General features: G+C 36.9%; 2 protein-coding genes and 1 pseudogene across 3 annotated transcripts; all 3 read left to right on the plus strand.

The window, feature by feature from the left end:
* Positions 1 to 688: 688 nt before the first annotated feature.
* On the plus strand, positions 689 to 2994 carry LOC308635310 (disintegrin and metalloproteinase domain-containing protein 25-like; the record flags this gene model as incomplete). Its single annotated transcript, XM_081269662.1, has 2 exons — positions 689 to 2731; positions 2821 to 2994. The coding sequence occupies 2 exons, from the start codon at positions 689 to 691 to the stop codon at positions 2992 to 2994; spliced, it is 2217 nt and encodes a 738-aa protein (XP_081125788.1).
* A 24299-nt stretch (positions 2995 to 27293) lies between these two features.
* On the plus strand, positions 27294 to 34079 carry LOC308635096 (TATA box-binding protein-like 1; annotated as a pseudogene). Its single transcript has 3 exons — positions 27294 to 27428; positions 27576 to 27759; positions 33982 to 34079. The product of its transcript is annotated as a TATA box-binding protein-like 1 (transcript).
* Positions 34080 to 55448: 21369 nt separating this feature from the next.
* Positions 55449 to 57695, plus strand: LOC308635311 (disintegrin and metalloproteinase domain-containing protein 25-like; the record flags this gene model as incomplete). The annotated part of the gene is made up of 1 exon (XM_081269663.1): positions 55449 to 57695. One exon carries the CDS (start codon positions 55449 to 55451, stop codon positions 57693 to 57695), a length of 2247 nt encoding a protein of 748 aa, XP_081125789.1.
* Between the last annotated feature and the right edge of the window lie 14394 nt (positions 57696 to 72089).

Genomic DNA, 72089 nt, shown 5'->3' on the forward strand with positions numbered 1-72089 from the left:
TGACATTGAAATCTGACAGGATTGGAGGAATTTTGAATAAATCATTAGTTGCATGGAAGCCCATATTAAGAATCATGAAGAAAAAGTAATGTATGTGAGAATTGTTTTACATATTTCTCATGAGTAATGTGACTAAATAATCTTTGGAAATAGGAAGGAAAAACTATTGTTACTTATTCCAATCCAATTCATATAAATAAAGATTCCCTCATCAAAACAACTTCTATATTCACCTTTACATTCAGACTCTTGTTTTAAATATTTATTGTGGAAATGTTCTCACATAGTCATGTACTTAGAGAATGGTATCATGAACCCACGTCTCCTATATCCGTGTTTGGCAATTTTCAACCAGTGCCAGTTGTCATTCTTTTCAACTCCCATAGTCTGATTCTGCATCACCAAAATTAAGGAGAAAATCCAATGCAAAATATCTAGTCATGCCCTAAACTAAACACTAATGCATTTGAGCCCATAACCTGCTGTTCTCCACCTTGGCCTATTGATAATTTAGCCACCCCATCTCTGCCCTTCTTTTTATTTTTTTTCCTTTTAGTTCTGTGGCTCTGATGGATTGACTCTGAAGGAGACATCCCATTAAAGGTCAGTGCTGCTTGCAACCAAGTCAAAGGGAGGAGACAGGACAACAGCACCTCCTGCTCTGCCCCTTTGCCTCCAGTCACAAACCATGATGGCTGTGGGTGAGGCTCTGGTGCATATGAGGATCACTGTCCTACAGCTCTACCTGGGCATCTTGCTCTTCCTTTCTGGATGGGCCCAGATTGGGCACTCTCAACACCATAGTCCCCCAGAAGTAGTGATACCCTTGAGGATAACTGGCACCCATAGGGTCATGAGACCCCCTGACTGGATCTCCTACAGTCTGCACTTTGGAGGCCAGAAACACATTGTCCACATGAAGGCCAAGAAACTTCTGGTGTCCAAACCCTTCTCTGTGTTCACCTACACAGACCAGGGTGCTCTGCTGGAGGACCACCCTTTTGTCCAGAGTGACTGCTACTATGATGGCTTTGTGGAAGGGGACCCAGAATCCCTAGTTTCTCTTAGCACCTGTTTGGGGGGCTTTCAAGGAATTCTAGAGATCCATGACATTGTTTATGAAATCAAACCCAAAAGACTTTCTACCACATTTGAACATCTTGTTTATAAGATACAGAGAGAGAAGACACAATTCGCACCCATGAGATGTGGACTAACAGAAGAAGAACTAGCACGACAACTGAAGCTTCAAAGGAGTAATAATTCCATTCTGAGGCAAAGTGGCTATGAAGGGTGGTGGACCCACAAATGGTTTCTAGAAACAGTTTTGGTTGTAGACTATAAGCGATTCCTTTATAAGAAAAGTAATGTCTCACTTGTATTAGAGGACGTATTTGTCATTGTCAATCATATACATTCCCTTTTAAGTCCATTGGATGTTGATTTGTTTATACTTGGAATTGAGGTCTGGAATGAAAAGAATCTTCTCAATGTCACTAATGACATGTTTCAAGTTCTGGATCTGTTTTGTGACTGGAAGGTAGCCAGTCTAAATTCTCGCATAAAAAATGATATTGCACATTTTCTGGCACACCAAACTTTTGATAGGAATATTGGCTTAGCCTATGTTGGAACTGTTTGTATACCTCCTTATAATTGTGGAATTGAGAGTTTCCTGGGAGATAAATTGTATGATATTTCACTTGTCATAACACATGAAATGGGTCATAATCTGGGTATGAAGCATGATACACCAGAATGTAAATGCGAGCATCGTGTTTGTATCATGCATGCATCAGATATGGAAGGCTATAGATTCAGCAATTGCAGTTATGCTCAAATGTGGAGTACCTTTCCAGTTCTGAATTGTATGCACAATGTACCAAACCAAGCAGACATCATCAGGTGGACAGTCTGTGGGAATGGTGTGGTTGAAAGAGGAGAGGAATGCGACTGTGGATCCCCAACTTTGTGTTCAAACCATCCATGTTGTTCGGAAAACTGCACTCTGAAATTTGGGGCTGAATGTGCCTCTGGGCTTTGTTGTGAAGACTGCCTTCTCTTGCCACCGGGTCAAGTGTGTAGAGAAAATGTCAGTGAGTGTGATCTTCCAGAGTGGTGCAATGGCACCTCACCTGAGTGTCCAGAAGATGTGTATGTGCAGGATGGGGTCCGTTGCATGGACAGTGGCTACTGCCATGAGAGGAGATGCAATGCACGTGATGAACAGTGCAGACAGATCTTTGGCAAAGAATCCAGGAGTGCACAGGAGAGTTGCTACACAGAAATGAACAGCCGAGGTGACCGCTTTGGTAACTGTGGTCTCGTTGGTGAAAACTATGTGAAGTGTAATAAATCAGATTTCCTCTGTGGAAGAGTTCAGTGTGAGAATGTGAAAGAAATTCCCTTTTTGAGAAGTCACACTACTGTGCATTGGATGGACTTCAATGGTGTGACCTGCTGGGGTACCGACTATCATTTTGGGATGACCGTACCAGATATTGGTGACGTGAAAGATGGCACAGAGTGTGGTAATGGACAAGTGTGCATCCGCCAGAAGTGTGTCTCTATGTCGCTGTGGACAAGTGATTGTTCGCCAGAGACCTGTGCTATGAAAGGGATCTGCAACAACAAACATCACTGCCATTGTGACCCTAACTGGGAGCCCCCTTACTGTATAAAAATAGGCCATGGAGGGAGTGTTGACAGTGGCCCACCTCCTGGGAAAACAGTGCAAGAGTGGATGAAGAAGAAGAAAGGACCTTTTTTTTATTTCCATTTTTGGTTTTGTTTATGAGTTTGTTACTTTTGCTTGTAAAGATGCACAAAGCACCACCTAGGAAAAAAGAGAAACGTGTCCAACCTTCACCTGAGAAGAAAGAGTTGGGTGATCACACTTCACCTGAGGTGGAACAGCTGAGGGATCACACTTCACCTGAGGTGGAACAGCTGAGGGATCACACTTCACCTGAGGTGGAACAGCTGAGTGATTAAACTTTACCTGAGACGCAGTAGCTGGGTGCTCATACTTCACTTTCACCTGAGAGAGAAGAACTCAATGTTTGAACTTTAACATGAGAAAGAAGATCAAATTTCTTGCAATTTCAGAAAATAATCCCAATCCTCAATGAAATTTACCATCCATTAACCTTTAGTATCCTGGAAGTAGAAATGTTATTGCAAATGTTAGAAACCACTGGCAGAAAGTTTCAGAGGACATTGCTTCAGGATCATAAACTTTCACTTTTTAATATATGTAATTCCTACTTCATTCTCACTTTTCATTATTTCAAGTAATTTTAATGTTTTTTTTCTTCATATTTACTCTACTGGGGATTGAATTCAGAACCTTGTACTCACTAGGCAAGCATTCTACCACCAAATTCACCCCATGGTTTATTTTTCATGGAAATAGTTCTTTGTGTTTCTTGAGCCAAAGGCCTACTGTATGGATGGATCGTGTGTGTGTGTGTGTGTGTGTGTGTGTGTGTGTGTGTGTGTGTGTGGTGTGGACTCAGCTTCTCTCAATTGCAAACCACCTTCCTTTTTCAGTCTTCCCTGTCACAGGGAGAGAGGAAACTCACAAATGACACCTCATTGCAGTCCTCTCTAGCAGTTTCTGCCCTTGGGGGAGTCACAGGGAGACTGGATATCTATGGGAACTGCTTACAGTTTGTATCAGCATCACTTTGGTTAGAGTTTTTATCTAGGCAGCAGCAGTAGCTTTCAGTCTACATGTAATTCCTATGTATATTTAGTAATTTCCAGAAACACAAGTATCATCAGCCCAGGACAGAGAAAAGGTATCAAACAACACACCCTCAGAATCTTGGGTCCTGGTTCTCTAGGCTCCCTGCCAGATTCCAGAGGTTCAGCACCAAGCTGGTTGTACCTGTCCTCAGAGGTTGGGGTCCTAGAACCATGGAACCTACTCCAAAGCTCGGGGTTTGAACATCCCCAACCTCTTCCTGTTGATCTCCACTCATAATGGTGACAGCTATGCTTTCTACTTAGTAACTTGTGGTTATCTCAGGGGTGTGGTTTCTTATTTTGCGACTGAATTCTGAGTGCTATAAAACTTACCTTGGTATGATGGTGGATACAGAAAGGAGTCAGATATCAGAAGATTTGAATTTTTTCACAATGCCCTTTACTCTCTTGAGAATATGTTTTAAACTTAGGGAGAATGTCTTTGTAATCTCTAAACAGGACCAAAGCATTTGCCTCTCAACTCCTTTGCAACTTTGATTATAAAATAGAATGAAAAAAGATATTTACAATTGTAGGTAGGATGTGATAAGTCTTGTTAAAGTATATTTTCTCTGGGGAAAAAGACATAGAGATCTCTAATTAAACCTTAAAAACCATACTTCGAGGTCATTAGAAAGGTGGGAGGCAAGGAGAACTCAATGAACTAAATTTTCCAACTGGAACACAATCGTGAAGTGAGTTGAGTATCAACAGGTGTCTTTTCTCTGGAGAACTAGTGGATGCTGGATGTGAATAGAGGAGGAGGTTTGGCCCCATTGGAGGACAGACACTCTGCTGAGAAGCAGATAAACTCCAGTCCTCTTAGTTACTTCCCAGGCCTGCATTCATAAAGTAGACATTTGGGGGACTTCCACTGGTAATCATTTTCCCCAAAGTCTCTTCTGCATTGTGAGATGTTGGTGAGCTACTCTGAAATTTCTAAAAGGCATATTTTCCTAAATCCAAGTTACATTTTGTACACAAGACACAGTGAAGTGGCTTGTCTCAAGCACATTCAGTTTCTCCATAAAGACACTTACTGGATTCTGGCCTTTCATTTCACAGAAGGCTGAAGACCTAGATTATGAATCTTTAGATGGTAGAGATTAGTCCCCATAATCCTTCAAAGCTGAGCAGTTAGTGTCATGTATACTCCCAAGTGAAAGTCAAGCAGGCCCATGTCTGAGCAGTGCCCCATAAGTAAAGATTAATCCACGATTTATTGAAAACTCGCTTACCTCTGGCTTAGCTTAATCCATGATTGATTTAGGTAACCAGCCACTTAGTCCATCTTCCTAACATAGGAAATGGGAAGTCTGTAGTGGAGCCACTTGGTGATTCCATGTACAATTACCAGCTCATAACAAATATTTCTATACTTGCTGTTATGGTACAAATGTCTGTTCCAAAACTCATATTGAAATTTCATTGCCACTGTAATAGTATTGGGAGGTGAGTCTTTATGAGTGTTTAGGCAAGGCCATCATGACAGATTAAGGCCATCATTATGGGAGTGGTACAGTTATCACAGGATTGCCTTTCTCATAAAAGCAATCTCCTTCTTGCACCAGGAAGGCCTCATTACATGCAGTCCCTCAGTCTATGAGTTCACAGCTTTCAGAACCATGAGCAATACATTAATTTTCTCTATAAATTATCCAATGTGTAGTATTCTTTTAGAGCAGACTAAAAATATGTGCTAAAACAGACTAAAATGTGCTGAAAGGAAAACATAAACATGACTTACTATTACAGTTAAATAATATAGAAATAAGGAGGCAGAAATAAGGAGATAGAAGGGCAGATCTAGTGCTAAAATGATTCATAGTGTAGAACAAGAGTACATGAATTTACAACTATGATTAATCTATCTCAAACTAGGAGAAAATGTACAAAACATAAGAAAGACATAAAACATAAAATTTCTAAATCCCAGTGATTTAGAAATTACCTAACTGATATTTTTGAATTAAAAATTATAAATATAAAAAGAACTTAGTAGATGAGTTGAACAGTTGATTGGACAGATATACAGAATTAATCTTCTGGAAGAGATATCAGTGGAAAAATGCCAATAGTGAAGCATACAAAAAAGAAACATAAAAAGGTAACAGGTGTTTGAAATATGTGAAAAATTATAAGATTCCTAGTATGGGAGTGCAGACAAAGGGAAAAGAGAATTTACTGCAAGTAATGTTCAAAGAGGGGTTTTCAATGTTCTTTTTTAAATGAAAACACAATTTCACACCACTGCTCCATATTGGATTATATACTTTTCAGAGATATTGTTAGCTTTGGTCTTTCTTTTATTCATATTGTGTCCTCTCTAAAGAACCATCTTCAAGTTTGTTCATTGCTTTCTCATCTTATTCAGCTATTCAGATCTTCTGCTGATCTCCGTTTTTTATGATTTTTTAAAAATTTGGCGATTATAGTTTCCATTGCAGGAATGTCCATTGGCTCTTGGATATAATTTATCTCCTTATTCATATTCAGAGTGGGATTTATATAGCCTACATTTGGTCAGAAGTTATACTTAATCCCCTTGAGCCAGTGATGAATATCACTTATTACATATGCTTTTATGTTGAGGGTCTAGGGTTTTTGACACTCACAATCATACTATCTGCATAGAAATGAACTTGCCACTTCATCATCCTGGTGAAAAAGCCTGATCCACATGTAACCTCTTTGCCCAAAACATGCTGCACAATGACACCTTGAGAGCCTGTCCACCCCACGTTCTACAAAGCAGCCTGATGGCCTGCACTAGCAACTCACATTACTTGGCACTTGAGAATTAACCATATGGTTTTGTCCATCCTCTTTCTTCTCCAGAAATCTACAGGGTGGCCTGCACTCAAATGCCATAGCCCACCCAATCCCAGGAAGTAGTTACATGGCCCTTCCTAACCTCCTGAGGCCTGCAAACCTGGCCCAGCCCACACCCTTGAGCCATAGAAGTTGCAGAGTAGATTAGTCTACTGTCTTGTGGCCCCAGTAAATAATTTGAGTGATCCATCCCAACTACCCACATCCTAGGAGTCCTTTCCTGAATGGCTGACCTGTCACTGACTCACAAAGGTACCTTAAACCTTCAAGACACAGAAAAGAACCATTTTTTGTACTACGGTACAGTCCAGCCACCCTATAGCACTTCAACACTAACAGATACCCTGTCCCTGCTGTCTAGAGTACCATGCCATGCATGCCAAGGCCAATGGAAGAATCCTATTTCCCATACACCTTCAGATTTTATAGGTGCTCTGCCTATCTTGACATGCCAACCAACTGTACCTTGCCTGCTTGGACCTGCCAGAGTAGCCCCACCATTCTGTGACCTGCAGAAACTGAGAGATATCCCACAATTGCAACTTCATGTACCACAATCAGAGCTGGTAGTGAACCCACTGTACCTAAGAAAGCTGCACTCTAGCTAAATGAACAATCCCTCAATCCTGTCCAGCCTGACTCACCAAGACATTCATGGGCTTCATTGGTCTTGATTAGAACTGAAGAAACTACATTCCCAACATTAACCATCATAGCCTATCCAAACAACATCCCAGGACACATCACCACATAAAGTCTTTTGCTATGAAAGCCATCTCATAAATAGCAAAGGCAATTGATTTATCAGATGTACTGATATCAACATAAGGACATAGGAAGCATTAAATAGCAGAGAAACATGACATCTCTAAAGGAACACAATATCTGTCTACCAGTGGTGCCAAAAGAAAATGAAACCAACAAATTGCCTGAGAAAGAATTCAAAATAATACTTTTAAAACAAATTTAATGAGATATAAGATAAGGAGCCAATCAATGAATTTAGCAAAACAACTTATGCTATGAATTAGAAATTTAACAAAGAGTGAAAAGCATTGTTAAGAAACAAAAATCTTGGTGCTGACAACTAGATAGATGAAAAAAAATGAAAGTGAGGTTTTCAAAAACTACAGAATAGATCAAGCAGAAGAAAAATTTCTGAACTTGAAAACAGGTCTTTTGAAATATCCATGTTTCTCTCTCTGCACTCCCTTGTCCCCACCCTACCACATAAAAAATAAGACAAAAAAAAAAAAAAAGAAAATGAAGAAAGTCTTTGAGATTTGTGGGATTCCACTAAGAATAAAAACATTCATTTTTTAATATATTAATAAATAAAAATATTCATATTTTTATAGAGCCTCTGTAAAGAAGATAAAAGAAAAGCTATAGTAATCTAATTTAATGAAATACTAACTGAAAACTTCTCAAATATTGGGGGGAATGTGGATACCCAGGTCTATGGAGCTCAAAGAACCCAATTAGATTCAGCCAAAACAATTATTCTCTGAGACATATTATAGTCAAATGTGATATGTCCTAGGTAAAGAATTCTAAAAATGGCAGTAGAAAAGCAACAAAGCACATATAGAAAAATCTCCATTTAACTAACAGTAAATTTCTCAGTGGATATCTTTCAAGACAGGAGAGATTGGGACAATATATTTGAAACTCCGAAGGAAAAAACAAAATAAAACAAAAGCTGCCGACCAAGAATACTATAACAAGCACAGCTATCCTTCAAAATGGAAGGTGAAATGAAATCTTTCCAAGACAAGCAAAAACTGAGGCAATTAATCATCCTGAGGCCAGCCTTTCAACAAATGCTTAAGGGAGTTCTACATAACAAAATAATAATAACTACTATCAAGAAAATGTACAAATATATAAAACTTAATAGTAGCTCATATAAACAAAAGCAAAAAAGATCAACCCTTATCAATACAGAAACAATCAACCACAAAGAACAAGAGAGAAAGGAAGGAACCAAAGCATATACAAAACAACCCCAAAATTAACAAAACAACAGGAATAAGTCCTTACCTAGCAATAAAAAGTTGGAATGTAAATGGCTTAAAAGATTCTCCACTTAAAAGATTTATACCAACTGAATGGGGAAAACAAAGACCCAGCAATATGCTGCCTATAAGAAATACACTTCACTTGTAATGACACACAGGAACTTAAAATAAAGAGATGCGCAAAAATATTCCATGGAAACAGAAACCAAATGTAAGAGCAGGAGTAGCTATTCTTACATAGCACAAACATTTCTACCTTGCATACAGGCAAGGCCATGAGACTTGTTTTGAGACTCTAATGACACAATAGAGAAATTTGGGATCCGTTTGTTAGTTTTTCTTTCCTGGCTCTGCTACCACCATGCATTACGATCTTGGTGAAAGACATTTTAAATCCCCAGATCATCCTTTTGTGAAGACGAAATACTGTACTGTGCCAAGTTAGGATATGCATTGGTTCTAGGTTTCTATGAGCATAGTGTGGCTTACCAATGCACAGGAATAACACTGAGCTTCAACAATACAAATCTCAGATTTCCCCTATACTATACATCTTGGGTTGTCACCTGCCCCCTTTCTTCTTGGGAGTAATAATAAAAGCATCACATTAAAATAGTCTTAAACTGGGGAAGGTAGCATATGCCTGTAGTACAGCTACACAGGAGGCTGAGGTAGGAGGATCACCTGAGCCCAAGAGTTTGAGAACAACCTAGGTAGCATAGCTACATTCCATCTTAAAAAATCATAAATAAACAAAATAAAAATAATAAGAATAACCCAGGGTTACTTAAGAAAAGCTCAGAAATAGCCTCTTACTCTGTTCATGTAGGTACATACTTACAGGAGTGTTCAAATGTTGTAGATTTTTATTTGCTTTGTCATAAATGGACCAGAGAAAATTGTGTGTGGAGATTTTTTTCAATTTTGATCACATTTTGTGGACTGCAATTCTTTGTGTAATCAATCACAAATGATTTATTATTTTAAAATAATAAACCAAGAATGATATATTAAATAATTATGTAATATTTTTAAACACTATAATTCTTGTATAGTTTTAAATGTAAATTAACAAACCAACACACAGCAAAAAACAAAACATCAACAAATAATTGTGCTGGCACATAAGTCTGAAATTAGTTTGCATAATCAGCCTCAAGAGGAAAGTAAATAGGAAGGATAATGAATATTTGAACAACTTTTTATTAGATTAGCAATCCTATCACCCACAATCCCTGGGACAGTGTTTATCACAAAATCATCAAAGAGTGGCAGAAAGCCATTAAAACTCTCACACCAACAAAAGAAAAAGTACCACAATCCCTCTGATGAACCTATTTAAGGAACAACCATGAAATAACTCAGTATAAAATTAATTGTGTTGGAAAAGATGGAGAAGCAAACAAAATACGTATTTAAAATTGTACGGCTTTAACTGGGCACACAGGCACATGCCTATAATCATAGCAATTCAGGAGTTTGAGGCAGGGGAATCGCAATTTCAAGGCCCGTCTGACTCAATTTTTTTCAGAGATAAAAATCGATTTTGATGTTAATGAATGAGTTAATCTACACAGTGGTTCCTTTTGGCTTCGGCAAAAGTATGTACATTGAATCAAATAATTATTTTCTGTGCAACAAATTAACAAAAAAATTAATATACTACATCATAATAAAACTAATCAAGAGGGAATTTTGTTCTGTGTTTTAAAGTACCATATAAGTCTATGGAAATTAAACTGAGGTGTGCCTTGGCTCTCACACAAAACATACCACATTGACCAAAAAAAAAAGAACTCTGAGATAAAAATAACAATGATTTATTTTGTTTCCTACCTAAAATTAAAAAATAAATAAATAAACAAAAACTGCAGACATCTCAGTGGTAATGTGTCCCTGAGTTTAATTCCCTGTACCAAAAAGAAAAAAGAAATTGCACTGTTTAAAGAAAAATAAATAAATAAACTTACACATACGTTAACCAACCAACAAGACAATTCAGTTATAAAGTTTAAGAAAAACGCTCAAAGGGAAAACAGTATTAACTCCTCAAATTCCTTTACTACTGTCACTTGTGAATGGCATATATTACAAAGACATTGTATCTTTCCTAGGTTGTAGGTTAAGTGGATAGTGTGGAAGGCAAAGGAAAAGCATTTCTCACAAGAATGAAAATTGTTTAGGATGGTGCTGTTAGGATACCTATGCTCTCATCATTGGAAACAAACTCTTATTTAATATAACAAAATAATTTTTTTTCTAACATTGGAATATATCACTGTTTAGTTGACACTGATGAGTTAGTTGGATTTCATTAGGCACCATGTTGTATCAAATACAACAGAATCATACTTGGTGCCATAAAATGGGATACATAGAGGATCTAAGACCAGCTAAAGAGTGAGAGGCAGAATTATATTATGCTAAATATGAGCGATAAATACACTGAGTAACAGAGTGGGTATGTGTATAAATTGCACTATTTGAATTCTCTATTTCAATCTCTCTTTTTCTCTCCCTCCATAGGGTTCCATGAACCTAACTTCAGGGAGCAAGAGTACAAAACATTTTCATCAATAGGTTTTAGAATGATAGGAACTACTGTTCATATCTTTTTTTTTTTTCAAAGACAGAGTGAGAATGAGTGCGAGAGCGAGAGAGAATTTTTTCTAATTTTTATTTTTTTTTAGTTTTCGGCGGACACAACATCTTTGTTTGTATGTGGTGCTGAGGATCGAACCCCGGCCGCACGCATGCCAGGCGAGCGCGCTACCACTTGAGCCACATCCCCAGCCCCTACTGTGCATATCTTTATATCATTATATAATACTTTACAATTAAATAACACACTGATATGTAGTTCTTGACACATATGGTCGGGAAAAGAGCTAACTGTGTGGAAAAAAGAGATAGTTAATCAAAGACTAGTTGTTGAACTGGAACAAAAATTGTGTTTAGATTAGTGTTGACATGAGCAATGTGTATAGAAAAAAATGGTAGTAATTTGTGCCTGAATGCTAATCCATGAATTTATTTACAAAAGACAACTTGTGATGTAAAAATATGCCTCCAAAATTAATTCAATATTGAAGAAAACAAAGAAAAACATAAGTTCTATTAAGTGGTAGTTACCCAGTATATGACTTTTCCTCTGCATAAAAAACAATCTATAACCTTTCACTACATTATATTCTCTATCAAGGTGTGTTATAATTTGGATCTCTAATGTCCCCTGAAAATCTTATGTGCTAGGAAATGCAGGAATGTTCAAAGGTGTAATGACTAAGTTGTGACAGTGGTAAATTCATTAATGGATTCATTTCCTAGCACACCTCAGGCCCAGGGAAATGGAGCCAGCTGGCTATGGACTGAATATCTGAAAATTTGAACCCAAAATAAACTTTTCCTTCTCTAAGTTGTTCTGATCAGGTACTTTGTTCACAGCAATGAGAAGTTGACTAACATAACACAAAGTGCTCTCTAAATATTTGTAATTCATCATTAGCTTGACATTTATGGCAATAAACTCCTTTAATGATTCTAAACATTTTCTCAAGAAGTTCATCTCAGTGGCAGTTTCAATGTCTGAACTGACAGATTCTGCCACTCTTCCTCTGCACAGGCTTCTTTATATAACTTGATGCAAGTGGAGCAGACAAATGAACTGTAGTTATCGGGGTACTGGTAGGATTAATTTATATTATAAGGATAGTACTTAAGTCTGAGTATCACCATCTATTCTAGCTGGAGACCTAAAGCTGGCTTCACAAAATCAAACTATTCCAATAACTTAAGAAAACAACAAAGAAAGCACACAAACACACAGAAATATGTTTTAAAAATCCGTGATGGCTCTCCGACCTTAAGGGTCAGTGGAAAGAGAGAACACCACCGGAATTTTTTATTCTTATATAGGAGACACATAAGAGGAGGTTCCATTGAAATTATATCCCCCAAAGGGCAAACGGGTGGGATTACAAAGGAACAGGTGAGTGTAACTCAACCTCAGCGGGTGACACTTACATCTGAAGCCCCACCTTGTCATCCGAGATGGGGTAACACCTAAGTTACTGTGGAAAGCAATAATTGCTCAGTCCCCATGGCACCAGGACTTCAAGGCATCTGCATCCAGAGCAGCTCCCAACATATTCCCTTTCTTAAAAAAAAAAAAAAAAGGCAACTGGGGAATAATATCTTCCAGTCACTGGATTCTTGGTCCGAGGTCATTATGACCTACTATTGAGATACAAAAGGAATTAAAGAAAACATATCATTTCAATAACGTAATTAACTTTGGGAGATCTAGGTTATTATTATTACTCTGCCAAACACTCATCAGAAGATTCGTAATCTTTTCCCAATTTTATTGGGAAGCATTGTGCTTGGCCATAGTAACACAGACATTTTTATTTGGCATGGCATTTAAGCCTTTCCACAAATCATAGAGAGCTCATTCACATTATTCATTACAGTGGCTTCTAGAGCATTTTAACTTAATTTCAATCCTTCCATCAGCACCTATCTGACTACAGAGAATCTTGGAAGTCATTTAAGTCAAATTATTAAGAAAATTCATATGTTGTAAGTTTTAAAACATAGCCACAAAGGCTGTATTGTAGGAACAATGAACAATACGTTAAGTAGTCACTTAAAGGATCATGACATCAAAAATTTGCCTAGATCTGGTTAATTGGCATGTTTCAAGGCCTGAATGTTAACTTCAGCATGCTAGCTGGCAATAGGACAAAGAAACGTTAATGAAGGATCAATGCCATTTTTCTCTACTATAACTAGTGATAAAATTAGGCAAGTTTTACCTTTTATAGGTCACAGGATATTTAACCATCCTTTCTCTCAATTTTCACATTTAAGGAGTCTTTTAGGTCTGTTGGCAATGTAAATATTTTTAAGGCAGAAGTCAAACATCAAAACATCCTTTTGGGTGCCATCTCACTGAGGATTAAGGTTTCTAGGATTTATGGCATGCGCATGTAATTCTAGGAGACCAGCCTAAAAAATATCCACCATTTCTAGACACTTTATGTTATACTGACAAGACATTTGCACAATCTATCCACTTAGGAAAGGTGCCAATTTCTATTGTAGAATAATTAGGGCAATAATACATTGGTGGATATTTTATGTAAATAATTGGCCTGTATAAGAAGGTTCTGTTTCAACAATCTTTTTAGTTTGACAATTTTTCAGATATATAATCTTAATTTCTAAGGACTAGCGTGATTGGCTGGCTTAGATTTCTCATATGCTGTCTTTTTCTCAAAACATATTCCCAGTCTGTTTACCATAAGATCAACATATAGGTATAACTGACCATTATAGTCAGTACAATTAATCTAGTTACATAGGTGGACTTTCCAGTCCACACTGCAAGGCACATTAAAGGTGGACCTGAGAAATGGGTCCATAGAAGTTTGTTTGTAATTTTTACTTACTTGACAAGCTCATGAAGCTGCATGGCTATAAACTCTGCAGCTGGAAGTTTACCTTTCTGTCCCAGGTTTTTCAGTCATTTTCATGAGGAACAGTTTAAACTCTATCTTTTGAAATTTGATTTAATTTACTAAATCACATTCAGTAGCAATTAGACTCTCAATATTAAAATTAAGACAAAAATTTTTAAAATATTTTGTAAGACCTATTATGTGCCTGGGGGGGTCCTGTTTCCCCCTTTTAAAATATATTAATATTGAATGAAAGGCTGACATAAGTCATAATATCATTAGTTTAAATTATAGATAATAGTACAAGCATTATAAATAATAAAAGATTTATTAGCTCTAGCTAGTCATGAGACTTGACAAAAGTCTTTTAAAGGTACTATGGTAAATAGAAACTTAGCCTTTACTAAATGTATGACTTGATTTTTATTTTAACAGAATTACCAAAAATGAAGAATGTATTTTGAAATTAACTCTAGATTAACTTACATAATTGTCTTAATTTGGGATGAGGCTAGTGACAAGAGTTTTTAACTTAGAATCTGTGGCCTTTATTAGGGGCATAAGAAATTATATAGACATCTATCCAAAATAGGAAGTACATATGCTAAGTGAGCCTAGAGAAGATATTTTGTTTTTTACCATTAATAAAAAATGAAATAGAGAAATGAATAGTTTTTTCTCTATGAATCCATGAAAAACTGTCATTATTGTTATTAAACTTACTATTGACCTAAGTAGGAAGAATTAGTATCTCAAACATTAATGGGTAAAAACAAATTAACAGTATTGTTTAAGACAGTGATCTAATTTAGAATTTTATATGACATTGAGCTAGCAATAACATTTTTAGAGATCTTATGTCAAAACAATCTTTGGTTAAAGAAACAATTGTATGAGCATCCTTAATAACTTTATTTAATGTAGTAAAATTAGTTCTAATAATTATGTATAATTTATGGCTTTACCAATTTAAAAAATATCAATGTATGGAGGGCATTACCTTATATTATTGAAGTTGAGAAAAGGTCTATCATGTTAAATCTCTTACTGAAATTAGCTATTGGTTTATTGAGCTAATTTATTTATCACTAATATTTTAGGGGTAACTATTGTTAGGGTTATTTTCCTCAGTGACAAATTGTTGACAGGGACTTGAAGTAAGGCCCTGTTTCAAATGTTTAGAGGCTTCCAAAATCTGTTTTTGAAAGAAGAGTAAAATTTTTAACTAGGAAGCTTATTTTTCTTGGAGTAAGATTAGCATTTTAATCTGTCTGTATGTTTGTCTTTTTTTAAATCTTCATTTGGGCTCCATTTAACTGTGATGTAACATCTAAACTTGGTTAGGAGTATGTTAATCTTTGCAAATACCTTGGAATATGTAGGGCTAACTGGATGATACACTCTTCTTTTGAAAATGGGTGGCCCCCTATAAGTTTAGGTGCTGTATTGTCTCTTTAAGTCTATGAAAATAGTAAGATTTTTCTAAAGGGTTACTAAAATTATTTTTCAGGCATTTTGTTTATCTGTTGGATACCAATTTGTCTTGAATAACTAACTGTCTGTGTTCCAGACAAACTGTCAGGCTTGTCCCTATTCTGTGTTATTGGGACATGGTTACGATAAATCTCTTTAAGACTGTTTTTAAGATGGCCTTCTATTTTAAAGTTTAGCTAAGTAATAGAATAATATTTCTCTAGGAATGGTTAGACATCTGGCATACGTTTTGAAATATTACAAAACATGAATTCGGATTGAAAAATCCCCCTGAATTTGTTCCGGTCTATATTAAGTTTGAGAGGTCCCCTTTGATCTTTTTTACCCAGTAGACAATTGTTAAGGCTTTCTTTGATGATAGTAGTTGAGGATAGATATGAAAATGAGATACCTTTTATTGCTTATTGTAATATCCCAGTATATACACCAGCTTATCCATTCTAACAATTTACAAAGAACCCTCAATATCTTTTTGAGAGAAGGTTTTAAAATATCTCTTTATCTCAGAATATTATCCTTTAAATAGGTGTCTTTTAATTGTCTTTTAGAAAATATGATTAAGGTTACTTCCCAGTGTAGGGACTAGTATATAAATCTTACCATATTTTTATAGATAATAGGTCCAGTCAGAGAACTTATATAATACCAATGAATTTCCAACAAAATTTGTAACTTTTATTGTTCAAAACTAATATACAACTTTAATTTGGAGAACACCAATCCTAATAAATTGTTCTCCACAATCTCATAAACATCCAATGATGTCTTGAATCAATCAATTTTAGTCTCCAAGGAGCAGTGTCCAAATTGGAATTTAAGTCAGTATTTTAAAAAATTTTTGCTTAATGAAGGATGTGAATTTATTCACTAAAATTAATCTTTGTCTTAAACATTAATAATCACTTGGAAAATTAAGACCTACTTAAAGGAAATGAACTTAACATTTTAATAGGTCTTTATCATGTCAACATATGGGCAAAATCTTGGTTCATATTAGTAAAATAAAATCAGGGAGAAAATATGTAATATCCTAGAATTAATCAGTTCAAACTATAATAGTCAGTCCAGTTACACATAAATTTGTTTTTCAATTGTTTTAACTTTCTATATCATCTGTCTAGATAATGATATAAGGATTTCCTTATTTAGGAAAATTCTTTTATCATTAAAATCTAGAACATGAAGACCTTGTTTTACCCCAAAATGATTTCTTTCTTCTTCTTAGGACCTCCAATATGTGCTTCCTCTCTGTGGAAGTATCTTGTTCTCCTTTTAGAATATTTCTTGTTTATACTTTGGAACAATTTCTGTAGACTTTAGAATCTAAACAAATTATTGTATCTTGATAAGAAGAAATATCTCAATGAAAATATAGTTACAGCCCTTAGACATTTTTGTAAACAGAATCATATTTGTTTATCATCTTATAAAAGTTTCTACAATAATTTCAGAATTAGCGATTACTTGATGGTTGTATTATCTCTTGAAAGAAAAATTTTTTGGAGTAAAATACATTTATGTCAAATATCTATAATTATAAAAGGCAGAGCATCAGATAAATGCATGTATAAGAAATATAAATTATGTGTTTTCTGTTGAAGGAAAATGATTAGAAGCAAATATATAGATATTAAACAATTAGACATATGTTCATTATCTTATGAAAAAAGAGTATAGATTAGTTAAATACCTGGAAAATATGCATTAAGAACAAAAGTATAGCTTATAATTATGCCGACCTTACGAAATCACATGTTTCTTAAAATATTTGGATCCATTTTAACTTACTTTTAACTAGGGGTGCACCCTTATCTCTATGTGATGTCACAAAATTTCTGTGCACATATTTTTTTTAACTTTCTGTATTTACATAGTTAGAAACTGAGAATAAGGTCATTGGATCATCATGAGAGGTTGTGAGAAATATCTCAGATTGCTGGCCTTTTATTATCTCATGATGATCAAAGGTACTCTTATACTCCTCAAAAATAAAACTCAAACATGCATCACTCATAAATGTAGCATTATCTTTGCAATTCTCCTTAATAATACAGCTATAAAGAATTTCTAAGGGAACTTGTTAAGGGATAAAAATCAGATTATTTAGCTTTGAGAACATGTTTGGACTAGGGCAGCAATGTAGAAGGCTGTGAAGTTTGATTTTGCCTGAAAAAGATATCTTTCATTAGTATTTATAGGTGGGCATTCTTGAGTAAAATATAGGCTCTGTGTAGATCTGGCAGCAGATCTATGAGAAAAAGTATATGTTTAGTGGTTGGAAGGCAAAGCCGGAAACCCTGCTTGAGTGACAATTGAAAAGATCAATAGGAAGGCCCAAGAAAACATGGGGGATGGGAATCACCCACCATTTTGTTCCAGCCATGTGGCTGGAGAACTCTTCCAGGTTCTCCTCAATCCAAAGTTTTGCCTGAGCTCCTCTGTGTTTCATATGTTCTATTACCAGTAGGTCTGATTGAAACCTGATGTGCCCAGTGAAGTCTCTGTGGCTTGTGAAGCTAATGCAGCTTGATCAGAGCCACTGCTGTTGCCACTGCATGCTGAGCCTGCCAGGGGAAGCACATAGTTGTCTTGGTAACAAAAGAGTGTGGAGTCGGTGGGTGTGGCCATTGTGAGCAACTGCAGTCATTCCTGCCACCAATGCTATGTTTAGACAGGGGTTTCCCCAGGGTTGGGCTTGTTGCCTGAGGCAGGGTCCTGCTTGGGAAAAAGTCCCTGGAGCTTCCCCAATTGGATGCACTCCGTTCAATATGTTTGCTTTCCCCTGCCTAGAGTCCCTCTGCAACCCCATCATGTAAGCACTCTGCCAGTCTCCCCCAGGTAGCAGAGGTTCCAGTGGTGGCCCTGTGCTCCCCTGGCTATAGGGCAGATGGTGTGAGGTGGGAGCCAAGGAGCCTGTGGGTGTGGCTGCTGCCTTTGCCTCCTGGCTTGCCCTGCATCCGCGCCCTTGCACCCTGGGAGAAAGCGCATACATGGTTGTGCCCTGGGAAGTCAAGTTTCCCACAGATTTCCAATTGGTGGCATTTGTGCTGTAAGTAACAAAGGCCCCCTTTTTCTGTTGTTTGCTTCTTTCCCTGTCCTGTGCCTGCATTTGGTTCCCACAATGAAAGTCCCCAGTGCCAGGATGACCTGGTGCTCTACCATTTCTCCCTCCCGTGGTGCATGCTCTTTGAATAAGCCAAGAGGTGCAGAGCTGTGAGTGGCTCCCCTGTAGCTCCTCCTCGTAGTATACAGGCACCCAAAAAATAAAAAAAAAATAAAAAAAATTAAGCCCCCAAAGTGGGTCCCAGTGGCAGACTCTGGTGCTATTGCCAAATCCTAAGGCAGCGTGCACCCCATTAAATCAAGGTTTCCAAGGGAAAGAATTAGCTAGTGGCTCCACAGGGGACAGTGTTAAAGCCTTACATTTGCTCCAAAACAGCAGAAAAACAAAATTTCTCACTCTCCAAATGCAGATTCCTAACATATAACCCCCAGAATCTTTACCTAATATTTCAAAATATAAAATTTTAAAAAAAAATCCACAAAAGTGCCTTTCCCATGGGAGAGAACTGAACTTGGCAACATATCCTTTTCCAATCATCTTAATTGCTGTGGTACTTAAAATTTTCTAATTTCTCATTTTTTATGTCTACTATTGTCCCCAGAATTGCAAAAAATATAATTTTTTCCTGTTTCTAAAGTTAAAAAATTCCCAGATATTATAAGTTTAATGTCACAATTTTTTCTTCTAATTCACTTATTTTCTACAACTTAACTCCTAATACCCTGAAATCCTAAGTGGGTTTAACTTCTGGAGAGACATTCCAAACCAACTAAATTTCTAAAATTCAGGCTGGCATCTCAGCGGGACCTCCATTTATCACCATCTATCCCAGCTGGTGAACTAATGGAACTAATGCTGGCTTCACAAAATCAGACTATTCTAATAACTTAAGAAAACAACAAAGAAATCACACAAACACACAGAAGTACGTTTTCAAAATCTGTGATGGCTCTGCGCCCTTAAGGGTCTGTGGAAAGAGAGAGAGCCACTGGAATTCTTTATTCTTATATAGGAGACACAAAGAGGAGGTTCCATGGAACATTCTATCCCCAAAAGGGCAAAGGGGTAGGATTACAAAGGAACAGGTGAGTGTAACTCAACCCCAGCAGGTGACACACATGGAGCCACACCTTGTTATCCGAGCTAGGGTGACACCCAAGTTATTGTGGAAAGCAATAATTGCTCAGTGCCCCATGGCCTCAAGACTTAAAGGTATCTGCATCCAGAGCAGCTCCCGACATCTGAGGGAGTATTATAATAACTATGACAGCTATAATAAATTAAATCTAATGTTTGCCTCAACATTTGTGTCTATTTCTCAATTAGCTAACAACTCCAAGGGGGCCAATGAAATTAATTCTCAAACTCCAGCATGTGATATATGGACCAAGAGACCTCTAAACTGCACTAGCAAAACTGACACCTGGTGATCAAGGCAACATATGAGGATAATGAGACTCTTGAGTTGGCCTGCAAATGAGTGGCCGGTTTTCTAAAAAATTCACTGTTAAGTCTCAGTTCGGTGGACTATAAGTAGTAAATTTTTCCCCAATAGTGCTTGTTAAATTAACCCATTTCTGTGTATGGAGTTACTTTCCTAATTCTCCCTCAGTCCAATCCCATAGCTTTTAAATAGCTTTGATTAGAATATCAGTCTAATTTCAATTTTTGTAGCTTCATTCCATAGCTTTAACTTAAAGGTATTGTTAGCATATGATGAAGTGCACATTTAAAGTATATCATTTGATAAATATGGACACATGTAAACATCCATAGAAACTATGAACACAATCAAATCAAGGGTCCTCATTTCTTTAACATGGCCTCTGTTTCATGGTTCCATTAACACCCAAAGTTCCCCTTTTCCTCTTGTAGTCCCTCACTCTTACCCTTTCCCACACCTTCCTTCTCATACATAGTATGCAGGTATTTTTTTGTTTGGCTTATTTTTGTTGGCATAAATTTTTTGAGATTCATCCTGTTACTGCATGTTTCAATAATGCAATTCTTTTTCTTTAGAGTAACATTCAAATACATGGCTATACCACATTTGTTCCAACTATTGATGGACATTTGAGTCAATTCTCCTTGAGGGTTATTACAAACAAGGCTACTATGAAATTTTGTGTCAAGTTTGTTTGCTATTGTGGTACAAGGAATTGATCCCAGGGCTTTGCACAAACTTGGTAGAAGGGTAAGCCTTCTACCACTGAGTTATACATCTAGCCATTTTTTAAAGACTTTTTAAAATTTTATGTTTTGAGACAGGTTTCACTAAGTTGCCCAGGCTGAATTCTTTTTTTTTTTTAATTTTTATTGTTGGTTGTTCAAAACATTACATAGTTCTTGACATATCATATTTCACATTTTGATTCAAGTGGGTTATGAACTCCCATTTTTACCCTGTGTACAGATTGCAGAATCACATCGGTTACACATCCACTGTTTTACATATTGCCATACTAGTGTCTGTTGTATTCTGCTGCCTTTCCTATCCTCTACTATCCCCCCTCCCCTCCCATCTTCTCTCTCTACCCCATCTACTGTAACTCATTTCTCCCTCTTGTTTTTTTCCCTTTCCCCTCACTTCCTCTTGTATGTAATTTTGTATATCCATGAGAGTCTCCTTCCATTTCCATGCAATTTCCCTTCTCTCTCCCTTTTCCTCCCACCTCTCGTCCCTGTTTAATGTTAATCTTCTTCTCATGCTCTTCCTCCCTACTCTGTTCTTAGTTGCTCTCCTTATATCAAAGAAGACATTTGGTATTTGTATTTTAGGGATTGGCTAGCTTCACTTAGCATAATCTGCTCTAATGCCATCCATTTCCCTGCAAATTCCATGATTTTGTCATTTTTTAATGCAGAGTAATACTCCATTGTGTATAAATGCCACATTTTTTTTATCCATTCATCTATTGAAGGGCATCTAGGTTGGTTCCACAGTCTAGCTATTGTGAATTGTGCTGCTATGAACATCGATGTAGCAGTGTCCCTGTAGTATACTCTTTTTAGGTCTTTAGGGAATAGACCGAGAAGGGGAATAGCTGGGTCAAATGGTAGTTCCATTCCCAGCTTTCCAAGAAATCTCCATACTGCTTTCCAAATTGGCCACACCAATTTGCAGTTCCACCAGCAATGTACAAGTGTACCCTTTTTCCCACATCCTCGCCAGCACTTGTTGTTTGACTTCCTAATGGCTGCCAATCTTACTGGAGTGAGATGGTATCTTAGGGTGGTTTTGATTTGCATTTCTCTGACTGCTAGAGATGGTGAGCATTTTTTTCATGTACTTGTTGATTGATTGTATGTCCTCCTCTGAGAAGTGTCTGTCAGGTCCTTGGCCCATTTGTTGATTGGGTTCTTTGTTATCTTATTGTCTAATTTTTTGAGTTCTTTGTATACTCTGGATAATAGGGCTGTATCTGAAGTGTGAGGAGTAAAGATTTGTTCCCAGGATGTAGGCTCCCTATTTACCTCTCTTATTGTTTCTCTTGCTGAGAAAAAATTTTTAGTTTGAGTAAGTCCCATTTGTTGATTCTAGTTATTAACTCTTGTGCTATGGGTGTCCTATTGAGGAGTTTGGAGCCCAACCCCACAATATGTAGATCGGAGCCAACTTTTTCTTCTATCAGACGCAGTGTCTCTGATTTGATATCAAGCTCCTTGATCAATTTTGAGTTATCTTTTGTGCATGGCGAGAGAAAGGGGTTCAGTTTCATTTTGATGCATATGGATTTCCAGTTTTCCCAGCACCATTTGTTGAAGATGCTATATTTCCTCCATTGCATGCTTTTAGCCCCTTTATAAAATATAAGATAGTTGTAATTTTGTGGATTGGTCTCTGTGTCCTCCAATCTGTACCATTGGTCCACCTGCCTGTTTTGGTACCAGTACCATGCTGTTTTTGTTACTATTGCTCTGTAGTATAGTTTGAAGTCTGGTATTGCTATACCACCTGATTCACACTTCCTGCTTAGCATTGTTTTTGATATTCTGGGTCTTTTATTTTTCCATATGAATTTCATAATTGCTTTATCTATTTCTACAAGAAATGCCGTTGGGATTTTGATTGGCATTGCATTAAACCTATAAAGAACTTTTTGTAATATCGCCATTTTGATGATGTTAGTTCTGCCTATCCATGAACAGGGTATATTTTTCCATCTTCTAAGATCTTCTTCTATTTCTCTCTTTAGGGTTCTGTAGTTTTCATTGTATAAGTCTTTCATCTCTTTTGTTAGGTTGATTCCCAAGTATTTTATTTTTTTTTTGAGGATATTTGAATGGAGTGGTTGTCCTCATTTCCATTTCAGAAGATTTGTCGCTGATATACAGGAATGCCTTTGATTTATGCGTGTTGATTTTATATCCTGCCACTTTGCTGAATTCATTTATTAGCTCTAGTAGTTTCTTTGTAGACCCTTTTGGGTCTGCTAGGTATAGAATCATGTCACCTGCAAATAGTGATAACTTAAGTTCTTCTTTTCCTATTTTTATGCCTTTAATTTCTTTCGTCTGTCTAATTGCTCTGGCCAGTGTTTCGAGAACTATGTTGAACAGAAGTGGTGAGAGAGGGCATCCCTGTCTTGTTCCAGATTTTAGAGGGAATGCCTTCAATTTTTCTCTGTTCAGAATGATGCTAGCCTGAGGCTTAGCATAGACTGCTTTTACAATGTTGAGGTATGTTCCTGTTATCCCTAGTTTTTCTAGAGTTTTGAACATAAAGGGATGCTGTACTTTGTCAAATGCTTTTTCTGCATCTATCGAGATGATCATATGGTTCTTATCTTTAAGTCTATTGATGTGGTGAATAACATTTATTGATTTCCGTGTATTGAACCAGCCTTGCATCCCAGGGATGAATCCTACTTGATCATGGTGCACAATTATTTTGATGTTTTTGTATCCGATTTGCCAGAATTTTATTGAGGATTTTTGCATCTAGGTTTATTAGAGATATTGGTCTGTAGTTTTCTTTCTTTGAAGTGTCTTTGTTTGGTTTAGGAATCAGGGTGATGTTGGCCTCGTAGAATGAATTTGGAAGTTCTCCCTCTTTTTCTATTTCCTGAAATAGCTTGAAAAGTATTGGTATTAGTTCTTCTTTAAAGGTTTTGTAAAACTCTGCTGTATACCCATCCAGTCCTGGGCTTTTCTTAGTTGGTAGTCTTTTGATGGTTTCTTCTATTTCCTCTATTGTTATTGGTCTGTTTAGGTTGTCTATATTCTCCTGACTCAATCTGGGCAGATCATATGACTTAAGAAATTTATCGATGCCTTCACTATCTTCTATTTTATTGGAGTATAAGGATTCAAAATAATTTCTAATTATCTTCTGTATTTCTGAAGTGTCTGTTGTGATATTGCCTTTTTCATCCCATATGCTAGTAATTTGAGTTCTCTCTCCTCTTTGTTAGCATGGCTAAGGGTCTGTCGATCTTATTTATTTTTTCAAAGAACCAACTTTTAGTTTTGTCAATTTTTTCAATTGTTTCTTTTGTTTCAATCTCATTGATTTCAACTCTGATTTTAATTATTTCTTGCCTTCTACTTCTTTTGCTGTTGTTTTGTTCTTCTTTTTCTAGGATTTTGATATGAAGTGTGAGTTCATTTATTTGTTGGTTTTTTCTTTTTTTAAGGAATGAACTCCAAGCAATGAATTTTCCTCTTAGAACTGCTTTCAGTGTGTCCCATAGATTCCGATATGTTGTGTCTGTGTTTTCATTTATCTCTAAGAAGTTTTAATTTCCTCCTTGATGTCTTCTATAACCCATTGATCATTCAGTAACCTATTGTTCATTCTCCAAGTGGTGCATGATTTTTCCTTCCTTCTTTTATCGTTGATTTCCAGTTTCATTCCATTATGATCAGATAAGATGCATGGTATTATCTCTACTCCTTTATAATGTCTAAGAGTTGCCCTCTGACATAATATATGATCTATTTTTGAGAAGGATCCATGTGCTGCTGAGAAAAAAAGTGTAACTGCTTGATGTAGGGTGGTATAATCTATAATATGTCAATTAAGTCTAGGTTATTAATTGTATTATTGAGTTCTATAGTTTCTTTATTCAACTTTTGTTTGGAAGATCTGTCCAGTGGTGAGAGAGGTGTGTTGAAGTCTCCCATAATTATTGTATGGTGGTCTATTAGACTCTTGAACTTGAGAAGAGTTTGTTTGATGAACATAGCTGCACCATTGTTTGAGGCATATATATTTATGATTGTTATGTCTTGTTGGTGTATGGTTCCCTTGAGCAGTATGTAGTGTCCCTCTTTATCCCTTTTGATTATCTTTGGCTTGAAATCTATTTTATTTGATATGAGTATGGACACTCCTGCTTGTTTCCGAAGTCCATATGAGTGATATGATTTTTCCTAACCTTTCACCTTCAGTCTATGTATATATATAATTTATGGAAGAATGTATAGATTCAAATTCCTATCTGTATTTATAAGATTACCCTACTTATGAATAGTAAAATTTAGGAGGTTGCAAGTGGAATAGAGGGAGTAAGAGGGAGGAAAACAGATAACAAGGAAACAGGCTGACTTCTAAATCACAATACTCCTGCCTCAGTCTCCCAAATAGCTGGCATTACAGCCATGTACTTCAGTGTCTGGATTGTATTCAAGTTTTTATATGGATAAAGGCATTTCTTTCTGTTTTATAAATATCTAGCAGTGGAAAGTTTGGTTTATATGATAGATATATAATTAATGTTTAAAGAAACTGCCCAACTGTTTCCTAAAGTCATTGTATGATCCCAGCAAGAACAGAGATTTCTCATTACTGTATTTGATGATTCTATATTAGAATCCTTTTCCCTGGATGACCATAACTGCTGTTCTAGCTCATTGTCTGAGTATAAATGGCTCTAGAGTGTGATTAACTCTGGAAAATATTTGTTCATTTTTGATAGCTCATTTATACAGCTGGTGACAACTTCCAACTACCTGGTAACTTCATGTAACATTGTCTCATATTTTTACCTCTTTGTTCCTAACAGTGCCATGGTCCTGGGTATACTCCCAGTTTACCTTATGAAGCCAATTCTGTGGTCAGTGAGTCAGAGGATCGAGTACTGTCCCCTTCTCAAACAAGGAACTCAAAAAACATTGGGATGGTATTTTAGCCCCTGTGGAACATGGCAGCCCACCAGTATTCTTCCTCTATTCTCTTATACCAGCAACTAGTCCTGTCACCAATCCTGTTGGCCAGATTGTTGCCAATAAGAGAATAAAACACCAATATTCCCTGGTTCTAATCCTTAGAAGTGATGCTTTTGGGGGGTGGGAAGGAGTTGGGCTCAATCCATGGCTTTAGGCAAAGATGATAATAACTTCGATCCATGTATCTCATGCTTCCAAAGCCCACATCTCATATCAAGATCTTTTAAAACTGATAGTGAAGGATAAGCCCCAACTTCTAACCTCTTTTAACTTAGAATGAGGTATACTTAGCCTTTTTTCCTTTAGTTTTATGTTTTAATTGCAATCCTGAGACAACAGGAAGAGATCTCACTTAACATACTACTCTGGCCCAGCTACACACCTGGAAATTCCAGGCATAAGGTTATTTTTCATAGGAATGAATCTTCATAAGCTCTGACATTTGAACTTCTATGACTGAATATAACTTCAACTGGTTAAACCAAGGGTTGGAATTATAGTTGTATCTGAGTCTGATTCTTAAACTTTGGGGAAAATAGTATTAAAGTTATATGAACATTTTAGGAATTGGTGAGTTGGAAGATTCTTGTTCCTTGTTGCCCATTTATTAGCAAAAAGTGAAAGTCAGGACATTGAACTCCAAAGTTACTTAATTCTCCATGGGATAGAAAATGTTAGTGTAGGAGGATGTTCCTTTTTCCCCCCTATATAGCTTTGATTTTCATCCAGTTCTATGTCAAGCACTATGTGGATGAATAATCTCTTAGTGTTCTCTGCCTTCTGCCAAAATCACCCTGTCATATGGTCATATTGGCTCTAGTTGGCTAATTTTAAAGGCACTAATATTAACCCTAAATTTCAGAAAATCAAACCATGGGTTAAACAAAGAGAAGTGATGGACTTTAACCACAAATAGAGACAGAATAAAAAGGAATATCTTCCTTGTTTTTGAGTGGAAGAGAAACAACTCAATTAATTAACCCCCCAAACACATACACAAACACACATACACTATGCCTGGAATGGATGGCCCCTAGAAATCAGGTTGGTTAGTACTGTGGATTGGTTTTAAAATATTCAGATCTTTAAATCAATACAGAAGTTATGAAATATTTAAAGAAAGAAATAATGGAAATTAAGTTTATTTACAGTGTATTTTGCAAAAATTTAAAAATTCTTTTTAAAAAATTCTTGTTCTATAAAACTTTTTATTAATTACAAAATATCCAGAAAAATCAAAAGAAGGAAATTAAAATCCCCCCAAATCCCCTTAGGGCCCAAACACCAGTAGCTGAAAGTAAATATAGTTCCAAACCAGTGTAGATAAGGTAGGATGGAGTCCCCATGACTGAATCCTGGTGGCCTTATAAGAAACAGAACAGAGACCAGATACACATAAACACGTGTGCCCCCTGTCTCACAATGTGATGATGTTCTGTTACCTTGGGACTCTTCCAGATATGATCTTCGTCACCAGAAGCTAAGTTTTAAACTACCCCAATGGATGCAGACAGTGATGTTGCATTGGGCATTCTAATTACAAATGTAGTTTATGTTTTTAGAACAAGATGCCATTTGAACCTAAGGAACATTGCTTTGAAGGGAACAAATTTAACTTAAAAGCATGATTTCGGGAAAGTATTAATGAAACTTAGAAAACCTATAATTATAGCTACAATTTGGTCCTCAGGAAAAATTATTTGCACTGGAGTAACAAGTGAAGAAGAAGCTAAATTTGGTGCCAGACTCTTAGCCTGCAGCCTGTAGAAATTACGTTTTCAGGTAATATTTACAGATTTTAAGGTTGTTAATGTTTTGACAGTTTGTAACATGCCTTTTGAAATCCATTTGCCAGAATTCACAAAGAACAATAGACCTCCTGCCAGTTATGAACCTGAATTTCATCTTGCTGTGTGCTATCAGATAAAGTCTCTAAGAGCCAAATTAAAGATTTTTTCCATAGGAAGTTCTACCACGCGGCCTGCGCAGTGGTTTCATTAATGAGGTTCTGGCATTAAGTTAGTTAGAAGAGATCAAAATAAAACACACAGACAGTACCTTATTTTACATTGCTAGGTCCGAGACGGCTCGCCTCCCTGTTTCCCTGCCTCCAGCCGCCCAGCAGGGCAGCGAGGATTACTCTGGGCTAGCAGGAGAGAGAGAGAGCGAACACGCCGGGGAGTAGCCTTTTATTTGGGGGGACAAGAGATTCAGGGGAGAATTCCATCCAATGAAGGTTGAGGGGGGGCTGCACTCCAAGGTCAGGGTCAGTGATTGGGTCTCCAGGGTCAGTGGTTACGCACACCCCCACACGGATGGGCTCTCTCATCAGGAAAGGGTCGGGATAACTCTGACACAGCCAGAGTGCCTCAGGCCCTTAACGGGAGTCACCCAATCACGTGTCAGAATGGCTCCCCACATATTCCCCCTTTCTATTCTTAACAATGAGGCGGCGGTTCACTCTCTGGAGTCCCCGGATTCTTGATTGGAAGACTCGCCATCCTATAGTTACAATACAAAAGAGAATTAACAGCAAAGAGAATAATCCAATAAGGTACCAAGCGGAGTGTTTAAGAATATTTCCAGGGTTGAATCCATTTAACTCCTTCAATATTTGGTTAGCCAAAGAAGGAGGATCTGAAAAATCAGCTCTATTATTTTGAATGTCTTGGATATGGTGATGAAGTTCCAGAATATCCAAGCTATTATTACTATTTTGCCAAATACCTAATAAATGGTTTTTAACCTTCTCCCAATCCCAGAGAGAAGCATTGTACTTGGCAGTTGTAACACATACATACTTATAATTAGCATGGCATTTAAGCCTTTCCTTAAATTTTAAGGCTGAAAGTTCATTACCAATGTTTATAACAGTCGCCTCTAAGGCGTTTAACTTAGTCTCAATCCTTTCATCAATATTTACTTGATTACGCAGAGCCTTGGAAGTATTTTGAGCTAAATTATTAAGAAATTTTGCATGCTGAATATTTTGAGACAATGTCAGAGATGCAGAGACAGTTGAGGCAATAAATGAGACCAGTGCTAAAACACCAACAATTATGACTCCAATAGCACGTTTAGGTCTTGTTAGCTGGGCATGAATTTGCTGTAAGACTTGTAAACCAGCATCAGCATACCATGGCTCTGAAATATTAGCAGGTAATAAAACAAAAGAGGGCTGATGAAGTATCAGCACTCCTTTTCCTCCATTATACCTAGAAATACAATTAGTTAAGTTGCACTTATTACAAGTAACAAAATATCTGTCATCTATCCATTTAACTTTTACATTTCCAATAATTAAAACATAAGGAGATTGGACACAGGCTCTTAGGCCATAGCAAGATCCCTCCTTACAGTTCTTGCCAACAAATTTTGGTAAAGGTTTATCTGTAAAATGTAAATATTCTGAGGCAGCAATTAAACGCCAAATATCTTTTTGAATACCTCCTTCACTATAAGTCAAAATATTACTAACAAATCCTGCAGGTGTCATAGCAGAATTTCTTCGTAATTGTCTCTTATCAATTTTTGGAGACCAGTCTAAAATATACCTACTAGCTTTAGACACCTTATGTTGTACAGGAAAGGTATTTACACAATCCATCCATTTAGGAAAGGTGCCAATTTCAACTATAGAACCATTTGGACAGTGGGGTACCGGTGGAGGTCCTGCAGAAATGACTGGCCTGCTATGGGAAAGTCCCATCTCAATCACTGATCTAGTATTAGGTTTTAAGTCTCCATAAATAGAATTATTTGTCAGTCTAGGTTTACCAATCGCTGTCTTTTCTTCAAATGATACTTTTAGACAGCCAGCATGATTATCATGTGACCAACATAAAGGTAATTGGGCACTGTAGCCAGAATAATTAAATCTAGTCACATGATTGGGAGTAATATGAGTATCTGTAAATCCTCCCATCATGAATGAGTCATTAGTAAATACTGGAATAGATTCTCCAGTCCACACAGCTGGGTGTACCAGGGGTGGATCTGGTAAATAAGTCCAATAAGTGTCTACTTGATTCCCTTTTACCTGACAGCCCAGTAGGGCAATTACTGTCGCTACCATCAAGACTGGTGTCCTGTTCTTTCCTAGGCGTCGAAGTATTTGGGAAGCCTGGGTTGTCAGCTTCTTCACATCTTTCCACGAAATCAGCTTCTCGGCTGGTTCAATCTGGTTTTTCTTCATCCTTTTCCGATATCTCCTCCTTCTGGGTTGTGGCTCCTCCGGGTCGCACCCAAATAGGACGGAAAGCACCTTCTGGAAAAATACAAGCATGCCTTTTCCCCACATTATTACCAGGTTTGGACCCTTCCATTGACCAGTCTGTAAATCTTTCCACAAAACTCTGCCTAAGGGACCTGTCACTGAGGGAGACATTTGCCTCTCAGCAGCAGTGTGACCTTCTGTGTCACAGTTTAAAAAATTTAAAACAAACAAGGCATGATTAAGGCTATTTTGGGGAGTCACTATCTTATCCCCCCTTTTTAATTTTTGTAATTGAAGCTTAATAAATAAATGAGCTCGTTCTACAATGGCTTGACCTTGGGGGTTATAAGGAATTTCTGTTTTATGATTAATTTTAAACTCTTGGCAAAATTGTTGAAAAGCAGAGCTTACATAAGCTGGAGCATTATCTGTTTTAATCTGCATAGGGCACCCTAAAACGGAAAAAGCTGCTAAGTAATGAGAAATTACATGTTGAGTATTTTCCTTAGTACGTGCTGCTGCAAAAATAAATCTAGAATAAGTGTCCACTATGACATGCACATAATTGTTTACCAAATTGAGGAATATGAGTTACATCCATTTGCCATATCTGATTTGGTTTTAATCCACGGGGATTTACCCCTGATGGCAGAGATGGAGTGTGAATAACACACTTAGGGCATTGGCTTACAATCTGACGAGCCTGTTCTCTGGTAATACTGAATTTTTTACGTAAGCTAGAAGCATTTTGATGATGCAAGGAATGGGAAGCCAGGGCACAGTCATATGAAGACATCTGTTGACAAAAAGCTACTAATTTATCAATTTTGTCATTACCTGCAATTAAAGATCCAGGAAGGCCAGTATGCGCTCGGATGTGTCCAATAAAACATGGGTACTTCCTCATTAGCACTGTCTTTTGTAAATTATGAAATAATTCAAATAACTCCTGTGATGAAGTAAAGCCAATAACTGAGGTTTCAATATTTTTGGTAATTCTGACTGCATATAAGCTGTCAGAATAGATATTAATAGGCTCATTTGAAAAATAACCTAAGGCACAAATCAGAGCTTGGAGCTCTGCCCTTTGAGCTGAAGTATAAGAAGTTTGTATTACCTCTGTGTGAACACGGCTGAAGAAACCTGCCTTACCAGAGTTGGAACCATCCGTGAACACTGATAAAGCTTCCTCTATTGGATGAGAACGTACAATCTTTGGAAAAATAAGTGATGTTAATGATGCAAATTGTACAATCTTATCATGAGGATAATGGCTATCTATCTGCCCAGGAAAATCTGTAAAATCTATTTGCCATGAACTAGAAGTTTGAAAAAGCCAATTAGTCTGTTGAACAGAAAATGGAATAATTATGATATCAGGCTCAGATCCAATTAATTGTAAAATCCTAGTTCTATCTTTAATAACTAATTGAGCTATAGAATCATGAAAAGGAATTAATGTTTTTTGAGGGGAATGAGATAAGTAAATCCATTCAATAACTCCTAATCTTTGCCATATGGCTCCTGTTGGGGTATGCTCAGTTGGAAATATTAATAAATACATTATTTCTTTAGGATCTATTCTAGTAAGCTGTGTATTTTTAATTGCAATTCCCACTTTCCTTAAGGCTGCCTTGGCCTCCAAAGTTAGTTGACGTGGAGAGGTTGGAGAAGGATTTCCTTGTAATATCTGAAATAAAGGACTTAACTCAGAAGTAGTTAACTTTAAGGATGGTCTTAGCCAGTTAATATCTCCTAATAATTTTTGAAAATCATTAAGGGTAGGTACGGAAACTGTGGTTCCGCTCCGGTAAAATTAAAGATGGCGGCCCCCATGGTCGGCATGGAAACTGTTTGTTTTGCTCCGGTAAATCTAAAGATGGCGGCCCCCATGGCCGGCGCGATGACGTCACACTGTGCGACCGTTCCTGGAATTCCCCGGCTCCCATTAGGAGGGAATGCCGGCGGCGGCGGCGGAGAAGGCTGATCCGCGCCATTTGAATCCTCCGCATGGGGCTGCGACTTTAAGTTCACATTTCTAACTTTGGTCCCTAAAAATATCGTTACTGGTGTCTCTATGCCCTGTCTCCTGTTCCTTTCTGCTTGTTCATTACAAAAATCAGTCCAGTAAGTTTTCCAAAGCAAGTAATCTCCCCCGCTCAGACAAGATCTGGCTAAAAAATCCAATCACTAGGAGGAAGGGGTTGTGAGCAAATATTTTCTATTAGACTCTGAACAAAAGGCGAATTTGGGCCGTACGTTTCACATGCATTTTTCAATTCCTTGATAGTTTTAAATGGAATTACAGCATGAACTCTAACTCTCTGATCTTGTTCATTAGTTTGCTCAAAAACTGGAAAGAGGTGAAAACCAGTAGTATCCTCTCCCATTTCTTGAGCTTTCCTAATACCTTGCTGAACTGGGGTAAGAAAAGTCATCTTTAATTCAGCACACCTGTTAAATTTGGTCCTTCTAGCAGGTACCGGCCGAATTTTAAAAGCCTGGGCAGGTGGTGCTAAATGCAATCTATTAAAATTTCTCTCTAAGTCCTGAGTTTCTATGTCTAATTCTTCTTCCTCAGACTGTGAGCTGCTATCAGACTCTGTACTATCGCCATTTGGAATTTGGGTTTCTAACTCACGTGGCTGAGAAGAAACCTGAGCCCCTCTAGGAGTTTCCTCTGTATTTTCCTCTCCAGGAAGATTGTTTACCACTTCTGGAGGGCTCTCCAAGATTAGAGATGCTTCTTCTTTATCATGCTGTTCTGTACAATCTGTCTGCGGGCTAGCTTGCACAATTTTAACCTTTGTTTTAGCTCCTAGCGCTTTTGTTTTAAAACGGCTCAAAGGAAAGGAAATTAACTTAGCTTGAGGCTGATTTTCCATTTGAATAGACCTAATGGCTCTTTGAATACCTTTCAGAAGGTCTTCTGGCGGCCATGGACTCTGGTCCATGTATTCAAAGAGACAGACTTCTAGGGCTGTCCAAGTTTTCTGTATATTCTCTATACCTCCAGGTATTTCAGTAGAAAGACAAACTCTCTGTAACTTTCTTCCTAATTTCTCCCAAGTAAGTAAATTTGGAGACTCTTGGTCACAAAACCAAGGACAATATTCACCTACAATCTTTAAGAATTGCAATAAGTGAGTTTTCTTTATCTGTTTTCCTTTCTGATTAATTATACTGTCTAAAATAGTTAGATACATTTCCTTATCCGAAGAAGTAGAATTTCCCATTTTAAGTAAATTAACGTCTCTTTCCTTCAATATCTCCCGGTACTTTTGTGACCCAAATGTCACTTCTTTCTTTCTCTTATCTTATTTTTTATTTTCCTTATCCTCTTTATTACTTTTGTGACCCAAATGTCACCTCTTCCTTTTCTTTATTCTTTATTCCTTACTTTCCTTTATTTTCTCTTTATTTTTTTCCTTATCTTCCTTTTTATTTTTTCCCTTAATCTTTTTAGCGCGCGCTCCCACTCAATCTAACTAATTCAGAATGCCCCACGTTGGGCGCCAATTCTACCACGCGGCCCGCGCAGTGGTTTCATTAATGAGGTTCTGGCATTAAGTTAGTTAGAAGAGATCAAAATAAAACACACAGACAGTACCTTATTTTACATTGCTAGGTCCGAGACGGCTCGCCTCCCTGGTCCCCGCCTCAAGCCGCCCAGCAGGGCAGCGAGGATTACTCTGGGCTAGCAGGAGAGAGAGAGAGCGAACACGCCGGGGAGTAGCCTTTTATTTGGGGGGACAAGAGATTCAGGGGAGAATTCCATCCAATGAAGGTTGAGGGGGGGCTGCACTCCAAGGTCAGGGTCAGTGATTGGGTCTCCAGGGTCAGTGGTTACGCACACCCCCACACGGATGGGCTCTCTCATCAGGAAAAGGTCGGGATAACTCCGACACAGCCAGAGTGCCTCAGGCCCTTAACGGGAGTCACCCAATCACGTGTCAGAATGGCTCCCCACAGGAAGTATCACAGTAACAGGGCCCAATGTACAGGCTGTGGCTACTGCTTTGGAACAAATATACCCATTTGTGTTTGAAAGCAGGAAAGAAATTTTATAACTCATCATTTAATTGGCTAGAATCTCTAACTGAGCACCTTTTAAAACCTGCTCCACATTGGACTCAAAGCAAAAGAAAAACTGGACCAATAGTAATTGAGGAAATAGACTCGTTTATTCACTCCCGGCTACAGTTTAAGCTCTAGTCCCTTTGGATTTTATTTCAAACTTTGCTGTAATATAAAAAGGAAGTTTACAAGACATTACATTGCTTTTACAAAAGGACATTCTATTTACTTTTTCAGTAATTCTCATGTCCCCATAAGCAGAGCTGTCACAATGTGCACTACCTTAAACTGTTCTATTGTTGTCATTGTAACTTTTTTCTCGTTTGAGCTAATGTATTTTATTGTGAATAGTCTTACATTTTTGCATTCTGAACATGGGCACCAAAGAACCTGTAAAAGTTGTCTTTTTCAATTGAATGTGCACAAACAAAAGTTTGGAAAAGAAAAAAAAATATTCCAACCATCTGTCATTGATCAGAAAAAGAGACAGGGAGTAAGAAAAAAAAGGGAAATTTTCAGAACCAGCAATTATGGTGTATAAATTATGTAAAAATTAATGGTAATAAGGCTCCTTTTACTTTAATTCAATCAAAGAAAATGATATTGAAAGAAAACTAAAGGAATGAGTAAATTTGAGATTAATATTTGTTTATTGTGCAATATATTTCTTCAAAAAGCTTTATAAAATTAAGGGGAAAACTCCTTAATAGGTTTAAGTAATAATAACATATAAAATATTATTTTATTCTGAAAAACTTCAGATTACTTATAAATTACTGTTTAGTAGTATTTATTTATTAATATTTAGATATATCCAGATACCTAAAGATAATTATAGAACTTTTGATATTTATACAACTTTTATATAAATGTTTATAAATGCTATATTCTTATAATGTCAAGATTCATAGAATTTATAATCTGTTCTGTAGCCACGATTTCCACATTGACCAACATTAGTTCTGTATTCTTACAATGGATCCAATATTCTCTACCATCTCAGCACAGCACTATTTTTCATATTGGTGAGTGCAAGCTCTGCATAAAAATGCTTAACAAATGTTCACATTAAATGTTCCTTCAAGTGCTTGCATTAATATAACATATTATTATATTATAATAATACGTTCATTGTTGGAGCTCAAGAAGTAAAAGCCAAAAAAGGGTAATATATAAATAATGCTTTCAAGCCAAACAAAGGTAAACGAGTCTAGAAAAATGTCAGGAAAGGTTGATCTTCACTTGTAATAGCAGCAGACAGACTAGAAAAAGGCTTAGTAGTATTATATCCATTATTTTACCTGACATTTTAGTTTTAACAAACTCTCATCTCCTGTGTTCATTTCTTATATTGAATTAATGCTGTCAATATAAATTTTATTGGTTTATAATTTTACTCACTTTTAATTTATAATTTGAGTAGGTTTTGCAGGTTTCTAAGAGATATAAAAAGGGAGTTAGTTTTTTATTTATAAGCTAAGAAATAACAATAACATAAAGTCAAGTAAATTAAAATTAAAAGTTGGTTAAAAATGGGAGGCAATGGCCCTTTCTCTAGCATATCCCCTTGGTTCTTCTTCTTTCAGTGGTAAAGATAATATTGACTGCCAACCCAAATACCGGCAATGGGGGCTTTTGTTTTTCCTGTCCCCAGAGCCTTCTGTGCCTCACATATGGCAGGCCAAATATATTGGAGAATTAATTCCTTATAAGCAGTATTCAACCCATAACTAAAGGAAAATGGAATACAAATATTTCAGTTCTCCCACGTTATGGGTGAAATAATATTAAGATAACTGTGTCTTGCAATTGTTCAGCATATTTAAGATCCACCTGTTGGATGCAGCTCCCTTATGTAATGAACCTAAAGCAACAACATTGTCCTGAGGGTGGATACCCAGAGACTAGATAATAAATAAAGCCTAATGTCCTGCCCAAGTCCACTTCACAGTAGATCCAGTAGATCTATAGACTACCAAGTAAAAATTTCTCTATTACCTAACTACCTATTCAAATTCTATACCTATAATTGGCAAAATTTAATCCATGGTCTGTATGGTGAGAATAACCAAATTGGAACTCCATGAAAAGGTTCCCACTTTCCTTAAGATAAACTAAGAACTATGTCATATATTAAGTAAAATGGTAGAAAGCAGGGAGTATGATTCCTACCCTAAGACAATTTAATTTCACTTAAGAAGTTAGCCCCATAGTGTCCATGTTCAAAATGTATGGGTCAGGGAGGCACTTAGGAAATTTGTGCCTTTCATCTCCATAAATTTTGGCCATGCTGCACCAAGAGGTCCTGGATCCTATGAAGAAGAGGAAACCATTTACAAAAAAATATAATAAGGGTCCAACTAAATCTAAAGTTACCTATTCTCCATTGTCCTTTTGCTTCTTCTTCTAGTGGAACAACAACAAAAATGAAGCCTGATACAAATGAGGATAAAAGATTTACATGATAAGGGCAAGGATGTCATGAAAGCTTTTCATGGAGGTGTTCTTTGGCCACTGAAGCATGCCCACCCACGTTATACCCTACATCTGGACTGCTCCCCAAAGGCCCATCTATTGAAAGCTTGGTTCCCAGCCCATGGTGCTGTGGGCAGGTGGTGGAAACTTTTAAGTGGTCAGGCCTGGTGGGAGGTATTCTGTTGAGGGTGGGTTTGGAACCTTGACCCTTCTTCCTTGATTTTTATTCCTGGACATGATGTAAGTAGCTTTGTGCTACCATATGTTCCCTGCCACCCATGTGCTGTCTCAAAGCAATGGACTAACTGATGCTGGTCTGGAATCTTCAGAACTGTGAGCCCAAATAAACTTTTTCTCATTCTATGTTGGTAATGTCAGGTATTTGTTATAGTAATACAATACACTCTTTTTCTGGAGGCGTCAACACTCCTCAGGAGAAGACCTGAACCATAGCTGATGAGGTATGGCATGCAAATATCATATTTTCCTCTCCTCTAAGTGAGCAATTCTGAGGCAATCATGTAATTTACATGCTGTTTCTCGAAGTCCTCCAGAAGTGTTAAGCTCCAGTTGTCCACGTAGCACTGTTCTTGGTAACAGAACCTTTGCTCCCAACCCTCCATTTATTCCCTATTTCTTTAGTTGTTCCATAAATATTTCTTGCACTCAAATCCTAATTTCAGTGTCTCTGAGAGATCACAAACTAAGGCAGGTCCCTTTAAAAATTGTTTTTTTAATTGAAAACATGTTGAAAAAAAGTATGTTGATAACTTCAAAAAACATGGCTATAGTGATCATTCACCACATCCACTTCAAAAACCATATTATCAAGCAGTGTTCTAATTGCTTACATGCTCATAGTCAAGAAATAAAGATGCAACAAGATTTTGTTCTTCCTTCTTTGAGAAACCAAGAAATTGTATACTCATGTTAAAAACCCATTTAAAATGCTTATTTACACTTATTTGCCAATTTTGTGTTGCTGTAACACAGCACCTGAAACCAAGTACTTCATTAAAAAAAAGAGGTTTTGGGGGGTCTTACAATTCTGGTAAACAGAAAGACCAAACAGCATGGTATCAGCATCTGACAAGGGCCCCCCGTGGCCATTTCACTAAACAGTGGATCAGCTGGCACATGTGGGAGCAGCATGTATGCAGAGAGGGGAGGCAAGATACAAGAAGCAAGAGAATGGGCTGAAAAAACCAAATTCACTTTAAAACAACCTGTCTTACAAGTACTAATCTAATCCCAGGAGAGTTAGAACTCTGGAGACAGCTTCAATCCTATGACCTTAATCTTCCACTGTTATAATCCTCCCCCCACCTGTTAGAGATTCTGTTACCTCTCAACATTGGGGACCAACTTTCTAGCCCATGAACCTTTTAGGGACAAACTCTGTCCAAACCATAGTGACATATATATACATGGGCATTTTCCATTTGTATATTAAAGTGGACAAATATCTGCTTTCAGAGAAGCTCATCTAATCTGAAGGGCTTGAATCTACAATAAGACTACTTGTGAGGCTAAACTGTATTCTGCATAAACAAAAAGAGTGCTTTTAAAACTCTGGTCTGCATAAATGGCCCTTTTGGGATCACATAGGACACAAGCAGTAGATCTTATGTATCCTCAGCATGCTTTAGCAAAATAGGTATCTACCTCCTTAGATGTTCCTGCCAAACTCTCTTAAATATAAAAGGATGTGAAACCCAAACAAACTGAAGCCAACCTCCTACCACATGTGCACATGTGCACACGTACACATACATACACACCCATACCCACAGGAAATGTTAGATGGTTACTCAATGTAGTCTTCATTGCCCCAATTTGCTTTATATAATGCTGGAAAGTACTCATCAAATCATATTTTAAATAGTATTCTCCATATTTCTATATGGGCTTCCACATCTCAGCACAATGGAACTAGAGAAAGAGGCACTGTCATGTTCAATTTAGTCAAGATTACCTCCATAACAATACCTCAAAGACTGTATTCCCCTAATTCATACATGAGGATTAGAATATGCACTCAGTTAAGATTACCATTCTGATGATCATGCACCATGTTATTGCTAATAAATTCCTTTATATAGTTTCCCACACAAACAAGCAGAGTTTCTCTTGTGTAAAATTTTAAAAGAAATGTATACTAAGGTTTGTATTTGTTTAAAAATCAAAACAGTACCTTCAAGAGTATTCTAAGCCTATATTAAATGAATGTCAAATTTTGGGATTTAAAAATAATGTTAATAAATAATTTTCGTTGACTGCATGATTAGATGTGTAAACTTGTTGAAAATTCAGCCTGTGTTGTATATTGCCTTTCTGGGTCAGTTTTCCTTTTTTCTTTCTTTTTTAAAATTTAGTATTTGAAGTGCTTTCTCAGTTCAATAGCCTTTCTCTCACCAACTCATTTTAATCATAATACTCAACTAGGTGCCAATTTTGGTTTTCCTATCTGGCCTTCCAGAGAAGCTGAGATTGCAAATGTTACATTAGAACAGGGGGCCTTAGCAGATATTTCTGAGAACCATATGTAAAGGCATTTAATTAAAAAATACATATTTTCCATATGCCAAATAATGATCACATATCTACCTTGGTTGTGACATGATTAAGCATTTAAAATTAAATGTAATTGCAAGATTTTTCTCTCTTGTCTTGTTTTCTCCTGGGAGTATTTTTGCACCAAAGCTCCTTAAATGATACAGATGGTAGGAAGATGACAGACATAGGGCCAGCAAAAAGGGAGGCTGCATGAGCACCCTGCTGAGATCCTTTAGACCAGATGACAGTCATGGGTCATCCTCCAGGGTCCACAGCTGCTCACTCTTGATGTGACACCATAGATGGAACTTTTGTTGAAGGACAGTTTGGACAGGGTAATCTGGTTCAAACAAGTCAATTCTTTAAAAACTGTCAATAGTATCAAGGTGGTAGAATAGAGAAGGTCACTTTCCTGAATTCTCTGTGGCGTTAGACTAAGAAAGGAGATGGGTAGTTTCTCAGCAGGGTCATTGAAAGACAAAAAAAAAAAAGGACCTTTACTGGAATTTAATACTGGACATTCAAAGCAGATCAGGGACTCAGGAAGGTGGATATAATAAAATAAGGAAGAAATACCTAGTGCATCATTTGCTTCCCCTGCCAGTGGCACTACCCAGAGCTGTCTCTCCTCCAGCAAAATGGAGAGATAAGGGAATTAAATATCCTATATTTTTAGGTGTATCTAGGTACAGAGTTTAGAGATCAAAACCAATGCCCTACTAAATTGAAAGGCATGCTGCACAATATCATTGTACCACAAAGAAACCATATCTCTCCCTGTTGTGTGCAAAGGACATAGGAAGGAACCATTTTGCAGCTGCAATGCAGCAGCCATCGAGTGAAAGAGCTAATTCCGGAAAACCTGAGTCTGGTACAAAATACAGGCTTGACAAACCTACACTGTATGTCATGCCTACATGACTAGGAGAAAATCAAACATAGAGAGAGGTTTACACACGGGACAATTGGTTGATGAAACCCACCTGGCTCTCCCCCTCCTCTTATCTGGATGCTTACAGGACATATTGGGAGAGACCCATCTGGCTGGGGTTTTGAAAGGGAGGGAGCAAAAGAGATGAGTTTGGAGACTTGACCTGAGAATAAGAAATATGGTGTCCATAGGTGATACAGCGTACTATGAATTGGTTTCTCTTCCACATGAGTGGAATCCAGGGGAGTTCCCCAGGGTGCAGTCTTCCAGCATGGACCAGCAATTGGTGGGCCCTACAGGTAGGATGATTTAAAATCTGCAGACCCAATTGGCATTCAGTGAAGAGCCTGTACCTAAACTCCACCTCCAGTAGTGGAGTTTACCAATATTACCTCTCTCACATTAGCAACCCCACCTTGAGGGTGGAGCATGATGCTCCAGATGACCTTGCCTAACAGTGCTGAGAAGGGAAGCAGAGAAACATTTGAACTCCAATGGGAAACAATTTAACTTTTTGTGATTTTTTTCTTTTGTTCTTTTCTGTGTGTAATTGTTAGCTTAATGGTTCATGGACGTTTATAGGTATTCATGTTCATTTGTTTGTTTTTTCTCAATTTCTAGCATTTTTAAATGAGTTATTTTTCATGAATAAGTTTTTTTTAGGATTGGGATTTTTTAATTTATTGATTGTTCAAAACATTACAGAGCTCATGATATATCATCTTTCATACATTAGACTCAATTGGGTTTTGAACTCCCATTTTTACCCCAAATACAGATTGCAGAATCACAACTGTTACATACTCACATTATTACATAATGGCATATTAGTGACTGTTGTATTCTGCTACCTTTCCTATCCCCTACTATCCCCCCTCCCCTCCCCTCCCCTCCCATCTTCCCTCTCTACCTCCTCTGCTGTTGTTCAATTCTCTCCCCTTTTCCCCCCCCCTCTCCCTTGCCCCTCATAACCTCTTATAATTTTGTGTATCATTGAAGGTCTCCTACAATTTCCATATGCTTTCCCTTCTCTCTCCCTTTTCTCCCCCCATTTGTCTTTGTTTACTGTTAGTCGTTTCCTCATGCTCTTCCTTCCTGTTCTGTTCTTAGTTGCTCTCTTTATATCAAAGAAGACATTTGGCATTTGTTTTTTAGGGCTTGGCTAGCTTCACTTAGCATAATCTGCTCTAATGCCATCCATTTCCCTGCAAATTCTATGATTTTGTCATTTCTTGGTGCTGCATAATACTCCATTGTGTATAGATGCCACATTTTTTTATCAATTCATCTATTGAAGGGCATCTAGGTTGGTTCCACAGTCTAGCAATTGTGAATTGTGTCGCTATAATCATTGATGTGGCCGTATCCCTATAGTGCGCTCTTTTAAGGTCCTCAGGGAATAGTCCAAGAAGGGCGATAGCTGGGTCAAATGGTGGATCCATTCCCAGCTTTCCCAGGAATCTCCATACTGCTTTCCAAATTGGCCTCACCATTTTGCAGTCCCACCAGCAGTGTACAAGTGTACCCTTTTCCCCACATCCCCGCCAACACTTATTGTTGTTTGACTTCATAATGGCTGCCAATCTTACTGGAGTGAGATGGTATCTTAGGGTGGTTTTGATTTGCATTTCTCTGATTGCTAGAGATGGTGAGCATTTTTTCATGTACTTGTTGATTGATTGTATGTCCTCCTCTGAGAAGTGTCTGTCAGGTCCTTGGCCCATTTGTTGATTGGGTTATTTGCTACCTTATTGTTTAATTTTTTGAGTTCTTTGTACATTCTGGATATTAGGGCTCTATCTGAGGTGTGAGGGGTAAAAATTTGTTCCCAGGATGTAGGCTCTCTATTTACCTCTCTTATTGTTTCCCTTGCTGAGAAAAAACTTTTTAGTTTAAGTAAGTCCCATTTGTTTATTCTTGTTATTAACTCTTGGGCTATGGGCGTCCTATTAAGGAATTTGGAGCCCGACCCCACTATATGTAGATCGGAGCCAACTTTTTCTTCTATCAGACGCAGCGTCTCTGATTTGATATCTAGCTCCTTGATCCATTTTGAGTTAACTTTTGTGGATGGTGAGAGAAAGGGATTCAATTTCATTTTGTTGCATATGGATTTCCAATTTTCCCAACAGCATTTGTTGAAGATGCTATCCTTCCTCCATTGCATGTTTTTAGCCCCTTTATCAAATATAAGATAGTTGTACTTTGTGGTTTAGTCACTGTGTCCTCTATTCTGTACCATTGGTCCACCTGCCTGTTTTGGTACCAGTACCATGCTGTTTTTGTTACTATTGCTTTGTAGTACAGTTTGAACTCTGGTATCGCTATACCTCCAGATTCACATTTCCTTCTTAGAATTGCTTTTGCTATTCTGGGTCTTTTGTTTTTCCATATGAATTTCATGATTGCTTTATCTATTTCTACAAGAAATGCCGTTGGGATTTTGATTGGCATCGCATTAAACCTGTAGAGAACTTTGGGTAATATTGCCATTTTGATGATGTTAGTTCTGCCTATCCATGTACAGGGTACATTTTTCCATCTTCTGAGATCTTCTTCTATCTCTCTCTTTAGGGTTCTGTAGTTTTCATTGTATAAATCTTTCACCTCTTTTGTTAGGTTGATTCCCAAGTATTTTATTTTCTTTGAGGATATTGTGAATGGAGTGGTTTTCCTTATTTCCATTTCAGAGGGTTTGTTGCTGATATACAGGAATGCCTTTGATTTATGCGTGTTGATTTTATAACCTGCCACTTTGCTGAATTCATTTATTAACTCTAGCAGCTTCTTTGTAGACCCCTTTGGGTCTGCTAGGTATAGAATCATGTCATCTGCAAATAGTGATAATTTAAGTTCTTCTTTTCCTATTTTTATGCCTTTAATTTCTTTCGTCTGTCTAATTGCTCTGGCCAGTGTTTCGAGAACTATGTTGAACAGAAGTGGTGAGAGAGGGCATCCCTGTCTTGTTCCAGATTTTAGAGGGAATGCCTTCAATTTTTCTCCATTCAGAATGATGCTAGCCTGAGGCTTAGCATAGACTGCTTTTACAATGTTGAGGTATGTTCCTGTTATCCCTAGTTTTTCTAGTGTTTTGAACATAAAGGGATGCTGTACTTTGTCAAATGCTTTTTCTGCATCTATCGAGATGATCATATGGTTCTTGTCTTTAAGTCTATTGATGTGGTGAATAGCATTTATTGATTTCCGTATATTGAACCAGCCTTGCATCCCAGGGATGAATCCTACTTGATCATGGTGCACAAGTTTTTTGATATGTTTTTGTATTCGATTTGCCAGAATTTTATTGAGAATTTTTGCATCCAAGTTCATTAGAGATATTGGTCTGTAGTTTTTTTTCTTTGAAGTGTCTTTGTCTGGTTTTGGGATCAGAGTGATGTTGGCCTCATAGAATGAATTTGGAAGAGCTCCTTCTTTTTCTATTTCTTGAAATAGCTTTAAAAGTATTGGTATTAATTCTTCTTTGAAGGTTTTGTAGAACTCCGCTGTATACCCATCCGGTCCAGGGCTTTTCTTGGTTGGTAGTCTTTTGATGGCTTCTTCTATTTCTTCCTTTGTTATTGGTCTGTTTAAATTGTGTGTGTCTTCCTGTCTCAATCTGGGCAGATCATATGCCTTAAGAAATTTATCGATATCTTCACTATCTTCTATTTTATTGGAATATAGGGTTTCAAAATACTTTCTAATTATCTTCTGTATTTCTGTAGTATCTGTTGTGATATTGCCTTTTTTCATCCAGTATGTTGGTAATTTGAGTTCTCTCTCTTCTTCTCTTCGTTAGCATGGCTAAGGGCCTGTCTATCTTATTTATTTTTTCAAAGAACCAACTTTTAGTTTTATCAATTTTTCAATGGTTTTTTTCGTTTCAATTTTGTTGATTTCTGCTCTAATTTTAATTATTTCTCGTCTTCTACTACATTTGCTGTTGTTTTGCTCTTCCTTTTCTAGGTTTTTGAGGTGTAGTGTGAGTTCATTTATTTGTTGTTTTGTTCTTTTTTTAAGGAAAGAACTCAAGAAATGAATTTCCCTCTTAAAACTGCTTTCATTGTGTCCCATAGATTCCGGTATGTTGTGTCTGTATTATCATTTCTCTCTAAGAATTTTTTCATCTCCTCCTTTATGTCTTCTCTAACCCATTGATCATTCAGTAACATATTGTTCATGTTCCATGTGATGTAGGATTTTTCCTTCCTTCTTTTATCATTGATTTCCAATTTCATTCCATTGTGATCAGGTATGGTGCATGGTATTATCTCCACACCTTTATACTTACTAAGATTTGCCTTGTGGCATAATATATGGTCTATCTTTGAGTAGGATCCATGTGCTGCTGAGAAGAACGTGTATCCACTTGATGATGGTTGATATATTCTACATATGTCGGTTAAGTCTAGGTTATTGATTGTGCTGTTGAGTTCTATAGTTTCTTTATTCAGTTTTTGTCTAGAGGATCTGTCTAATGGCGAGAGCGGTGTGTTGAAGTCACCCATAATTATTGTGTTGTGGTCTATTTGACTCTTGAACTTGAGGAGAGTTTGTTTTATGAACGTTGCAGCTCCATTGTTTGGTGCATACAAATTGATAATTGTTATGTCTTGTTGGTGGATGGTTCCTCTTAACAGTATATAGTGTCCTTCTTTATCCTTCTTGATTAACTTAGGTTTAAAGTTGATTTTATTCGATATGAGTATGGCCACTCCTGCTTGCTTCCGAGGGCCATGTGAGTGGTATGATTTTTCCCAACCTTTTACCTTCCGCCTGCATATGTCTTTTCCTATCATATGAGTCTCTTGAAGGCAGCATATTGTTGGATTTGTTTTTTTGATCCAGGTTACTAGCCTATGTCTCTTGATTGGTGAGTTTCGGCCATTAACATTTAAGGTTACAATTGAGATATGATTTGTACTTCCAGTCATGCTTCTTTATTTATTTATTTTAGTTTGGTTGGTTTTACTTTTTGGTTATTTTCCTCCCCCTTAACTGAGATACCTCCTGCTGTTAGGTTTGGGCACTATTTTTCAATTCCTCTTCTTGTAGTATTTTGCTCAAAATGCTTTGCAGTGCTGGTTTTCTTGCTGCGAATTCTTGTAGCTTTTGTTTATCGTGAAAGATTTTAATTTCATTGTCAAATCTGAAGCTTAATTTTGCTGGATACTGTATTCTTGGTTGGAATCCATTATTTTTCAGTGTTTGAAATACATTGTTCTAGGATCTTCTCACTTTCAAAGTCTGTGATGAGAAATCAGTCGTTAACCTAATTGGTTTACCCCTGAATGTAATCTGCCTCCTTTCTCTCATAGCTTTTAATATTCTCTCCTTGTTCTGTACGTTGGCTATCTTCATAATTATATGTCTTGGAGTTGGTCTATTATGGTTTTGAATGTTTGGGGTCCTGTAGGGTTCCAGGATTTGGCAATCCATTTCATCTTTCATCTCTGGGAAGTTTTCTAGGATTATTTCATTTAATATGCTGTCCATTCCTTTGGTTTGAGTCTCTGTGCCTTCTTCTATCCCGATGACCCTTAAATTTGTTTTTTTTTTATGACATCCCATATCTCTTGAATAGATTGGTCGTGGGATTTAAGCATCTTTTCTGTGTTGACTATATTCTTTTCAAGTTGATAAACCTTGTCTTCATTATCTGATGTTCTGACTTCTACTTGATCAAGTCTGTTTGTAATATTCTCGTTTGAGTTTTTAATTTGGTTCATATTTTCCTGCAATTCTAGGATTATTGTTTGATTTTTTTAAGATCTCTATCTCCTGGTAGAGCTCGTTCTTTGCCATTTGAATTTGTTTGTTTAATTCATTTTCAAAATATACTTTTATTGCTTGGACTTGCTGTCTCATGTCTTCCCTAATATTCCTTTCCATTCGAGTTAGGTATGCCTTGAGTTCTTTCCCTATCCCTGCTTCTGATGTTTCTATGTCCTCCTGTAGAATTAAGTTGTCCTGCATTGTTTGTACTCCTTTTTTCCCTTGTTTTCTCATGTTGTCCATGTTACCTTCCAGCTCTATTTGATTGCTGTGTTTCTGCTCTCTTCTATAGATTTGTTTTGGTTCTGTATTACTCTGTTGTTTCTTCTTTGTGTTGTTAAACTGTGCCTGCTAACGTGGATTCTACTGGGAAGGAATTCCGACGGCCGAGCTCCAGTGACGTCACTACTCTACTATGACGGGCCCCAGGCTCCTTGCTGGGGTGTCCTAATGGGGCTGTGTGACTGGACTGTCTCTGTTTGGTTTCAGCTCCCCGTCGAGGCAGGCGGGCAGTCTCCAGCTGCCCAGTATCTCAGGCAGCGGGCGGGTGATAGGTCGCCGGCGGGGGAGTGGACTCCAGCCGCCCAGTCGCTCGGGCAGCGGGCCGGTTGTCGCCGGTGGGCGGGCGATCTCTAGGCACCCAGTCCTGCGGTCGGTAGCCGGCGGGCAGGCATTCTCCTACCGCCCAGTTACGCGGGCAGTGGGTGAACTGTCACCGGCAGGCCTGCGGTTTCCAGCAGCCCAGTCGTGAGGGCCTGGCCTCTAGTCCCCTGGTTTCTCCTGCTAGTCTTGGTTTCTCCTGCTAGACCAGATTTCCCCTGAGTGATGGCTCTCGGGAGTTCAAACCTGTTTTATTGTTGAAGTCTGTTGGAGAGTGGCGGTGGATACTTCAGCTCTCCAAGATGGTGGCCGCTGATTGCCTTGGTGGAGTTTCCGTTGTGGGGGTTGGGACTGTATCGCTTCCTTCCCCGTCTGAAATCCCGTACTCAGCCCAGGGGTCAGTGCGGGCTTGGCCAGCGGGGTTCCACTGAATGGCAGCCACTTTCCTCCCTGCTTGCTAATTAATCGCTTCTCTGTGGCACCCCGCCTTCTGTAGCCGCGGGGCAGGCCGCGGGAATCAGTCAGCCCGGATCTCCGGGGTCGCACAATTGCCTATTGAGATCCCCGGCACTCTATCGTTTTGTTTTTTTCTGAGGATTGGGATTTTTGATTAGCATATTCCAGTTTTGTTTTGTATTCTTTATTTTATTTTCAATGTTAAAAATTTTTACTTTATATAATTTTTTTCTCTCTTAGATGTTTTGATTCTTTTTCACTCTTTTCTTCTGCTAACAGCCAATCTCTATTGTTCTCTTTTCACTCTTCCTTTATTTTTTTACTTCTATCTTCTCTCCTCATCATAATCATGACATTCTATATCACCTATTCTCTCCCTGTAAACCATTTGAAATTGAAAACCCATTTGCTAACTTACTATTTTTATATAGGCAATAGCTGATAATTTAATTTCTGTTTATTTTGACAACATTATAGTTGTCATTGGGCCATATATTATTTGCAATGGTTGTTGTTATTGTTTGTCTCTTCTTAAATGCTGAGGTACTGGAAAATTTCAGCATCACTGTAAGCATACAGGGTAGTATCTTTATGGCCTCAGATCCATAGTGTTAGTTGGGCAGACGCAAAAACAACATAAAAAATCAAGAGAACAAATCACCCACCAAAAAAACAAGATACTTCAATAACAGAATCCATCGACACCACAGTGAAAGAAATGTCAGAGGAGTTTAGAATGCACATAGTTAAACTTATCTGCATAGTAAAAGACAATGTAAGGAGTGAAATCAGGGAGAAAAAATAGGAAGTGAAAGATCACTTTAATAAAGAGATAAAAGTTCTGAAAAAAATCAAGTAGAAATCCTTGAAATGAAGAAATCAATAAACCAAAATAAAAAATTCAATGGAAAGCATAACCAACAGACTAAAGCAATTGGAAGACAGAGTTTCAGGCAATGAGACAAAAATAGATAATCTTGAAAATAAAGTTGAACACAGCAAAAATATGTTAATAGATCATGAACAGAGCTTCCAAGCAATATGGGATACCTTAAAAGACCAAATATAAGATTTATCAGGATAAATGAAAGCTTGGAGACACAAACCAAAGGAATGCATAAACTTTTCAATGAAATAATATTAGGAAATTCCTCCTCAAAAAGAATGAAATGGAAAAATCAAAAGAAAGGAGGGTTACAGGGCCCCAAATATACAAAATTACAACAGAACCACATTAAATCACATTATTATAAAAATGCTTATCATATAGAATATGAAAAGAATTTTAATAGTTGTCAGTGAAAAATGACTGGTCACATTTAGAGGTAAACCAGTTCAGACCACAACTGATTTCTCAACACACAATTCATAGATAGGAAGTCTTGGAATATCATATACCAAACACTGAAAGAAAATGGATGCTAGCTACAGATACTATACCCAGCAAAATTGAGCTTCAGATTTGAACGTGAAATGAAAACCTTGATAAAAGTTGAATGAATTCACACCTAGAAAACCTACACTACCAAACATTCTCAATAAACTATTTCATGAAAAAGCAATGAAAAATAAAAGTGACAACCAGAAAAGGAAGGAAATACACTAGAAGAATAGTCAATCAAAGGAGAAATAATTCAAGTTAAAAACAAAAAATAAATAAAAAAGACTGGGAATACAAATAATTTCTTTGTAATAACATTGAATGTAAATGGCCTAAACTCATCAATCAAAAGACAAAGATTGGTAGATGCAGTAAAAATAAGACCCAACAATATGCTGTCTCCAAGAGACTTACCTCATAGACAAAGACACCCACAACTCAAGGTAATAGAATGGGAGAAAAACCATATTATTCACATGGGTCTTGTAAACAAGCAGATATTTCTATTCTCATATTAAATAAAGAGATAATCTGAAAGGGACAAAGAAAGTCAATTCTTATTGCTTACAGGAATTATACATCAATAAGACATAACAATTGTAATTGATGCCTCAAACAATAGAGTATCTATGTACATAAAATTGCTCTCAATTTCAAAGAAACAAATAGACAACAACACAATAATATTGGATGACTTTAACACACCTCTCTCATCACTTGGATAGGTCCTCCAAAAAAAAAAAAAAGAAAGAAAGAAAAAACCTTCACAACTAAGAAATACAATTAATAATTTAGACCTAATAGACATATATAGAATATTTCATACATAAATGACTGAATACAATTTTTTCTCAGCAGCACATGGATCATTCTCCAAAACTAACCATATCTTAAGGCAAAAACCAACCCTGAGTAAACATAAAAAATAGAGATAAGAGATAATCCCTTGCTTTCTATCAGATCAAAATGGAATGAAATTAGAAATCAATGATAAAATAAAGAATAAAAGCTATTCTAATATCTGGAGACCAATAATATGCTATTGAATGACCAATGGATAGCAGAATAAATGAGGGAGTAAATAAGAAAATATATACATATAAATGAGAATATATATACAATATCTCAAAATCTCTGGGACACTATGAAGGCAGTTCTAAGAGGAAAGTTCATTGTGTTAAGCTCATTCCTTAAAATAGAAAGTGAACAAATAAATAACCTAATATTACATATTGAAGTCCTAGAAAAAGAAGAGCAAATCAATACCAAAGAAGTAAAATAGAGGAAATAATTAAAATCAGAGCCAAATCAATGATATTGAAACAAAATGAAACAAAAATCCAAAGTTGACAAAACAAAAAGTTGGTTCTTTGAAAAACTAAATAAAATTCACAAACCTTTAGCTAGGCTAATGAAGAGAAAGAGAGAATACTCAAATTACTAAAATTCATGATGAAAAATTAAATATCACAATAGACGTACTGAAACACAGAGTATAATCAAACTATTTTGAAAATTTATACACTAATAAAATAGAAAATGTCAAAGACATCAACTAATTTCTAGAGACATATGACCCACACAAATTGAATCAGGAGGTCTTAGAAAATTTAAACATATCAATTTCAAACAATGAACTGGAAAAGCCATCAAAAGCCTACCAAAAAGAAAAGCCCCAGGACCAGACAGATTCTTAGCTGAGTTCTACCAGACCTTCAAGGAACTAACACCAACACTCCTCAAATTATTCCATGAAATAGAAAAGGAGGGAAGCTTTCCAAACTCATTCTATGAAGTTAGTATCTCTCTGATACCAAAGCCAGACAAAATTTCAGGGGGTTGGGGCTTTAGCTCAGTGGCAGAGCACTTGCCTTATGTGTGTGAGGGACTGGGTTAAATTCTTAGCATCTAATAAAAATGAAACAAATAAAATAAAGGCATGCTGTCCAACTACATCTACAAAAAAATTAAAAGAAAAACTTCAGACCAATATCCCTGATGAACATAGATGCAAAAATTCTTAATAAAATGTTGGCAAATCACATACAAAACATATTTAAAAGATAATGCACCACAATCAAGTGGGGTTTGTCACAGGGATTGAAGGTTGGTTCAACATATGGAAATCAATAAATGTAATTTATCGTATCAACAGGCATACAGGCAATAATCATATGATTACCTCAATAGAAGCAGAAAAAGCAATTGAAAAAATCAGCACTCACTCATGCTCAAAATATAGAAAAACTATGGATAGTAGGAACACGCCTTAACATTATAAAAGCTACACATGATAAACCCAAGGCCAACATTATTCTAAATGGTGAAAAATTGAAAGCATTCCATCCAAGAACTGGAACAAGATAGGGATGCCCTCTTACCACTTCTATTCCACATAATCCTCAAAACTCTAGCCACAGCAGTGAGACAAAAGAAAAAACATTAAAGGGATATGAATAGGAACAGAAGAACTCAAACTATCCTAATAGTAATATAGTAATAGTAAGAAGTCTCTTACTATTATATTTCTATTTACTCTTTAGATCTTTCTAAGTTTGTTTCAGATATTTAGGTGCACTGATGTTGTACACAGAGATATTTATAATTGTATACATCTTTCCAATGCATTGATCTTTTATCATTACATGATGACCTCCTTTGTCCCTTGTGTCAGTTTTTGACTTAGCATCCATGTCATCTGATAAAATTCAGTGTCCCTAGGAAAGGGGGAAATTTTGGACACAGGGAAACCCATAAATGGAGATTAGAATGATGTGGCTGCAGACCAGAAGCTGGGAGAGAAGGCTGAACTAAATAATTCCTTAACTTTAGAAGCACTGGGGGCCTGCGGATACCATGATGTTGGACTTCTGGCTTCTAAAACTGTCATACAGTGGATTTCTTTTTTGTTGTTGTTGTTGTTAAGCTACATTGTATACCTTTGCTATTACAACCCTAGAAAAATAATACAGAAATGAAAACTATCAAATCAAGTTTGGTCCCTTAAGAACTCTTGATAAAAGTGAGGGGGAAAGGCAAGAGAATCCAGCTGCAGAAATACAATGTCTCTAAGTCATTCTTAGGAAGAAATATGCAGACGAATGCTGATGTCTGGGTGTCTCTGAGAATGTTTTAAACGGGTTCTTTTTTTTCTGGAACTTAAAGTCCTTCAAGTGGTCCACAGTATGGTTCAATGTTGAAATAAACTGAGACCAGGGTCATAGTATGAGCAAACTGCATTGAATATATGAAGAACATGGTAGTAAGGAAAAGAGTCTTATTCATATTAGAATACAATCAATGAGGGTAAGGAAGTCAGGGCTTTTTATATTGAGTAGTAAGTAGCAACCAGCTTTAATAGAGATAAAGGAGCCAGAGTGAAGAGGAATCTGGGGTTGTTGCCATGTTCTTCTGAATTCTGAGAGACTCTTGTTGCTAGGAAGCTCAATCTAGAACTCAATCAAATGAGAGACAATTGAAGGAGAGAGGATTCATATTTCTTTTTGTCATGAGTGTTCTCGAGAAAATCTTTGTTGGTGGGTGTCAGAAATTAGACATAAAGAGGGTTATATCTGGAAATGATCGTGGGAATCATCACTTCATCTGTTGGTAAGTCATTCAAGAGTTTAGCTCTAAAGAAGAGAAACTCAAATAATTAGGACATGAATGAACACAAACTCTCCCAAGGTAAATCATGATTTCTTGCCAGTTATTCAGATCTTAAAGAGGATTATGCAGTTTACAATTTCTTATTCTACTTTACTTGGTGGGGACACCATAAATCATTTTTAATGTATTGTTACTCAAGTTTCAAGACAATGAATTAGACTATAAATAAGAGTGAGGTATAGGTAGTAATTCAGAGATACATGGTTTTAATGAATTTTTTTTGCATATGAAAGTCAACTTTGAGTCCTCTGTACTAGTAGAACATTATTCCACTTTGTGAATGAGCATATAATATTCCATCAGGACCTTAGCATCTGGAATCACTGTGATTAAAAAAATATAATGAGTGAAAATATAGTCAAATTTTGGCTCAAAATGTGATGGCTCAAAATTTCTTTGGAGTTTGTTTTCCCATTATCTGCTTGAAAGGTGAGGTCTTAAGAATACATTTTGGCAGATTTATTTTGGTTCACTCTCAAAAATGCATACACAGTAATCAATGATTATTTTCCATCACAGCAAAAACCTACACACCTGCATAATTACTAAATCATATAACGGTGAACTACAGACAGCAAAGAAGCCGTTCAGAATTTTACTCATGATTTTGGGAAATTGTCCTCAAAGGTGTCCTTTACTAACATTGCTTACTTCTGTGGGCTTCTGGAGATCATGAATTTAGTCTACCTTTTATAATACTTGTGTACTTCCCCCAGAAATCAAGTGCTCTTCACTCTAAAGATGAGGATAGTGTTAAGCCTCAAAAAGGTCTCTTGTTTCCTATCTGCAGTGACAAAGGAAGGAAAAGAAAATTACCTGATCCTGTGTTAAATAGGCATTAAATGAAGAACTCTTGGTCTTACAACTTAAATTACCATGATGGAAATTTGATATTAATAACAAATTGTAAAAACAAAGACAATATTGATTTTTCAGTTGAGAGTCCTACATATTGATGAGGAAGTTGTGTGAAAAAAACAAAGTCGGGAAACCATGTAAACAAAAAGGCACAAATTATTAAAAGCATGGAAATATCTTTTATTTAAGAATAAAGTTATGGCTAACTAATATGTGAGAATTAAGATGGCTAAGCATGATGACTTGATATAAGACACAGCTTTCAGTCAATTGCTCAAAACTGTTGAGCACAAGTTGTAACAGTAACAAACACTTGTTTGTTACTTGGTTGCCCACAGGCTTGCTTAACACAGAGCATGAATAAGGTTATTGGTGGAGAAGAAAGCAACAGTAGGCACCCAACACTTCCTGGCTTTTGTGGGATTGATCAAGAGGTGGAGGAAAGAATTAGGAAGAATGGTAGGTAATGGTGGAAGGAGATGGCTGCTACTTTTGTGGTTTGAAGTGGCTTTGGCAACCAAAGCAAGGTACGACCAATATCTGACCTGTCAGACCAGGGGTTTCTGAGAAAAGAAGACATCTCCCCTGGTGGGCTTCCCAATGTTGATTTATAAAATTAAGTTAACTATGAAAAAGGAGTTCTCCATTAAGAAGTGTTAACAGAGGAGACACTGCTGCTATGTTTCATGAGTGGACGATTCCAAAGTGATAGGAAAATGATTTTAGAGGGAGAGAAAACTTTAAAGAACTTAGAATCAAGATCAAATAAAAATTGAAGAGAGGCTGGGTGCAGTAGTGCACATCTGTAATCCCAGTGGCTTGAGAGGCTGAGACAGGAGAATCATGAGTTCGAAGCCAGCCTCAGCAATTGCAAGGCACTGAACAACTCAGTGAGACCCTGTTTCAAATAAAATACAAAATAGGACTGGGGATGTGGCTCAGTGGTCCAGTATCCCTGAGTTCAATCCCTGGTACCAAATAAATAAATAAATAAATAAATAAATAAATAAATATTTTAAAAAAATGTGTCCTGGATCCAGGAGGCAACAGGTGCTGAATCCAGACACTTTTGTGTTTGAATTTCCTACTGTGGGAAGTGGTGTTTGATCAGTGTGTTTTAGATCCCTTGTTGTAGATTCCACATTCCTCTGCTGCTATTGTTGTTCTTTCTCCCCCAACTAGTGTGGTGGATATTATTTTTTAATGATGTCAAGAAAACTATGGATACTCTCAAAAGGACAAGAAAAACAGGCATTTTATTTGGAAATTATTGAATTTTCAATCTAACAGATTCTTAAGTATATCTTTGCTAGAAACACTATAAATTTATGTTCCACCTCATTAACCTGTATCATCCTTTGATGTTTCCCAGGTGTGCTGTGCAGTATGTGCATATTCTGCAGCATCATTCCTACTTTGCTTGATAACAAAGCAACAAATCAGTATTATCAGCCAGGAACTGTACTTTTATCAGATTTCTCATTTGCACTCATTCATCATAGGATATTTGTACTATCAAATTATTGTTTAAACTGTATTTTTGTATGTGTTGTCATTTCTGAGACAAATCCATTGGAAGGTTGATCTTGGAGCTGGTTTCCTCCACATCCTGAAATGCCAGGGATTTTAATGCCTTTGTTCTGGTACAACATCACCTACCCAGGAGCTTTCCTCCATCCTCTCAGGGTTCATTGATTTTCTTTGCATTCTGAAGGTACTTTATTTTACTTTTAGTAACTTCCCTTTTCCAATTGTTACTCTTCTAGCTAGTTTGATATCCTTTTCTTTTAATAGGGCCAGAGACTTTGAAAAATATTATTTTTTTGTATGAGTATAATCACATATAAACACCTTTGAGTGAAATCTATCAACCCAAGTTATTCCCCCTTACAATTCCACAATTTCTTGTTTTAATGCCTGAAATTATCCATTAAAATCAGACTATAATACTTTTGAAGGACAATTGATGATTTGACATTGAAATCTGACAGGACTGGAGGAAAACCCAACAAATCACAGTTATTTGCATGGAAGTCTGTATTAAGGACCATGGAGAAAACTAAAATATGTGAGAATTGTTTTACATATTTCTCCTGAGTAACCTGTGTAAATAGTCATTCAAAATAGGAAGAAAAATCTATTGTTCTTATTCAAAATCAATATGTATAAATCAATACTCCCTCACCAGAACAAGGTATATATTCACTTTTTCATTCAGACTCTTGTTTTAAATATTTACTGTGAAATATTCTATGTATTCATGTATTTAGAGAACAGTTCATGAACTCACGTGTTCTACATCTGGGTCTGCCAACTACCAACCTGTAGCCAGTTGTCATTCTTTTCAACTCCACCATCTGATTCTGCCTCAACAAAGTTAAAGAGCAAATCCAGTACACAATATCTAGTCATGCCCTAACCTAAACACGAATGCATATGAGCCCATACCCTGCTGTTCTCCTCCATCTTGGCCTGTTGATAATTTACCCACTCCATCTTTGCCCTTCTTTTCATTTTTTCTTTTAGTTGTGTTGTTCTAATGGATTGACTCTGAAGGAGACATCCCACTAAAGGTCAGTGCTGCTTGCAACCAAGTCAAAGGAAGGAGACAGGACAATAGAATCTCCTTCTCTGCCCTTTTGCCTCTAGTCAAAAACCATGATGGCTGTGGGTGAGGCCCTGGTGCATATGAGGATCACTGTCCTACACCTCTGCCTGAGCATCTTGCTCTTCCTTTCTGGATGGGCCCAGATTGGGCACTCTCAACACCATAGCCCCCCAGAAGTAGTGATACCCTTGAGAATAAATGGCACCAATAGAGCCATGAGGCCCCCCAACTGGATCTCCTACAGTCTTCACTTTGGAGGCAAGAAACACATTGTCCACATGAAAGCCAAGAAACTTCTGGTGTCCAAACCCTTCTCTGTGTTCACCTACACAGACCAGGGTGCTCTGCTCGAGGACCACCCTTTTGTCCAGAGTGACTGCTTCTATGATGGCTATGTGGAAGGGGACCCAGAATCCCTGGTTGCTCTTAGCACCTGTTTGGGGGGCTTTCGAGGAACACTAGAGATCCATGACAATGTTTATGAAATCAAACCCAAAAGACTTTCTACCACATTTGAACATCTGCTTTATATGATGGACACAGAGAAGACACAATTCCCACTCATGAGATGTGGACTAACAGAAGAACTAGCACGACAACTGAAGCTCCAAAGGCGTGATAATTCCATTCTGAGGCAAAGTGGTTATGAAGGCTGGTGGACCCACACATGGTATCTTGAAGCAGTTTTTGTTGTAGATTATGAGCAATACCTTTATAAGAAAAGTAATGTCTCACTTGTGATAGAGGAATTATTTGTCATTAGCAATACTGTACATTCCCTTTTATGTAAAGTGGACGTTGAATTGAGTTTACATGGAATTGAAGTCTGGAATGAAAAGAACATTTTTGAAGTGACTAACAACATATATACTGTCCTGCAGCACTTTTGCAGCTGGAAGAAAGATAGTCTTGATCCTCGCCTAAAAAATGACCTTGCACATTTTTTGGCAAAACAAGATTTTGGAATACATCTTGGCTTAGCCTATGTGGGAACTGTATGTGATGTTGGTATGCAATGTGGAGTGAATCGTGCCCTGGGAGATGATTTACATGAATTTGCACTTACCATAACACATGAGATGGGTCATAATCTGGGTATGTTGCATGATGAACCTGAATGTATATGCGGGGATCCTATTTGCATCATGTATCCAGAAAAATCAAATGGCATTAAATTCAGCAACTGCAGTTATGCTGAAATGTGGGAAACCTTTCAATATATGAACTGTTTGCGCAGTGCACCAAAACAAGAAGACATCTTGAAGTGGACTGGCTGTGGGAATGATGTGGTTGAAGAAGGAGAGGAGTGTGACTGTGGATCCCCAACTTTGTGTTCAAACCATCCATGTTGTTCGGAAAACTGCACTCTGAAATTTGGGACTGAATGTGCTTCTGGGCTTTGTTGTGAAGACTGCCTTCTCTTGCCACCGGGTCAAGTGTGTAGAGAAAATGTCAGTGAGTGTGATCTTCCAGAGTGGTGCAATGGTACCTCACCTGAGTGTCCAGAGGATGTGTATGTGCAGGATGGGGTCCGTTGCATGGACAGTGGCTACTGCCATGAGAGGAGATGCAATGCACGTGATGAACAGTGCAGACAGATCTTTGGCAAAGAATCCAGGAGTGCACAGGAGAGTTGCTACACAGAAATGAACAGCCGAGGTGACCGCTTTGGTAACTGTGGTCTCATTGGTGAAAACTACGTGAGGTGTAATAAGTCAGATTTCCTCTGTGGAAGAGTTCAGTGTGAGAATGTGAAAGAAATTCCCTTTTTGAGAAGTCACACTACTGTGCATTGGATTGACTTCAATGGTGTGAACTGCTGGGGTACCGACTATCATTTTGGGATGAATGTACCAGATATTGGTGATGTGAAAGATGGCACAGAGTGTGGTAATGGACAAGTGTGCATACACCGGAAATGTGTCTCTATGTCATTGTGGGCAAGTGATTGTTCACCAGAGACCTGTGCTATGAAAGGGATCTGCAACAACAAACATCACTGCCATTGTGACCCTAACTGGGAGCCCCCGAACTGCACAGAAAAAGGCTATGGAGGGAGTGTTGACAGTGGCCCACCCCCTGGGAAAAGAGTAAAAGAATGGATGGAGAAGAGGAAAGGACCTTTTTTTTTATTTCCATTTTTGGTTTTGTTTATGAGTTTGTTACTTTTGCTTATAAAGATGCATCAAGCACTACCCAGGAAAAAAAAGAAACATGTGAAACCTTCACATGAGAAGAAAGAGATGGGTAAAAAAACTTCACCTGCAAAGCAACAGCAGGGTGCTCAAACCTCACCTTAACCTAAGGCAGAAGAACTCAATGTTTAAACTTTACCTGAGACAGAAGACCAAAATTTTGCATTTTTCAGAAAATAATCTCAATCCTTGATGAAATTTCCACTCCATTAACTTTTAATATATTGGTGGTAGAAATGTTATTGCAAATGTTAAAAACTACTGCATAAAGTTCCAGAGAACTTCAGTATCATAAACATTCATTGTTTAATATATGTAATTCCTAGCACATTCCCACTTCTCATTATTTCAGAAATTTTAGTGTTTTTTTTAAAAAAATCTTTATTTTAACTGTACTGGGGATTGAATTTAGAGCCTTGCACCAACTAGGCAAGCATTCACCCACCAAATATACCCCAGCCCTAGAGTTTCATTTTTCATGGAAATAGTTGTAGTTCTTGAGCAAACACCAATTGCATTGATGAATCAAGTGTGTGTGTGTGATTGTGTGTATGTACTATTCATCTCACAATTCCAAACCCATTCCCTTTTCACTCTGCTCTGTGAAATGGAAAGAGGAAACTCACAAATCACACCTCTTTGCAGTCCTCCCTAGGAGCTTCAGCCCTTAGGGGAGCCAAAGGGAGACTGGATACTTGTGAGAACTGCTTAAAATTTGCATCAGATATACAAAATTACTTAACCGGAAGACACGTCAGTGGAAAAGGGCCCATAGTGAAGCATATAAAAAGAGACCATGAAAATAAGAAGGTAACAGGAGTGTGGAATATGTGAAAAATTACATAATTCCTATTATTGGAGTGCAGAGCAAGGGAAAAGAAAATTTCATCCAAATAATGTTCAAAGAGCTGTTTTCAATATTTATAAATGGAAGCACGATTTCATCCCACTACTCCATACTGGATTATATATTTTGCAAGAGATTTATTAGTTTTGCTTCTCTATTTCTTCAGATTTTGTCATCTCTATCTTCAACTTTGCCAATATTTTTTCTCCTTATTCAAATCTTCTCCTGATCTCCTCTATGATTTTTGAAAAATTTGGTGATTATACTTTCCATATCAGGAATTTCCATTTGGTTCTTTGATATAATTTATCTCCTTATTGATATTCAGAGTGGTATTTGTATAGCCTATTTTTGGTCAGAAGTTATACTCAATCCCCTTGAGCTGTGATGAATTCACTTATTACATCTGCTTTTCTGTTGAGGGTTTAGGGGTTTTGACATGCTCTATCATGCTATCTACATAGAGATGATCTTCTTTCTTCCCAGTGTGGATTGTTTCATTACTATTTTTTGTTTAGTTGCACAGCATAAGTGCTACTTTTCTTCCTAGTACTAACTGAAGAAGTGTAAAAAGTTAGACAACCTTGTCTTATTCTTGATCCTCCAGGAAAAGCATTCTTTCTTTCATCATTGAGTATAACAGCTCTCAGCTGAGCCCAGTTTTGAGAGCTGCTGTGTGTCCTTGCCACTTCATCATCCTGGTGAAAAAGCCTGATCCACATGTAACCTCTTTGCCCAAAACATGCTGCACAACGACACCTTGAGAGCCTGTCCACCCCATGTTCTACAAAGCAGCCTGATGGCCTGCACTAGCAACTCAGATTACCTGGCACTTGAGAATTAACCATATGGTTTTGTCCATCCTCTTTCTTCTCCAGAAATCTACAGGGTGGCCTGCACTCAAATGCCATAGCCCACCCAATCCCAGGAAGTAGTTACATGGCCCTTCCTAACCTCCTGAGGCCTGCAAACCTGGCCCAGCCCACACCCTTGAGCCATAGAAGTTGCAGAGTAGATTAGTCTACTCTCTTGTGGCCCCAGTAAATAATTTGAGTGATCCATCCCAACTACCCACATCCTAGGAGTCCTTTCCTGAATGGCTGACCTGTCACCGTCCCACAAAGGTACCTTAAGCCTTCAAGATACAGACAAGAACCATTCTTTGTACCACTGGTGCAGTCCAGACACCCTATAGCACTTCGACACTAACAGATACCCTGTTCCTACTGTCTAGAGTACCATGCCATGCATGCCAAGGCCAATGGAAGAATCCTATTTCCCATACACCTTCAGATTTTATAGGTGCTCTGCCTATCTTGACATGCCAACCAACTGTTCCTTGTCTGCTTGGACCTGCCAGAGTAGCCCCACCATTCTATGTGACCTGCAGAAACTGAGAGATATCCCACAATTGCAACTTCATGTACCACAATCAGAGCTGGTAGTGAACCCACTGTACCTAAGAAAGCTGCACTCTAGCTAAATGAACAATCCCTCAATCCTGTCCAGCCTGACTCACCAAGACATTCATGGGCTTCATTGGTCTTGATTAGAACTGAAGAAACTACATTCCCAACATTAACCATCATAGCCTATCCAAACAACATCCCAGGACACATCACCACATAAAGTCGTTTGCTATGAAAGCCATCTCATAAATAGCAAAGGCAATTGATTTACCAGATGTACTGATATCAACATAAGGACATAGGAAGCATTAAATAGCAGAGAAACATGACATCTCTAAAGGAACACAATATCTGTCTACCAGTGGTGCCAAAAGAAAATGAAACCAACAAATTGCCTGAGAAAGAATTCAAAATAATGATTTTAAACAAAATCAATGAGATACAAGAGAATATAGGGTCACATTTCAATGAATTCATGAAAGCAACATGTGATATGAATGATAAATTCAGCAAAGGGTAATAATCATGATTAAGAAACAATTAGAGAGGCTGGGGTTGTGGCTCATCGGTAGAGCGCTCACCTAGCACGTATGAGGCCCTGGGTTCTATCCTCAGCACCACATAAAAACAAATAAACAAAGATTAAAAAAAGAAAAATTAGAAAGAACTCTTAGAGCTGAAACCTCAATGAATGAAGTAAAAAAAGATGCAAGTGAGATTCTCAATAACCACAGAATAGGTCAAGTAGAAGACAAATTTCTGAACTTGAAAACAGGACTTTTGAAATAACTCAGTCTCTCTCTCTTCTTTAACTTACCACCCACATAAGTATAAAGAAGGAAAAATTAAAAAGAATATACAAAGCCTTAGATACTTGTGGGATTCCATTAAGAATTAAAACATTCATATTATAGAGAATCCAGTAGAAAAAGACAGGGGAGGTATAGTAAAATTTTTTTATTGAAATGCTAGCTGAAAACTTCCCAAATCTTGGGAAAGATGTGGATAACCTCACATATGAAGCTTAAAGGACCCAATTAAAATTCAGCCAAATCAATTACTCTCTGAGACAAGTGTAGTCAAATATTTTAAGTCCAAGGCATAGAATTCTAAAAATGACAATAGAAAAGCATCAAAGCACATACACAAAAGTCTCTATTTTACTAGCAGCAAATTTCTCAGTAGATATCTTTTAAGACAGGAGATATTGGGACAATATCTTTGAAACCCTAAAAGTAAAAACCAAATAAAACAAAAGCCTGCCAACCAAGAGTACGGAAAGTGAAATAAAATCTTTCCAAGACAAGCAAAAATTGAGGCAAATCATCATCACTAGGCCAGCCTTACAACAAATGCATCAAAATTACGTCAAAATAAAAGGATAATAACTACTTTCAAGAAAATGTAAGAAAGTATAAAACTTAATAGTAGTTCAGATAAACAGAAAAGAAAAAATGACCAATCCTTATTAATACAGAAATCAACAAAGCACAAAGAACAAGAGAGGAAGGAAAGAACCAAAGAATATACAAAACAACCACAAAATTAACAAAACAACAAGAGTAAGTTCTTACCTAGCAATCACAAGTTGGAACGTAAATGGGTAACATTCTCTACTTAAAAGATTGATACAGGTTGAACAGGAAAAACAAAGACTCAGCAATATGCTGCCTATAAGAAATATACTTTGCTGGTAATGACACACAGTGACTTAAAATGAAAGAATGGACAAAAATATTCCATGGAAGCAGAAACCAAAAACAAGAGCAGGAGTAGCTATTCTTATATAGCACAAACATTTTTACCTGCAAACAGGCAATGTCATGGGGCTTACTTTGAGAATCATTTGGCAAATGATACAGTAGAGAAATTTGGGGTCTGTTTGTTAGTTTTTCTATCCTTGTGTTACGATCTTGGTGAAAGACATTTTAAATCCCAGATCATCTTTTCATGAAGATGAAATACTGTACTGGGCAAAGCTAGGATTTGCATTGGTTCTAGGTTTCTATGAGCATACTATGACTTACCAATGCACAGGAGTAACACTGAGCTTCAACCATACAAATCTCAAGTTTCCCTTGTCCTGTACACCTTGGGTTGTCACTTGCCCCCTTTCTTCTTGGGAGTAATAATAGAAGCATCACATTAAAATAACCTTAAATTGGGAGAGGTAGCACATGCCTGTAGTACCAGCCCCACAGGAGGCTGAGGTAGGAAGATCAGTTGAGCCCACAAGTTTGAGAACAACCGAGGTAGCACAGTTATATGCCATCTTAAAAAGTCATAAATAAGCAAAATAAAAATAATGAAAATAATCCAAAAGTGTTACTTAATACAAGCTCAGAAATAGCCTCTTACCTTGTTTATGTAGGTACATACTTAAAAGAGTGTTCAAATGTTGTAGATTTTGTTTTGTCATAAGGGAAATTTAATGGACCATAAAAAATTGTGTGCAGAGTGTTTTCATTTTTAATCACAATTTGTGGACATTTATTCTTTTTGTATTCAATCACAAATGATCTATTATTTTAAAATAATAAACCAAGAATGATATATTAATTAATAAAGTAATATCTTAAAATACTCTACTTCTGTATATTTATAATTAACAAACCAACACATAGCATAAAGAAAACTCCAACAAATATTTTTTGTGACACAAATGTCTGAAAAATTAGTTTGCACACCAAGTAGTGAAGAATATTTGAGCCATTTTTTATTAGATTAGCAATCCTATCACCCACAGTCCCTGGGGCTGTGTTTATCACAAAACTTTGTCAAAGACTTGCAGGAGGCCATGAAAACTCTCACAGTAACAAAAGAAAAAGTGTCACAATCCCTCTGATGAAACTATTTAAGGAACAACCATGAAATAATACTTTTCAGTATAAAATTATTGCTAAAGTTGGACAATAAAACAAAATAGAAATATTTCAATTATACTGCTTAGGCTGGGCAAGAGGCATATGCCTATAATCCTAGCAATTCAGGAGGTTGAGGAAGAGAATGGCAAATAAAGGCCAGACTGTCACAGTTTTTTTAGAGATAAAAATATATTTTGATGTTAATGAAGGAGTTATCTACACAGAGGCTATTACAAATTATAATCAAACTTCAATATTCTACATCATATTAAAAGTAAATCAAGAGGGAAATACATAATGTTCATCTGCATTTTTGTTCTTTTATTATAAAGCACCTATCAGTTGTGTGAAAATTAAACTGAGGTATATTTTGATTCTCACACAAAATATATATTGGTCAAAAAGAAAACATTATAATTGAGAGAAAATAACAATAATTTCTTTTATTTCTTATCTCAACATTTTAAATTTTTTAAAATAAAAAAGGAATGTGAATATAGGTCAGTGGTAAAGTGTCCCTGAGTTCAGTTTCTTGTACCACAAAGAAAAAACAAATTTCATTCCTTAAAGAAAATAAATCATCCTTCAAATATGTCAACCAACATGATAAAGCAGCTATAAAGTTCAAGACAAATGCTCAAAGAGGAAACAAATCCCTTTTAATGACACTTGTGAATGGTATATATTACAAAAACATTGTATCTTTCCTTGGTTTTAGGTTAAGTAGAGAGCATGGAAGGCAAAGGAAGAGCATTTCTTATAAGAATGAACATTGCTCAGGATGGTGCTGTTAAGATACCTATGGCCTCCTCATTGCAGAAAAACTCTTATTTAATATAACAAAATATTTTTTTCAACATTGGAATATATCAGTGCTTTTTTGGTTGACACTGTATAACTTAGTCGGATTGTATTAGACACCATCTTGTATCAAAAATATGCACATTTAAGCTCCAGAATCATACTTGGTATTATAAGACTAGATACATACAAGATGTAAGACCAGTTAAAGAATGAAGAGCAGATTCATCCCGCATTCATCAGATGAATGCGGGTCATAAACACACTGAGTAAAAGAGTAGGTATGGGTATAATTGTACTCTTTGAATTCTCTCTCTCTCTTTCTCTCTCTCTCTCTCTCTCTCTCTCGGGTTCCATTTAAATTAAATGAGCAAAAGTTACAATACTTTTTTTAACATCATCATCATTTACTGTTCAGAGAAAGTTCTTACAAAAATATTGATATGTGGACTGGGGATGTGGCTTAAGCGGTAGTATGTTCGCCTGGCATGTGCGGAGTGCTGGGTTCAATCCTCAGCACCACATAAAAATAAAATAAAGATGTTGTGTCCACCAAAAACTAAAAAATTTAATATTAAAAAATTCTTTCTCTCTCTCTCTCTAAAAAGAATATTGAATAGGGATGATAGGCGGGAGGGAAAGTGAGAGTTAAGGGAAATTGCATGGAATTGGAAGGTGAGCCTCAGGGTTATACACAATTACATATAAGAGGAAAGGAGGAGTAGGAGAAAAATTATATAAGTGGAAGAAACGATTTATAGTAGAGGGGATGGAGAGAGAGAAGGGGAGGGGAGGGGAGGGGAGGGGTGAGGGGACAGTGGAGAATGGGATAGACAGCAGAATACATCAGTCACTAGAAAGGCAATTTGTAAATCAATGGAAATGTAACTGATGTGACACAGCAATCTGTATACGGGGTAAAAATGGGAGTTCATAACCCACTTGAATCAATCTGTGAAATATGGTATATTAAGAACTATGTAATGTTTTGAACAACCAACAATAAAATAAAAAAAAAGAATGTATGATTAAGCCAGAAAAAAAATATTGATATGTTACTTTTAAGGACAGAAATGTTTTCTAAGGAAAACCAAACAGCTTGAGTAAATGCTTTGCATGGTCATTTTCCTACTGAGATAAACAGATCATCTTCTCTCCCATATGTACTTGGCACAATGTCCTGTCATAGACCTGCAATTCACCAGACACCTTACATTCCCAAGACAGTGCTAACTGACACAGATTCTGGAATGTTGCTTTGAGAAATTCAGTAATGCCATATCTATAAACCATAATGACAATCTCAAATGCATTCCAATGATATCAAGAAAAGTGGCCTGGAGGTCTGAGCAATTTGGCAACAGACTCTACTTTCATGAAATAATACTTATAGAAGATTGTTGGAAGAAGTTCAGTCTACAGCCAACACTCTGAGAACACACTGCTGATTCCATCTATTCTAATATGTTTGGAGTCCATGGTCTTGACTATTAAAGGAACCAAAGAAGGCAGTTAGAAGTGAAGTACAGTGTTTATTAGGCAGCATGGGTTGAAGAGGGCCAATATCATGGGAAACAACAAAGAATAAACACTTTCTTCTTGGATATACCTGATGATTTAATGAAATATGAGCTTGGCCAGGATGTTGGTTTTAATTCCTCCTGTCTTTTCTTCTCATTCCAGAAGAAAACAAAACACTATTAGGAAAATGTTCACTTCAAAGAATTCCAGTGCCTATCAAGAAAAAAAATTATTAATAACCATAACATGATTGGCCATCCTTGCTCCAATTCACCTATGTTCAGAAACCAAGCTAGTTTGACTTTTTTCTTAATGGATCAGCTTCATTTGGACTGCAAACTTTCAGATTCATCAAGGGAACTTCATCCATCAAGGATGATACCCTCTGTGTGAGAGAATGTATCCCAAATTTCAAACAATTCTTTTTTGTTGTTGTTGTTCTAATTAGTTATACATGACTATAGAATACATTTTAACATATCATACAAAAATGGAGTGTAACTTCTCATTCTTCTGGTTGTATAGATGTAGAATTACATGGGTCGTGTAATCATATATGCACATAAAGTAATAATGTCTGATTCATTCCACTGATCTTCCCACCCCTATGTCCCCTCCCCTCCCTTCACTCTCCTTTGTGTAATCCAAAGTACCTCTATTCTTCAATAGAACCCAATGCTTACAGTGAATTAGCATCTGCATATCAGAGAAAACATTTGACCTTTGATTATTTGGGATTGCTTTATTTCACTTAGGATGATATTTTCCAGTTCCACCCATTTACTGGGAAATGCCATAATTTCCTTCTTCAGTACGGCTGAGTAATATTCCATTATGTATATATACCACATTTTCTTAATTCATTCATCTGTTGAAAGGCATCTAAATTGGTTTCATAGCTACTGTGAATTGAACTGCTGTAAAGACTGATGTGGCTTAGTCACTGTAGTATATTTATTTTAAGTCCTTTGGGTATAAACCAAAGAATGCAATAACTGGGTCAAATGGTGGCTCCATTCCAAGTTTTCTGAGGAATCTCCATACTGCTTTCCAGAGTGATTGCACCAATCTGAAGCCCCAACAACAATGTCTGAATACACCTTTTACCCAACAACCATGCCAACATTCATTGTTACTTGTATTCTTGAAAATTTCCATTCTCACTGGAGTAAGATGGAATCTCAGTGTAGTTTTGATTTGCATTTCTCTAATTGCTAGAGATATTGAACATTTTTTCAGATATTTGTTGATTGATTGTACTTCTTCTTGGTGAAGTATCTGTTTAGATCCTTAGCCCATTTCTTGATTCGGTTATTTTTTTTTAGGTGTTAAGTTTTTTAGAGTTCTTTACATATCCTGGAGATTAATGCTCTGAGATACATGTGGTAAAGATTTTCTCCCATTCTGTAGGTTTTCTTCACATTCTTGTGTCTCTTGCTGTGAAGCAGCTTTTTAGTTTCATACTATCCCTTTTATTGGTTCTTGATTTTACTTCTTATACTTTAGGAGTCTTGTTGAGGAATTCAGTTCCTAAGCTGATCTCTAGATCTGGGTCTACTTTTTCTTCTAGAAACATTGGGTGTCTGGTGTAAAGTGTAGGTCCCTGATCCACTGTGAGTTGAGTTCTGTTCAAGGTAAGATATAGGGGTTTAATTTTATTTGTCAAACAGGCTGTCTTTTCTCCAATGTATTTTATGGGGACTTGGTCTAGTATGAGATAACTATATTTATGTGGGTTTGTCTCTGTGTCTTCTATTCTGCACCATTGGTCTTCATGTTTGTTTTTGTGCCAATACTATGGGTTTTTTGTTGTTGTTGTTGTTACTATGGCTCTGTAGTATAATTTAGTGTCTGGTATTGTGATGTCTCCTGCTTCACTCTTCTTGCTAAAGATTGCTTTGGCTATTCTGGGTCTCTTATTTTTCCAAACGAATTTCATGATTACTTTTTCTACTTCTATGAAGAATGTCATTGCAATTTTAATAGTAATTGCATTAAATCTATATAATGCTTTAGGTAGTATTGCCATTTTGACAATGTTAATTCTGCCTGTCCAAGAGCATGTAAGGTCTATACATCTTCTAAGGTCTTCTACAATTTCTCTCTTTAGATTTCTGTAGTTATCAATTTTAGCGGTATTTCACCTCTTGTTAGATTGATGGCAAAATACTTTTTTGATGCTATTGTAAATGGGATAGTTTTCCAAATTTCCCTTTTGGTTGATTCATTTCTGATGTATAGGAACACATTTGACTTTGGGTATTAATTTTATTACCTGCTACATGAATGCATTCATTTATGAGTTCTAGAAGTTTTCTGGTAGAATTTTTTGATCTTCTAAATATGGAATCATGTTGTTGGCAAATAGGGATAGTTTGAGTTCTTCTTTTCCTATTCATATTCCATTAATTTCTTTCTTCTGTCTATATGCTCTGGACAGAATTTCAAGGACAATGTTGAATTAAAGTGGTGATAAAGGGCATGTTGTCTTATCCCAGTTCTTAGAGGAAATGTGTTCAAATTTTCTCTATTTAAGATAATTGTTGGACTTGGGTTTACATATATAGCTTTTACTGTTGAGGTATGTTCCCACTATCCCTAGTTTTTCTAGTGTTTTGAGCACAAATGGATGCTGTATTTTATTAATTTTTTTAGAAAAAGAGGAAACCCTTCCAAACTCATTCTATGAAGCTAGTATCATCATGATAATAAAACCAGACAAAGACATATCAAGGAATGAAAAATACAGATCTGTATCTCTAATAAATGTAGATGCAAAAATTCTCAATAATTAATTCTGGCAAATCACATACAAAAACATATTAAAAAGATAGTGTACCAAGATCAAGTGGGGTTCACCCCAGGGATGCAAGCCTAGTTAAACATATGGAAATCAATAAACATAATTTATCACATCAATAGGCTTAAAGACAAGAATCATATGACCATCTCAGTAGATGCAGAAAAAGCATTTGAAAAATACATTTTCATTAATAGCAGTTCAAAGCTATGCATGTCTTCATAGCATTATAGTTTACAGTTAAACAACACAATGATAGGTAGCTCTTGACGCATATGGCTGGGAAAAGAGCTAACTGTGTGGAAAGGAGACATAGTCAATTAAAGACTAGGTGGTGAGCTAGATATCAACTGCAACAAAAATTTTGTTGAGATTAATGTTGATATGAGCATTGTATAGAAAAAATAGTACTAATTGTATAGAAAAAAATAGTACTAATTTGTGTCTGATGCTAATCCACCAATTTATTTACAAAAGATAGTGGGTGATATAAAAATATCCCTCTAAAATTAATTGACTACTGAAGAAAACAAAGAAACATGTAAATTCTATTAAGTGGTAGTTACTCAGTGTGTGACTTTTCCTCTATGTAAACAACAATCAATCTATAGCTTTTCACTATAGTATATTCTCTATCAAGGTATGAAACTCTAATGTCCTCTGAAAAGCTCATGTGCTAGGCATTTCTGGAGTGTTCAAAGGTGTAAGGATTAGGTTGTGACAGTGGTAACCCCATCAGTGGATTAATACCCTTGATGGATTACTAATTTGAATGGACCACTGGTGGTAACTGTATATACAGTCAGATTGGGCATGACTGGAGGAAATCATCACTGGGTCCATGTCCTTGGACTATATATGTCCTTGGCCCTTTCCCCACTCTTGCTCCCTCTCTCTTTCTCTCTGTTTCCTGGCTGCCGTGAGTTGAACAGTTTTCCTCCTCCATGGGCTTCTGCCATGATATTCCTGCTCACCTCCAGGCCCAGAGGAATGGAGCCAGCTGAACATGGACTGAACCTCTGAAACCTTGAACCCAAAATAAATTTTTTCTCCTCTAAGTTGTTCTGGTCAGGTATTTTGTTCACAGCAATGAGAAGCTGACTAAGACAAAGTGGTTTCTGAATATTTGTAATTCATCATTGGCTTGATGTTTATGACAATAAACTCCTTTTATGATTCTAAACATTTTCTCAGGAAGTTTATCTCAGTGGTGTTTTCAATGTCTGAACTGACAGATTCTGTCACTCTTACTCTGAACAGGCTTCATTATATGAATTTGCTACAACTATCCCCAGGGGATCAGACACAGAACTGATCTCCAGTAACTGGTCAGATAAGTTTACATTATAAGGATGGAATTTAAGTCTGAGGCGTATTATAGTAAATTTGACAGCTATAATAAATGAAAGCTAAAATTAGCCCCAACATTTGTGTCTATGTCTCAATTAGCTCAGAACTCCAAAGGAGAAAAATGAGATTAATTCTCAAACTCCAGCATGTGATGTAGGAACCAAGAGACCCCTAAACTGCACTAGCAGAAATGAGACCTGGTGATCAAGGTAGCATATGAGGATAATGAGACTCTTGGGTTGGATACAGCATTTGATGACTGCAAATATGTTTTGACAGTTTTTTTAGAAAAAGAGGAAACCCTTCCAAACTCATTCTATGAAGCTAGTATCATCATGATAACAAAACCAGACAAAGACATATCAAGGAATGAAAACTACAGACCTGTATCTCTAATAAATGTAGATGCAAAAATTCTGGTTTTGTAAAGGATTCACTGTGAAGTTTCAGTTCAGCAAATAAAAATCGTAGACATTTTCCCAAATGTATTTGTTAAATTAACCCATTTCTGTGTAAGGAGTGACTTTCCTAATTCTCCTCAGTTCAATTCCGTAACTTTTCAATAACTTTGATAAGTAAATAAGCCTCATTTCAACTTTTGTAGCTTCATTTCCATATCTTTAACTTAAAAGTGTCATTAGTATATAATGAATAGCACTTCAAACTATAGAGTTTGATAAATTTAATACACGTAAGCATTGATGGAAATTACGACAATCAAAACAATGGTGTATGTTGAATGTAACCGCAGTTTCATGGATCCATTAACACCCAAATTTTCCTCTTGTCTCCTGTGGTCCTTGATCCTACCCCTTCCTGTACCCTCCTTCTAATATATAGTATACAGTTATTTATTTGGTTGGTTTACTTCACTTGTCATTACTTTTTTGAAATTCGTCCTGTTACTGTATTTCAATAGTGCAATTGTTTTTATTACTGAATAATATTAAATTACATAATTATACCACAATTTTATATCCATTCACTTGTTGCTGAACATTTTATCATCTTTCTTCGTGGTTATTACAAACAAAGTTACTATGAACATTTGTGTCAACTTTGTTTGTTTTTGTGGGACTAGCGATTGACCCCAGTGCCTTGCACAAGCTGGGTAAGCCCTCTACCACTGACTTATACCCTTAACCATTTTTTAAGACTTTTTTAAATTGATTTTTAGATAGGTCTCACTGAGTTGCCAAGGGTAGCCTCCAATTTGCAATCCTTCTGCCTCGACCTCCTTAATAACTGGCATTATAGTCATGTGCTTTAGTGCCTGGCAATCCAAGTTGTTATATGGATGTAGGTATTTGTTTCTGTTTTATAAATACCTATAAGGGAAAAGTTTGGCTCATATGGTTGCTATATATTTAATATATAATGAAATGACCTTATTGTTTCCCAAAGTTATTGTATGATACCAGCAAGGACAGAGATTTCTCATTATTGAAATCTATGATTCTAGATTTTAAATTACAATCTTTCCCCCTGAATTACTATAAGGCTGGTCTAGCTCATTTTCTGAGTATAAATGGCTATAGAGAATGGTTCACTCTGGAGCAGCATTGTTCAACTCTGATAGGTCCTTTGCAGAGTTGGTTACAACTTTCAACTAGTTGGAAACTTCATATCACTTTGCCCTCATATGTCCATCTCTTTGTTCCCAACAGTGTCATGGTCCTGGAAATACTCCCAGTCTACCTTATGAAGCCAGTTCTGTGAACAGTGGGTCAGAAGATCAAGTACTGTCCCCTTCTCAAACAAGGGACTCAGCAAGGATTGAGGGGGGAGTTTTAGCCCCCATGGAGCATGACAGCCCATCAATATCCTTCCTCTATTCTCTTATACCTGCAGTTAGTTCTATCACCATTCCTGTTAGTCAGATTTTTATCAATAACAGAATTAAACACCAATATTCCCTGGTTCCAAAAATGATATTTTGGGGGGTAGGGCATCATCTGTGACTTTAGACAAAGGTGGTAAGCCTCAATCCATGCATCTCATGCTTTCAGAGCCCACATCTCATACCCAGATCTTCTCAGACTGGTAGAGAAGGATAACGCCCAACTTCTTTTTTTTAAATTTTTTTTTATTGGTTGTTCTAAACATTACAAAGCTCTTGACATATCATATTTCATACATTAGATTCAAGTTGGTTATGAACTCCCAATTTTACCCCAAATACAGATTGCAGAATCACATCGGTTACACATCCACATTTTTACATAATGCCCTATTAGTAACTGTTGTATTCTGCTGCCTTTCCTATCCTCTACTATCCCCCCTCCCCTCCCCTCCCATCTTCTCTCTCTACCCCATCTACTGTAATTCATTTCTCTCCTTGTTTATTTTCCCATCCCCCTCACAACCTCTTCTAATCTCTCTGAATTTAGAATGAGGGATACTCAGCCATTTCTGCTTAATTTTACCTTTTAACTGCAATCCTGAGACAACAGGAAGAGATCACTTAACATACTTCTCTGGCCCAACTACACACCAGGAAATTCCAGGCATATAGTTATTTTTCATAGGAATGTATCTTCATAAGTTCTGACATTTAAACTTCTATGACTGAATAAAACTTCAACTGGTTAAACCAAGGGTTGGAATTGCAGAGTCAGATTCTTAAACTTTAGGTAAAATAGTACTTAAGTTATATGGACGTTTTAGGAATAGGTGAGTTGCAAGAGTCTTGTTCCTTCTTGCCCATTTATTAGCAAAAAGTGAAAGTCAGGACATTGAACTTCAAAGTCAATTAATTGTCCATGGGATAGAAAATATTAGTGTAGGAAGATGTTCCTTTTTCCGCCCTATATAGCTTTGATTTTCATCCAGTTCTATGTCAAGCACTATGTGGATGAATAATCTCTTAGTGTCCTCTGCCTTCTGCCATAATCTCTCTGTCACATG

Source organism: Spermophilus citellus (assembly GCF_964194105.1).
Source record: "Spermophilus citellus genome assembly, chromosome: 16".
NCBI classification, from domain to species: Eukaryota; Metazoa; Chordata; class Mammalia; order Rodentia; family Sciuridae; genus Spermophilus; species Spermophilus citellus.